The following is a 72,089-nucleotide window of genomic DNA, read 5'->3' as shown; positions in this document are numbered from 1 at the left end:
TTATCAGACATTTACTATTTGTCCGTCTAACACATGTATCATGACCCAAAGGTCTTCCGCTATAATATCACTCGATACCAAGTAGAATTGAATATTTCTACTTTAGAATTCCTTATTTCATTCTTAAGAAAATATGTATAATTTTTCCAGATCCAAAAAAATTATTCTCGAACTTTTGATACATTTTCCATCTCAAATGAAAGTCTAAATGTCAACTTCATTCAATAAGAAAACTTGATAAATTTGTAGCAATAACTTCATAATAGTTAATGCTAAAATCACACTACCAAGCAAAATTACTCCTTTTTCTTATCATTACAAACTTGCCACTTTTCAAGTTCTTGTGAATCCATCTCAATCTAAACAATAATTCATTGTAACATGGAATGTTAGATAATCCATTTTCGCATATTTACCTTCACAAGGTAACTCTATCAAATTTTATGGAGTTGATATTTATTCTCAATCCAACTCATAACCATTTGATTTCACAAATAACTCAACTTTCTTTAAACTTTTAGTGGAAATCATATTTACCGCTTACCTAATTTCTCTTACTCAAATCAACAATGCTTTAAACAATTTAATGCTTAGCTTAAATATTTCTCACTTATTTAAGCTTACCTGGAAAACCTCATAATCATCACTAGATTTAGCAATCTCCTCTGGATCCTTATCCGATTCGACTTTTCTTGTAAGTCGTTCAAACTTTTTAATCAATTCTTCCAATTAATAAACTTTGTTAAACGTTGTGACATTTCTTCTACAGAATGGAGAAAAATCCCTTATAACATCCACCCTTCTAAGGTGTTTTACATAAGTCATGTTGGGTCCCTTTTTGTCGATTTCAATCTCGACCTTCTTTTCAACAATTTCGAATTTCTTACATTTATCTTTAATTCCAACATCTGAACATAGTCAGAATCATCATACTTTAGTAAAGAGTAACTTTACTCCCTATAAACATCATCACAGTATATATACAAATATCAGTAACTTTTGACATCCTAGTGGCATGTATAAACTTTTTAACTCAAAATAACCTCGGTTTAGTCCTAGAATCGGCTAAACTTGTAGCTATGATGCCAATAAATGTAACACCCATAACCCGTATAATTATACCTATACAGATTATAGATATCACCCGAATTTCTTAAAACCATTTCCACTTTTACAAGTGATTTAAAATTTATTTTCTTAAAATGGTAATTGATATTATAAAAATATCAAATCATATAAATTATGTTTCATTAATTTCATGATCCCTTATATGAACACAAACCCTTATATTTGGGATCTTTGAACACCAACAAGATTATCATACAATATTGATACCAAAATATAGCGTTTTTCACATATAACAATTTCCTTTTTACAACTTACTCAAAATCCTAAGTAAATTGCTTGAAATTTGAGTTGAAGTTTTCTCTCACCTTTAAAGAACACCCACGGCATGTTGAAGAAGAAGATGAGCTGAAAATCTCCACCATCATTCATATTCTAATGTTAAATGAATATAACACATGGCTTAATATAATAAAATGAAATTTTTTATTCAATTCAATAGGAAATTCCATTTTTTCCATTAATGAATCTCCATATTCACCATAAAACCATGACAACTCATCCTTATCATCTTTCAAAGTCAAAGATGAATTATTTTGACTTTGACTCATGAAATTGCCCATGAATTTTCAAAAATTTTGTTTTAGTCACTAAATTCCACTGTTTCGATTAAATCTGAAAAATTTCACAATTCCAAACCAAATTTCTCTGATCCAAAATATTAAAATAATATTTCCAATTATTTTATAACATCCTTCCAATTTTTATAAAATTCCAATTTGATCGGAATTACCGATTCCTTATCGGACTTTAACCCTTTCTAGATTTTCTTTACTAAAATTCCAAATCCAAAAATATGATTTCTATAAAACTCCACTCTCAAGAGTAAACCATCTATTTATGGAATAAAATTCTTTTTAGGAAATTATCACTTAATTCCCTAAACTTTTTCCCAATTTTCTACTTTTTCCCTAAGGTAGTATACGTAGACTTTGGTTGAGAAAGTTGAACCACTCTAAATCGTTGTGCAAATATTTTCTATTTTCTTCAAAAGCTTCTACCAAAATTTTAATTTCCAATTCACCCCCTCTTGGCTATTTCCTCAATCGATTAACTCAACATGCTTTCTATTTCCTAAGGTTTCAGCCATCAAGAAATGTCATTTTTTGGTCATTGCAATATGCCTTTTTCTCGACTTGGCATTTTAATCAGATGCGGACAAAATGAAGCAACTAGCATAATCAATTACTAGACCTTCTATTTCGGTCCTCTGAAATCTTCATTTGTTCAAGCTTTGCAGACTCCTCTAGCAAAGGCAGTGCGAAAATATCGGTCTAAAAATGAAATTCCTGAGTGCTCGTCTGAAATTGACTATAACAGGTGTTCCTTAACTCCCTTAGTCTATCTTTACCGAAACTCCTTATTTAAATGAATTTGACTTAATTTGTCGTTATCTGGCTAGCTGAATCCATAAAGCTGGGGTGTTTAACCAATTGCTCTAGAGGGACAACTCAATATTATAATCACCTTTATCAGGCTAGCTGACTCTTATCTATAAAGCCAGGGAATTTAACCAATTGATTTAGAGGGATAGCTCAAGCTTTATTGTATTATAATAATCACCTTTATCAGGCTAGCTGAATCTTATCCATAAAGTCGAGGCGTTTAACTAATTGCTTTAGAGGGACAGCTCAAGTTTTATTGTATATATATATATATATAATTATAATTTGGGTATACATATTCAACTTCTTAAGTTTGTTAAGAAGAACATGTTATAGTCTAGGTGTTTTTGAAAGTCAAGAAATCTCATCTTTAGAGTTCAATTTCCAAGCAATTGGTCTGAATTAGATTCACCTACTCGACTATTCCATCTGTAAAGATCATAACCATCACTGAAAGCCCTAAAAAAAGTATAGTAAAGTCATATGCAAAAGATGTCTCATGTTGTCTGCTCCTATACTTAACTGAATATCATGCCTCTTGTTCATTCCTTTATGAAATGAGAAGGCTATGTCTGTTCTTGTAAAAGAAGGATATGATGTTCGAGTATGTCTTCTTGAGTCAGGTCAAAAGTCCTTTTTTAATCCTGCTACTTTGTCAAAGATCTATAACTCCAATCATTTACAGAGTTTTTTAATTCGATTGATATTCAAAGAATTTCAAGTCTACAAATTTGATTCATTGCTTACAATCTTTAAAGTAGCATAAATTTATTTAAATGTTCATATAAAAAGGAAAATTTAAAAACAAATTACACCAAAATATGAGAAAGTTCAAAAACGAATTCAACCATAATGTTGCAAATAATGAAATGAAATGATCTTCTTCCTTATTTGGATCCCCCCGAGTTGTTGAAGTCGATTCAATTCTTGTTACGCATCTTCTGCACGATTCTCTTGAATGCGTAGCAGTTCTCAATAGTGTGCCCCGGGACACCGTCGTGATATTCGCAATGGGCACTCTCATCATGCCACTTGGGGTATGATGGCTTCATGGGTTCCACCGGATATGGTGAGACTACATGGGTGTCAAAAAGTTATTGGTAAAGCTCTTTGTAGGTCATGAGAATAGGATGGAAATGTTCTCATTTTTTATGATACATGTGAACGTAATAAAAAAGAGAAAAAATAATGTGAAATATGCAGGTATGCATGATGCATGCAATGTTTGAGGCATTGATCCAAAAATATGTATGTTATTATAAATAATCCTTATTGGGGACAAAAGTGTTACGTCTTAAGAGAAAAAAACATTTTGAAGGTATATTCTTCTAGACCCCGAATAACTTCTTACAGGTTGACTTATCTTCTGCCTTCACCTGTCGCCGGTTGAATACCCTATCAAACCGTTCTGGCCTCTCTGAGCTGCTTTTTGTACTTTTCCCACAAAGTTTCGAATGGTTGCATATTTGGTTTTCACTTTCTGCTGAGCCTACCTTCAACGAAAGCGCCTTTGGAAGCCTCCATTGAAGGGAACTGTCTGAAACTCACTTGTTTACTTCTTGGATTTGTCAACAATGACCTATTATCTTTGAAGGGACTCTCCAGGTCAGTAACCTTTTTGTCGTCTACCCCTGCAACCTTTACCAACTCAAAAAGTTGACCTTTGGTGTGCTCGGTGTAAATCCTGGTCCATTCTGCATCTTTTCTTACCAACGTCGGACTTCTGAGCTTTTCATCTATTGTATTATAACCCCTTTGTCCATTAATGTGAATTATTTACGTTTAACGAAAACGTTTTTAGTGGATCAACGCCTCTTTTGAATGATGCAAATGATGTAAATAAAATGAAAGAGAACAAGAATAAAAATAGTTAGTGAGGTAAATCAGAACAATAATGAAAAAAAAGTCCTACCCCACATGATCTCTACCTCACATGCTTATTATTCCTACACGTACATGATCTTTATCCTACAAGTTGATTTTGAACAAGTCCTAACCACATAAATTTCTAGTTCACATACTTTGAACAGAAAATAAAGTAGGAAATAATCTCAAAACAGCCTAGGGTTTGAAATGAGGTTTTAGGGTGGGCTCTAATTCTCATAATCTCCCGATTTAGGTTCTAAAAAAGGGTACCTGAGTTCTCATTGCTAGTGCCCCCTTAGGCTTGCCAGACCCTTAGTCCTAAGCTCATTACATGCTCATGTGGACTAAGTCAAAACTCGAGAAGATATATTCTCTTATGCCTATGCGGTGAATAAATTCACACGAAGACATAAGGTATATGAATACCGAAGGTTACTTCCTAAGCCTGTGCGGAGAATAAATTCTCACGAATGCGTCATTTTCACCCCCACTTAAAAATGGTTCAGAGCTCGGGTATAGAGATTGAGATGAAAATTGTGAAAAAAATCTGAAATCATTGAGAAAAAACGCCAGTATAACTATTTATTTAAAAAATAATCAAAGAATCAAATAAATAAATTAAAATTTAAACTTGTAATTTTCGCTCAAAAAGACAACCAGAAATTAATTTCAGCCTTACTCACTTACCTCTCCCAGTGGAGTCGCCAAGCTGTCGGAACCGTCTTTCGGGTGGGCCCGGAATTGGGCTTCGACTTGAAAATTTGGGTTAGAGTCGCCACCGACCATTTTAAAAACGTTTAGATAGGTCGGACACCATCTTACCTGATCTGCGTTTTACCAGAAATATATCGAGTTCGGGAGTCGGTTACAGTCAATGAAGGATTAACACCCTTGAACTGCCCTTTCGGTACCAATTAATTTATCGGTTGTCTTAATTACGAAAAATTAAAAATTTAAATTATAATTTAAAAAACCCAATTCGAATTGCTTACCTTTGATCGGTTGGAATTACGACTGAAAAAAATATGTTAGATAAAAAAAATGTTAATATAATAATAATAATAATAATAATAATAATAATAATAATAATAATAATAATAATAATAATAAAGAACATAGATAAATAAAGATATAAAAATGAAAAAATGAAAATGAAAATGAAAAAAATAAATAAAAATAATAAAAAATGAATAAAATAAAAAAAGAAATAATAACAAAATTTTAAAAAACCGTAAAACAACATATCTGAATATGGACGAAATTAAAACATGCGTGAAATAAACAACAATAAATAACATAAAAAATAGCATTAAATAATAAAATAAATAAATAAATAAAGAGATTAAATCAATTCATTAAAACTTTAGCATGACTACAATGAAAAGGTAAACATGACCTCAAACCCGTAACAAGCAATTAACCCAAAATATTTTATACATAAAGAACATTAAGGGTTTTTTAACCCTATTTTCATTTGGCAGTCGACCAAAGCTCAAAACAAAAGAAAAAAGAGAGAAAACTTCTCTCTAAATGCTATGAGATTTCATGATATCTCAAGAACTGAACCAAAACTTTGATCTTAGGAGGATTGGGTACCTTTGATGCTTTTAAAGACTCTTTTGACTTTGGTGAAATAAACAAATGCCTTAAATGTAATATCTTGGCTCTTTTCTCTTTGGTATTTTCTCTCCGAAAAATACTCTAATTTTTGTATATCCCCTATGTTTCCTTTCGATTATTATGTGTTTCTTTCGAAACTGATGCCCTCTTTCCTTGGGTTCTTCCCTTTGTTTATAGGATTTCAAAACTCTATTTTTAGGTGCGGTTCAGAATTTTGTTTGGATTAAAACACTGTATTTATTGAGTTATGATTATTGATTGTGCAGAGAATCGGAGGAGTCAAGTTGAAATTTTGATCAGGACAAATGGTTGAGATAAAATGTTGGGAAAAAATCTTTAAATAGTTCAGTAATTATTTTTTAGATTAGGTTATTTTAAATAATAATTTCAAAACTGTAGAAAATATCTTAATTCAATAAATTTTTCCAACACCCTATTTGGGCCAGGAAGCCAGGTTATCAGAGTCTCCAGGTCAAAATACTTTAATACCCCTTTCGTGTAGTAGTAGACGTGTTGCGGATTTGTCATTTGCCATGTTTTATTATCATTGCGCCAAAATTTTAGAATGTGGCCTAGAAATTTACTTCATTATATATATATATGATCATATTGGACTGACTTTTATGTGTATATACATATATTCTATTATTTAAAAACGTTTTATATTCAGCAGTTTATTTAATCATCTTCTCATGTAATAAAATGGCAATCATATGTATACAATATACTACAACATTTAGAACATTAGATAAAGTAAATATTTATTCTCATATCATATTTCATTCATAGCATGCCAAAATACATCACACAGTATTACTATAATATGTATTTTTTTTTCTTTTTTCACAAAGTAAAAGCATATCACAAGCCATCCATTCATCCCATGCACCTGCAACACACACAAAAATCTATCAGAAGATGGAATCAAAATATATTCCTACTATTTTTTAGTAAATAATATAATTACATATAAATATATTTAAAAATAATGTAAAATCAAATTTCAAATTTATAAAAATTCACTGAATTATATTTACAATATTTTCTATATTATTCTCTCTTCTTACATATACTGTATCAAGGAAATGCCTAAATATTACGAAGATAAAATTTCAAAATTCTATAAATAAACAAGTATTTTCCTACCCTTTTTAAGGTTTATGTTTAAACTATAAAGTTAAAAAAATATTACCGGATACCACGGGGAGTGAAGGTCTAATCACTGTCGCTGCTGCTGTCATGACCACCTTCATGCCTCTTCTTCTCCTTCTTCTCTTCTCGCCCTCCTGACCATGTCCGTGGTACCGTCGCCATGGATCTTGTCCTTGATCTATCCATTAAGCCTTCTTTGTGCTCGCCATAGGCATGGCCTTGACCAGCCTCTCCCATGTACGTTGCCCCTGTCATGCCCGTGCATAACCATGGTCATGACCGGTCTCCCTTGTATTCTGTTCGGTCATGCCCGTGCCATAACCATGGCCATGACCGGTCTCTCCCTTGTATTCTGTTCCGGTCATGCCCGTGCCATAATGACCTTCTCCCTTGTGCTCGCCGCCGCCATATGTGTAGGCTTGGCCCTGGCCGCCTTCATGGTGACCTCCTCCCTGGTGCTTCTCTTCCTCTTCTTGTCAACCATGTGAAGGGTTTCACCGATCTTGTGCATGATTCCGACATTGTTGGAGATTGGTTTTCTTTTCTTTTCAACTTCGATTACTTTGAATTTGAGTGTGAATAAGTTTAACGATTTTGGTTCCTATTTATAGGCAAATTAAGGCAGGCGGGCGGGCGGGGAGGGGGGTTTACTTCATCAGTGGCGCTAGAAAGATAATTTTCTCTTCATTATTGAAGATTATCTTTGTCTACAACTCAAATTACTTTCATGCCCTTTCCGCATCCCCAACAGGATGTGGGTCCTCGTTTTGCAACGTGTTTATTTTTAGAAATTATTATTTATTAGAATTTATCAAATATTTAAAATAATATATTCTTTTAAAAAAATATATTACTTAATAATTAAATATGTGTATAGGTGTTCAGTATTGGCAAATTTTCAAGTCACGAACTTTCAACGTCCAAATTTATGATACATCGTGCACAATGTGTGTCCTCCATTATATTTATTTTTTATTTATTTTAATTATCTGTGAGTTTTGATGTATTAATTAATTTTAGGATAAATTATGTGTTATTAATATTAAGGTAAATATTCATTTTTATCATTGATATTTAAAAAATTATAAATCAATTAATAATATTATCGTTTGTTATAAAATAATAACTCAACGTTAATAACTATTAATAAGTATGATGAAAAACACACTCGAATCATTGACCAACACAACTGGACCGTTTTGACCGACTCCTCTTCTTTTTTTTTTTTCTTTTTCTTTCTCTTCACTTTTCTTCTCATCGTTTTAGCTCCCGGTTAAAGGCGTTAGCTTTAACTCCCTGTTTGTTGATTTCTTCGCTTATGTTATTAGCGTTCGTTGTTGCCGCCGACCACTTTCCCCGGTGTAGTTGCGACGACGAGGGGAGTTTTTGGAGCACCGAAGGCATCTTAAAGACTCAAAGAGTGAGTGATTTCTTAATCGCTGTCGCGTATTTCTCGATCCCTGTTGAGTTGCCTTACTTTTTCACTGCTTGAGTGTGCCGTTCAAATGGGTCCTTTTTCAGTTCATTGCCTTCATAGTGCTCTGCGGGTTGACTCACCTGCTCAATGGCTGAACCTACGGTCCACATCCGTTTTAACTCACGAGTGGCTCTCACCGTGTTCAAGATTCTCACGACGTTGGTCTCGTGCGCCATCGCCATTACGCTTATTACCCTCGTTCCTTTGCTTCTCAAGGTCAAGGTGAGGGAGCTTATGCTGTAGAAAAAGGCCCGGGGCCTCGACCGAAAAGTCGATATGATAACTAAACAGAATGAGATCGGTGCACATGTCCGAATGCTAACTCGAGAAATCCGAAAATCATTGGATCGACATACCATTTTGTACACGACAATGGTGGAGTTGTCCAAGACATTATGTTTGCAAAATTGTGTTGTATGGATGCCTAATGGGATCAAGATCAAGATGAACTTGACACATGAACTCAATGCAAGAAACCATTCATTTAGTTTTACGATTCTGATTTCGAATCGAGATCTCGTGAAGATTAAACGAAGTGATGAAGTGAACATTCTTGACTCCGACTCTGTTATCACCACTGCTAGCAATGGACAGTCTAGTGAGCCAGGACCAGTGATTGCAATTCGAATGTCAATGCTTCGAGTGAAAAAGAAGAAAAGTGAAGAAGAAGAAGAGCCGGTCAAAAATGGTTTAGCTGTGACGGTCAACGATCCAACTCAGCACATAACGGTCCAATTATGTTTTCTGTCACACTATTAATGAATGTTAACATCGAGTGATCATTTTGTAACAAATAATAACATTAACGATCGATTTGTGACTTTTTAAACGTAAGTAACAATACTTACCCTAACATTAGTGCCATTGACGTAGTTTACCCTTAGTTTTAATTAGAGAAATTAATCTCATTGACCAAAAATGCCTTATAATATACGATTTTAACTATTTTTTTTTGGATTTGCCAAAATGACCAACTAAATCGCAATTCGATTGATAATTCGCAACACGATCTCCGGTATCGCAAATCAGTTTCCAGATTCGCAACGCGAACTTCGACTATCGCAATGCGAACTTGGACTATCGCAATGCGAACTTGGATTATCGCAATGCGAATATGTAAATCGCAATGCGAACTTGGACTATCGCATTGCAACTTACATATTCGCATTGCGATAGTCCAAGTTCGCGTTACGATTTATTCTAAATTCGTTGCGATTAGTGGTATTGCATTTGTTTCTTAAGAATTTTCTCTAAAAAGATAGTATTCGCGCGGACGTGTCGAAGACACGTATTACCACGACCACGACCTGACCTGACCCGAGACGAGACTGACGGTGGCGGCGGCGGCGCGCAAGAGTTCCCCTTGTTCTCTATCACTCAACAAGGAAGTGGGAAAGCCAAGCCTTAAATATCATTCCCAATAGTGTTTCCAATACTATTCCCAATAGTGTTTCCAATACTATGTGGAATTGAGCATTATCAACACTTGTTTCCAATACAATGTGATTATTCAGGAAACAATTAACAATCATGCACCTTAAAACAACTGAATCAGCAACTAATTGCATTAGTATTATACGATTAAATATGTCATAATTAAAAGTCAATCTACAATCAATCGCGATTATTACAATTTTAAGCAAAACATTCAAAAATAATATCACTATTTAAGGCTCAATCCCACATAGTATTGGAAACAAGTGTTGGTAATGCTCAATCCCGCATAGTATTGGAAACACTATTGGGAATGGTATTTAAGGCTTGGCTTTCCCATTTCCTTGTTGAGTGATAGAGAACTGGGGGGACTCTCGCGTGCCGCCGCCGCTCTCGTCTCGTCTCGTCTCGGGTCGTGGTCGTGGTCGTGGTAATACGTGTCTTCGACACGTCCGCGCGAATACTATCGCAACGAATTTGGAATAAATCGCAACGCGAACTTCGACTATCGCAACGTGAACTTCGACTATCGCAACGAACTTGGAATAAATCGCAACTCGAACTTGGACTATCGCAATGCGAATATGTAAATCGCAATGCGATAGTCGAAGTTCGCGTTGCGAATCTGGAAACTGATTTGCGATACCGGAGATCGCGTTGCGAATTATCGATCGCATTGCGATTTAGTTGGTCATTTTGGTAAATCCAAAAAAAGTTGGTTAAAATCGTATATTATAAAGCATTTTTGGTCACTGAAGTTATTTTCTGTTTTAATTATGGTGACGATCCTATACATTGACTTTGTATTCGTCTATGTATTAATCATAATGGTACAACTTCAAAATATATGGAAGTATTTGATTTGGAATCTTATAATGATAATTGTATAATAATCATTCTATTATTAAAGTTTAAAAAAAATAGATACAAAAAAATAAAATTAGAAGGTTATGTATTTCTTCCTTTTCTTATGGTGAGTGGAAACCAACAAAAAATAATCTTCTCTCCATACCACTTTAATAAAGCTATAAAGAATCAAAAATATGAATACAAGAGATATCTACTTGTTGGAAGAAATTTGAATATCAATTTCTCCAATTCAATAGATACTTTTAATTCGGTGGGTCCACCCACCGTCCATAATTCATACTATATATCTCTAAAAAGTAATTCAATTTAAAACAAATTATGTCAAACTAAAAACAAATTATGTTTTGATTATATGTCCTATAAACTTGATGAATGCCACTTGGGCACTCAGTAGGAAGGGGGACAATCTATGACACGGATTTTGATGGTGCCGAATTTGGCAACAAGTGACGTGGATCTTACACGTGTCATTGTGTTGTCAAAACTGATGATATGATCTAGACCAACCGTTGCCAATCAAACCTGTAAATCCACCCACCCAGATGGGCCCACTTGTCTTCTGCCTCACCTGCTTTACGTGAGACTTTGGACTTATCTCCTATGAACAAGATAGGGGGTTGATCGCTTTTCGACGCGAAACGTGTGAGGCCAAAGTCGCTTGCCGACAAAATATTAGGAGTTGTTACACTGTTGCCGGGACCATTTTAATGGCAATCCAATATCTGACAACACACCGACCTGTTCCTTTTGTTATTTCCCCGACAGGTCTTTCTTGTTTAAAAAGTCGATGAACCGATCCGGTGCACATAAGGTTCAATGTTCGGGGATATTATCAAGATACGTGGACAATAGTTGCTTGCCGACATACCATTGTGTAGTTGTGTATTCCTGTTGCCGGTACCATTTTAGTAGGACAAATTAAACCAAGTGCCAATTTTCTTTCATTTCGTTTGCATTGTATGGGCATGAAAAATCAATAAATTTATACCATCCACATCAACACCGGATATTAACAAAATTCCAAGAATAACATAAAAAATGATTAAACGGATACAATATGGAACTGTGTACAAATATATGCCCCGAAACAGGAGCATAGAGATAATCTCTAAAGATACTTGAAGAAATGCATTAAAAAACTCTGAAGATGATACCCATGTTCAACATGTATAGGTAGGAATCTAACAAACTGCTAGTTCTTGTCCCATCATCATCTGATTGCTCCCAGCAAGTTTGCTCCATCAAGCTTTGCACCCTCCAAATGCTGACAAAAGAGACAAAAACAGTAGTATAAAGAATGTGAAAATCTTTTGATTTGATCTGCAAGTGTAAGATGGAACTCCACTAGAATTCCAGCAAGGTATCTGGAAAGTATAACAAATGTCAAACTCTTTCGATTTGATCCGCATCCATGATGCAGTCTGAAAGTTTTATATGAAACACCACCATGCAAATTGCACACTACAACTTATTTACTTACCGTATCTCGAAGATTAACATGTCGTAAATAAGCCCTTTGGAGGTTTGCACCCTTCAGATTTGCATTGCTTAATTTCGCACCCTGAAGAACATGTTAATTACAATGAACATATCACAATAAAATGCTGTGTCAATAAGTTATCGCACACCAAAATTGTTATAATGAGTTATGGAGTGCTGGTATGTTTTGTTCCGGTGTCAAATGGTAACTTCATATAGATAAAATGACATATGCGTGCTGAAGCAATCCATTTGCAAACGACATGCTTAAGGATCTCTTACCTTCAAATTGGCTCCTTCAAGATTAGCTCCCTCTAAGTTGGCATCAGTAAGATCAGCAGTCTAAAGTCCAGAGATTAAGCATATTAATAGTTTACAATACCGCAACCGGCGCAGTAAGAAGACTCAACTAGTCAATGAAACTGACAATGATAAGCTATGTTGTTCCAACACTTAAATTTCCTTGATGTCCGACACACATTCAAATATAGGTATAGGTATATGATCATTCAAAGACCCTCCAAAACCATGGAAAAACTTTTAAATAATTGAACATCGACATGCCTAGCACATGCACTTATTCGATACTCACGCCCAACCCAAGTAAAAACGATAGTAAGCATAATATAAACAAAACCAACAAATGACGAAATTCTTCTTTTCTTTTATGTCACGTTAATGAATAGTTTCAATCAAAGAAGCAAACCGAGCATAAGCATATGCCGTATGTATCATAATGATCAATATGGCGATCAATGAAATAGAGATTGATTCAAATGTTAAACGGTCTCTCACTAATCCTTCCTCATGAGAATTAACAGTTGTACTTTAGGACAGCATAAATTTAAATTTTAATGTTGACCATTCAATCAAAGCCCCTATTGTAGCTCAAATAACGATGAATCTAAAAATATTATTCCAACAAGATTAAGGAATTTAACGAATCACCTGCAAGTGTGCAGAACGAAGATCCGCCCCACAGAAGCTACAATCTATCAAACAGGCATCTGCAACAATGAAATCGATGAAGATGCATCAATATTTAAACCATATGAGTAAATAGTGGTATTTAGCTATGTCACCGGGCCCTAGTGTGAGTGCCGGATATGGGTGTGTTCAATTTTCATTTTCCAGTTTTCCATGTATTTTGAGGGTCCTTAGAGAATCATATCCCTTATCCATGTCTAGATATGTGTCTAACATAGGTGTTAGACATAGGCACTTCCAGAAGAATGATGAGTTAAAGCAACATAAGCATTTAAAGAAATCTATCAACTGTATAAAGATTGTAAGTATTTGCCTTGAAGATTTGCACTCTGAAGATTTGCCCCAGCTAGTAAAGCCCCGCGAAGATTTGCGCCTGTAAATTCACACCTTCCCTAGGCAAAAATAAAATCATTTGAGAACAAAGTTCAAGAAACACAAATTGCACAGAAAGGATAAATCAGGCTGATTGTCTTACTCGCGCAAAGTTGCATTGTGAAAAATCGAACCCTCAGCATCCACATCCTGTTATGAAACAAAGGGTTTAATATGATGAATGTAATACAAGTATGGACTTAAACCTAATTAAGCCATTCGCAGTTAATCATATTCTATTAAAAACTAGATGTACCCTGAATTTTGCACACTGAAGATTTGCACGCGAGAAAAATACGTTTTTAAGACAGGCAAAGCTGAAATCCACAAATGAAAGATCCTGCACAAATAAAGAACAGAAAAGAAGATAATGAATCCCAAGTGTAATATAGTATTATGCCTGTTTTGTAGGACTTGAAGTGGAACTAGAGGAGATCAAATGGGAACAAAGAGAGACTTCGAACGTTCATATTAAAAGAACATAAGCTCTTCTACAAGAACCCAAAATATGTCACAAATACCATCATCATCATCATCTGTCAGTGAAAATGAAAAAGTTGCAGTAGACACAAAGCTACAAACAGAAGATCAACGAGACTAACTCTCATTCCTCTGAACAAAGATTTTTACCCGAAGAAACAAGAGTTTTAACATGAGATTAAGTCGAACTTTTAGGATCAGAAAATTACCAATTTAGAGATCAAGGCCAGAAAGATTAACTCCCCGAAATCTAACTCTTTCAGACTGTATGCATTTGATGATATCGGTACGAGTCAATTCCGCATGTGACTCTTCATTTTCCTTCCCTTATTAAGAAGAACTGATTCCTTCTATCAGTCCCTGAATATATGCACAAATACTGTTAATATGCTACAACACAGCACCAGTCTTAACAACAGTCTACAATCTAAACAATCATATAAGGTGATAGGGCATCCAGTGACCCAACATTGCAGTGATATTAAATCATCAAAATTCATTAGAATAACTCGTTTTATATGTGAATTAAGAAGTTAGTTTCTGTGAAATAGCTGTTAATTCCTATAGCAGTACTTCTTACAAGTAGCTGATAGTATTCTGCCTCTCGCATAAGCTCTGAATATTCAGCATCTGTCAATGTGGGTACAATTCCATCCCTTAACCAGTTTAGAATATGCCGGAAAAGCTTTCCGTCTCTGTCAACGAAGATATATCCCTGAAAGAAAATCAAGGAATATGACTATCTTCACTCAAACAAAGTTGCTTCAGAATGAGCTATATATCAGAGTACATATAACTTTTGTCCCTTGTCCTCCCCTGAAGGTTTCGTTGTGAATGAATAATGTGATAGAGGAAAAAGAACAGATTTTCATCACTTCCCCAAAACATAAATATCACAATTAGTTATTAAATTTACTGCTGACATTAACTGTTATTATGTAAATCAAATAAATATGAATCACTAGTTCTTAACACTTTCTTATGCGAAAAATTTATCTAGCTTCCACAATAATCATCCACAGCTCATCATGCGTGATAAATAAACATTAAAAAAATTGTCATCTAATTCCTGCAAAGGTGAAAATCAATCCTCACAGCAACAGAATTTTTAAAACCCAAGTGTTGAAAAGTAAATCGCATCAAACAGACGTACTGCATACATATCATTACATTATTAACAATGAGTAGTACTGACTACATAATAGGAAAGTTCCCCAGCAATTAACACAGAAAATGTTGAACCTATTTATTGAACTCGTAAAAGACATTGTATATCCCCCAAGTATATGAAGGATGATACAGCTTATTACTCTTAAGTAAATCGATATAGCATAAATGGGATGTGCACGAAAGGAAAAAACAGTACATGTACCTTCTCAGAGTCATGACACAATGTATGTCGACCGCTGAACATTGCGGCCAGCATGGAATCCGCTCACGCTGGGTTAATGTATCATGGTAGTACAATATTTCTTCCCTCCGCATCAAATTTTCTTTCAATTCAGAAATAGGCTTTAAATTATACTAAATTAGTTACAAAATTCAACTCCACAATTTTCGATATCCAAAACAACTAAAACTTGAACAAACGAACCCAGAAAAGAAAATGCAGCATGTTCACATGTACATATATCAGTTTCCTCTTCTTCATTTCAGAGACCAAACAGAAAACATGGTTAGTCAAATACCCAATTAAAAAAAGCAATCATAGGTTTAACTTAAACCATCAATCAAAGATAGCAAGCTAAGAAAAAATTGGGTTTTTTCCTGTTAATTGATGAACCGATCGAAAATTCTCACTTTTTGCTAAATTAGCAGTTGATTCGGATTTGATGAAACAACATGTAGAGATTACAGAGAATTTACCGATGCTGAGTCGAATAAGCGAAGGCAAATCGGAATCTCCCATCATAAGAGAAAAAATGGAAACCGCCAAGATTGAATGGCTTGCTGCAGCAAGCAAGCAAGCAAATTTTTTTAATGCAGATTTTTTTACTGTCCTCATGGCAGTGCTGCCATCGCGTTCGGCTCTCTAAGTTGTAAAATGGGTCTGCCATTGGGTACTTAACTGGTTTTGTCGGCAAACATGGGCCATGGATCGAATCTTGATTCGGGTCATTTGTAGAAATGCCGGAGGATCAGATTCTAGACTCGGGTTTATGAATTTGGGTCTCTTTAATTTATATAAGATAATTATAAAAATATATGATTTCATTATTATTACGTTTTAAACATCAATCTGGGTCTCTTTAATTATATAAATAATTTTTTGAGTTAATTTATTTCAATTTTAAATCTTTATTATTTAAAATTTATTATTAATAAAATATAAAAAATATATTTTAAAAATCTTTGATTGAGTAATCTTGAAATACATATTTTATAAATTTTAATTATTTAAAATATTTAAAATATGGTTAAGTTTAGAATTTTGACTTCTAAAGGTGGACAAGTTTAATATGATAAAGGAAGTATAATTTTTTATCTGAACTTATGAACTGTAATAATAGAAGTCATTGTCCAAAATCATTTAAGATGATGTTTTTTTTGGAATACCATGTCAGAAGAAAGAATACAACTGATAGTAAAATAAAACACAAATAAAGCAACGATTTTAACCCTAAGCCAAAAACGAAACATGAAAGTATCGTAACCGTCTTTCGGTTGGACCTCGGAATTGGGCTTCGACTTGGATTAAATGGGTTGGAGTCGCCACCGATCATTTATTTTAAAACAAATGGGTTGATCGGATACCCTATTTCTTACCTGATCTGCGTCTTACCAAAGATGTGTCGGATTCGGGAGTCGGTTACAACCAAGGAAGGGTTAGCACCCTTGAATTGCCCTTTCGGTACTGTGCAATTTCCAGTTGTCTTTAATTAAGAAAATTGAAAGTTAAATTAAAAGGTAAAATGACGATCCAAATTATTTACCTTTAATCGTTTTTGAAGACGTACCCTTAAAGAATCAAGGAAAAGCGTTAGGGAAACAAAAGTGACGAAGATAAATCGAAAAATAAAGAAAGTAAAATAAAGAAAAAAAATGGATAAATAACTAACAACATATAACATAAAGGCGATAGGCCAACAACATGATTAACATTGAGATAATGAAACTGTGATGAAAAATAAGAACAAAATAGAGTAAGGTAAATAAAGAAACAAAGGTAAATAATGAATACGGGGGGAAATGAATCAAATAATAAAAAATAACAAAAAATAAAAGTGAAGTAATCGAGGGAAAAATGGATAAAACATATATATATATATATATTATATATAAATTAGTTCGTACGAGGGAAAAAAATAAAGGTATTAAAAGATAAAATAAAATACATATGTGAATATATATATATATATATATATAATATAACAAATAAATATATAATAGCATATATGTAAATAAATGAGAAAAGCTAACAATACTATAAAAATATATATAAATATATATATATATAAAAAATAAAATTAAAATTAAAAATCCAGAAAAGGACTAAATTAAAAGAAAATCCCGATTGAGGGTCAAAATCAAAAGGAAATTGGATTTAAAAAATCGGATGTGGAGACCAAAATAGAAGTTTTAAAACAGAAGGGTCGAAAAGTGTGGTTTACCCCATTTAAGACGAAAACACGCGGATCCTTCCCGGGTCGGGTTGACACACGGGTCGCTGCACGGGCTGCGTATAAAGCCCAAAAACTTTTTTTTAACTTCATTTCTCCCTTCTTCGCCCGAGAGCTCTCCTCTCTTTCTCTCGTTTCCTTCATCTGTTCACGCGTGTTCTTCAGAAATGAAGAACACGCCGCCGTAAAATCCCAAAAATGGTCACACGCCGCCTCGCCGGCCGCCGTTGGTCGGCGCCGGCCGCCGATCATCGGCGACAAACCCATGAAAAAAATTGGTTTTTCTGAAAGCCCTTCTCTCCCTCGACTCAAATCTCAAACCGGTTTTTGAAATAGGCCTCGGGGGAGGGTAGATCCGATATCAAAGTCTTGATCCCTCCCCTAAAAGTTCATCGGCCAAAAAATGGTTTTTGGGTTTGATTCACACCAGATCTCAAAGGAGATACAACATGCCAGGGAGAAACAGAAATGAACAAGGTAAAAAAAACTACCTTTTATTGCTTTCGAATAGCTACAAATGCTTCGAGTGTTTACGGTTTGCTGTGATTTCTCTCGTAACCGTGTACAAACTTGTGTGTTTGTGTGTAAAAAATCCCCCCTCCACAAATGGATTACATGTCTTATTTATAGCCTAGAATCTAAGTGTTTGACCCCTATTAGAACTCTAACTCCAATGTTTGTTGGCTTGTTATCTCCATGAAATCCTTGCGCCGGAGGAATCGGAGTTGTGGAGGATGTGAGACGGGTGGCCGTGAAACTCGGAAAGGGAGACGAGGGAGCTTGTGGCACAGAACAGAACACGGCCAGGGTTAGGGTTCCTCACGGGCTGTTGAACTGGGCTTGGTTCACTGTTGGGTCGTATGTTCAGGCCTGTAAATGTAAAAAAAATGAAATTAATAATATAATATAAACATTATAAGGACGCAAATCATGTGTCTACAGCTGCCCCTCTTGTTATTATCGTGTAATTGAAATTGGTAATTGTTTATTGACAACCAGCGGTCCTTCGTCGTAAAGTTGAACTTGCGTTGTCTCGAGTCCAATATCCTTCGTTGTGAAGCGGAAATTGGCTCTGAAATTGAGAATGTTTGTTTGACAACCACGGTCCCTTCGTCGTGAAGTTGAACTTGCATTGCCTGGAGTCCAATATCCTTCGTTGTGAGTTGAAATTGGCTCTGAAATTGAGAATGTTTGTTGACAAACCAGCGGTCCCCTTCGTCATGAAGTTGAACTTGTGTTGTCTGGAGTCCAATATCCTTCGTTGTGAAGTAGAAATTGGCTCTGAAATTGAGAATGTTTGTGACAACCAGCGGTCCCTTCGTCGTGAAGTTGAACTTGCGTTGTCTGGAGTCCAATATCCTTCGTTGTGAAGCAGAAATTGGCTCTGAAATTGAGAAATGTTTGTTGACAACCAGCGGTCCCTTCGTCGTGAAGTTGAACTTGCGTTGTCTGGAGTCCAATATCCTTCGTTGTGAAGTTGAAATTGGCTCTGAAATTGAGAAATATTTGTAGACAACCAGCGGTCCCTTCGTCGTGAAGTTGAACTTGTTGTCTGGAGTCCAATATCCTTCGTTGTGAAGCAGAAATAGGCTCTGAAATTGAGAATGTTTGTTGACAACCAGCGGTCCCTTCGTCGTGAAGTTGAACTTGCGTTGTTTGGAGTCCAATATCCTTCGTTGTGAAGCAGAATTGGCTATGAATTGAGAAATGTTTGTTGACAACCACGGTCCCTTCGTCGTGAAGTTGAACTTGCGTTGTCTGGAGTCCAATATCCTTCGTTGTGAAGTTGAAATTGGCTCTGAATTGAGAAATGTTTGTTGACAACCAGCGGTCCCTTCGTCGTGAAGTTGAACTTGTGTTGTCTGGAGTCCAATATCCTTCGTTGTGAAGCAGAAATAAGCTCTGAAATTGAGAAATGTTTGTTGACAATCAGCGGTCCCTTCGTCGTGAAGTTGAACTTGTGTTGTCTGGAGTCCAATATCCTTCATTGTGAAGCAGAAATTGGCTCTGAAATTGAGAAACGTTTGTTGACAACCAGCGGTCCCTTCATCGTGAAGTTGAACTTGCGTTGTCTGGAGTCCAATATCCTTCGTTGTGAAGTTGAAATTGGCTTGGTAAAACCTGCAAAGATATGCTATATGTGATGTTATGGATGTCATGCTCTTAGTATGCCTAAAATGCATATGCAACATATGTTTTCTGAGCTCTGGAGAGTAATCTCGATCTCCGGTGGCCTGTCGTTGTTGACTCTTGATTTTGAAAGCTTGAAGTTCCGATCTCTGATCTTGAATTCTTCAAATGTTTGATGATTTTTTTTTTGAAGATGCTTCTCAACTATCTCAAGCATGTGCATGAGCCTTGATCGGCTTCTGGGTACCTGTACTTTTTAATGAATCTTTGTACAGTAATATGCGATTATCTTTCACAAAAAATAAATAAATCATTAGGTTTAAATCTAATTCAAGATCAAAGGAATTAGAGGAAATATTTCTTTATTCACAAGGGAGGAGAAGAACAAATAATACATGGGCAAACATTCTAAAAACGAATACACGATGATGTGTAAATGAATGTCTTGGATCTCGATAACGTGGGCACTTCCGAGCTGAAAAGCCGTTTGGTGACCTTGAATGCAGCCTTTGCCAAAGGATCTTTAAAAATGCGACAACGTTTGGGAGGGTGCAACATTTCTCCGATTTGTTGAGTTCGTAGAAGATTCATGCCGGGATGTTTCCACCGTTAATATCCAAATCGCCCTTTCCGGGTTTTCAACTTGGACTCATCATTGGTTGCAAGACGCCCTTTGCGGGTTTTCATCTTGAACCCTCTTATTTTCTCTTCTTTTGTTCTTTTTCCTTTTTTTTTTTTTTTTTTTCTTTTTTTTTCTTTTTTTTTCAACTTAGGACACCCTCTCGGGTTTTCATCCTAAGCGAAGTATTTATTGACTGCGTCCGAGTTAATGGGATGTGGCAGTTCAGGTTCGTCCATTTCAGCCAGGATGAGGGCTCCTCCGGAAAAGCCTTTTCACGACATAAGGTCCTTCCCAATTTGGCGTCCATTTTCCTCAGAATCTTTCTGGACTGGCCAAATTCTTTTTAGCACTAGATCCCCTTCGCGGAATATTCTCGGGCGCACCTTTTTTTCATGTGCTCGGATCATTCGTTTCTGATAGATTTGACCATGATAAATGGCTTTCAGTCTTTTTTCATCTATCAGATTAAGCTGATCATATCTGGATTGTGCCCACTCTGCATCATCCAGTTTGACTTCTGACAAGACCCTGAGAGACGGAATCTCGACTTCAATGGGTAGCACTGCTTCCATTCCATAGGCTAGTGAAAATGGAGTTGCCCCAGTCGAAGTTCGTACCGAGGTTCGATAAGCGAACAAAGCAAAAGGCAACTTCTCATGCCAGTCTTTGTAAGTTTCAGTTGTTTTCTCCACTATCTTCTTAATATTTTTGTTTGCTGCTTCTACTGCTCCGTTCATCTTTGGTCTGTAAGCAGTGGAATTGTGATGTTTTATGTTGAACTGTTCACAAGCAGCACTTATCATCTTCTTGTTCAAGTTTGTTGCGTTATCGGTGATAATCCTTTCAGGTAGACCATACCGACATATAATTTCTTTCTTCAGAAACTTGCAAATAGTGGATTGAGTGACACTGGCGTATGACGCAGCCTCTACCCATTTCGTGAAATAGTCAATTGCTACGAGAATGAAACGTGACCATTCGAAGCCTTCGGATGGATTTGCCCGATAACGTCCATGCCCCACACAGAAAGGCCATGGTGACGTCATTACATGAAGCGGATGGGGTGGAACATTTATCTTGTCTCCATAAATCTGACATTTATGACATCTCCTAGCATAGTTGATGCAATCGCTTTCCAGTGTGGACCAAAAATATCCGCATCTCATTATTTGTCTTGACATCATATGCCCATTTGCATGTGCTCCACAAACTCCATCATGTACTTCTTCCACTATCATTTTTGCCTCTTCAGCATCGACGCACCTTAATAGAACTTGTTATGGCTTTTCTTGTATAAACCTCTCTGTCAGGACGTATCCAGCTGCCAACCTTCTAAGGTTCTTCTCGATTTCAGTGGTTTTTTCTGGATAACTCCGATGCTTGATATACTGCAGAATGTCGTAGTACCAAGGCTTAGTGTCTTTCACTTCTTCAATTTGGTAACAATGAGCTGGGTACTCATACGACTGCATGTTAATTGACATCATTTCAGACTCCCCGCCAGCCTTGAATGTGGCTGCCAAGGTAGCTAAAGCGTCAGCCATTTGATTTTCTTCTCTAGGCACGTAGTGGAAGGTGACTTCGTCGAACTCTTCGAGCAGATCCAACACTAGTTTTCGGTACTCTAACAGCTTTATATCCTTGGTTTCCCACTCTCCTCGGAGCTGATAGATTACTAAGGCTGAGTCTCCATACACCCGCAAAGTCTTTATATTTTGCCCCAGTGCAGCCCGAATTCCCAAGACACAGGCTTTATATTCTGCCATGTTATTGGTACAATCAAAGTTCAGTCTGCTGGTAAATGGGTAGTGACTCCCTTCTGGGGAGACTAGGATTGCCCCGATGCCATGTCCTAGTGCATTTGATGCCCCATCGAAGTGCATTCTCCAGGAACTGTCCGCTGAATGCTTGTTTCCTCTAAAGATATGGCCATTAAGTCTTTGTCTGGGAAATCAAAGTCAGCGGCTCATAGCTCTCATCAGTTCTGCTTGCCAAAAAATCGGATATGGCGCTGCCTTTTACCGCTTTTTGGCTCACGTATTCGATGTCAAATTCAGACAAAGCATCTGCCATCGGGCTAACCTTCCGGATAGAGCAGGTACCCCATCATGTATTTTAGTGGGTCTAACTTGGAAATCAGCCAAGTGGTGTGATACAACATGTATTGTCGAAGTCTTTTTGTAGCCCAGACCAGGGCACAACAAACCTTCTCAATAGGAGGATATCGGACCTCGCAATCGGTGAACTTCTTGCTTAAGTAGTAGATGGCTCTTTCCTTCTTCCCAGACTCGTCGTGTTGACCCAGGACACCCCATGGAGCTCTCGAATATGGAGAGATACAAGAACAGGTTTTCCTGGGATAGGGGAAATCAGGAGGAGTGCGAGACAAGTACTCTTTTACTTTCTCAAATGCAATCTGACAGTTTTTATCCCATGCTCCAGGCTATTCTTTCGGAGGAGACGAAAGATGGGGTCACATTTGTCGGTTAACTGAGAGATGAACGAGCTATGTAGTTTAGTCTGCCCAGAAAACCTCGGACTTCTTTTGGGTTCGTGGTGGAGGTAGATTCTGGATAGCCTTAACCTTATCAGGATCGACCTGTATGCCTCTCCTGCTGACTATAAAGCCTAATAGTTTTCCAGATGTTACCCCGAAGGTACACTTGCTAGGGTTTAGTCTCAGTTGGAACTTTCTCAATCTCTGGAAGAGCTTCCTCAGATTCTTGACATGTCATTCTCGGTTTGTGCCTTAACAATCATGTCGTCAACATAAACTTCGATCTCTTTGTGCATCATGTCGTGGAATAGGGTCACCATAGCTCTCTGATATGTTGCCCCAGCATTCTTTAATCCGAAAGGCATCACTTTGTAACAGAAAGTTCCCCACATTGTGACGAAAGTGGTCTTCTCCATGTCTTCGGGATGCATCTTGATCTGATTGTACCCCAAAAATCCATCCATGAATGAAAAGTAGGCGTTCCCGGGCCGTATTGTCCACCAGAGTGTCTATGTGTGGCAGAGGAAAGTTGTCCTTGGGACTGGCCTTATTAAGGTCCCGGTAATCGACACACACATGCGTACTTTCTCGTCCTTCTTCGGCACAGGCACTATGTTGGCCACCCACTCAGGGTATTTGGCTACTTGGAGAAAACCGGCATCAAATTGCTTCTTGACTTCTTCCTTGATCTTAAGGAGCATTTCTGGTCGCATTCTTCTCAGTTTTTGCTGCACAGGTTTGAATTCCGGTTTGATTGCCAGTTTGTGAACTACCATATCTCTGTCTAGTCCCGGCATGTCTTGATACGACCAAGCAAACACATCTTCGTACTCCTGAATTAAGACTATCAGGTTTTTTCTTGCTTCAGTCAAAAGAGTTGTGCCGATTTTAACCTCCTTTCGATCTTCCTCAGTGCCCAAATTTAAGATTTCAATCGCCTCCTCATGTGGCAGTATTTGCTTTTCTTCTCTTTCTATCATTCTCAACAATTCGGTAGGCAAGTGGTACTCCTCCTCATTATCGCATTCATTAAATTCCCCAAGACAAATGGTTGATTCAAAATCCACCTCCGGATCAGGATCATCAGTGCCCACATTATCGTTATCTGGGAACCTGAAAGGAGGAAGATGTGTATGTGTGAGAGGATAATATCCCACACGGAACGGTCAAGAACTAACTTTGAGAGTAACTGGAAATGAAGTACTGGAATGAAGGAGATAGATAATGAATAAAAGAAAAGTTTGTTTGCCATGGAAAAGAAAAATGCATCCTTTATTAAACTTAAACAAAAAATTTATTCACCCTTACAAAAGATCACCTATTGCCCCGGGTATAGGCAAATAGGGATAGTTCGAATATTACTCTGAAAGATTCTTGTAAACCACAGGTAGTTCTTCCACCGACCAACTGCTAGGCACGAACCCATGTGGCAGGAGGCATATCCCGGATCTATCTCCGTTGTCAATATCTTCTGTGGTCACGGCATTAACATTCAGATCTTCCAGAGTCGTTTCTAACTCGGATATGGTGGTCTCAAACACATAACCACCTGACTTGAATGTTCTGAAGAGCGGCGGGAATGTCATAGGCTTCCATTGGAGTTCGTTTCCAGTCAATCTGGCCAACCTTCTCTCCCGGTTCTTTCGGATCTCCTTTCTCTTTTCATGATAACTGGGCTGAAAACCGAGCCCAAATTGGTCTAATTTTGGGATAGGAAGGACAGGATTGATCATTCCTTGCAAATATTTCCCAAAACCTCTCCCGGTTCTGGCGCCTTGGCCCAGGGTTTGCTTGATCTCCATCCTTGTGCATTTGGAGAGTCGAGGTCTTGGGATTCTCTTTCCTTCCGCCACGAATGTGGCATTCACAAACTCCAAGGAGCGGAACGAACATTCTATCGCTTCCTCGTCTACCTCGATGTATGGAGCCTCCGTGGTCACGCTTGCCACGATATCTTCTTCAGCGTTGATAATTACTAAGGCCCCGTCAATAACAAATTTAATTTTTTTGTGCAACGTGGAGGGTACTGCACCTGCTTGATGAATCTATGGTCTTCCCAAAAGACAGCTATAGGACGACATGATATCCATCACAAGGAACTCAACATCATAGGTGGCTGGTCCGATGGTCAATGGTACCTCGATCTTTCCGATTACCTCTCTTTTGGTCCCATCAAATGCTCGGACCACATTCTGACAAGCTCTCATATGAGAGGTATCTATTGGTAGCCTCTTCAATGTAATCGAAGACATCACGTTCAGGGCCGAACCATTATCAATTAAGACACTTGGTAAAGCATGCCCCTTACAGTAGGTAGTAATGTGTAATGCCTTTGTTCGGCCTCTTTCTCCGGATGGAATCTCATCATCTGAAAACGAGATGAGATTATCAGCTTGAATATTGTTCACCAGTCGATCCATCTTGCTGACTGGTATGTCTTGTGGCACGAACGTTTGATTAAGGACATTCAACAGTACTTCTCGATGTGCTTCCGAGCTTAAAAATAGTACTAGCATTGAAGTACGTGTAGGTAAGTTGTGGAGCTGTTCTACAATGTTGTACTCGCTGTGCTTCAAGATCTTGAGGAACTCTTTAGCTTCTTCCTCCTTTATAGGTTCATTGACAACTAGCACATCTTCTTTGAACGGCTCAAGTGGCCTTTGCCCCCCTTTGCTATTACATCCTCCGGAAGTACTCACCTGACATTCGTACTTCCATGGCACTTGCCGATTGTCCTTATATTGAAAAGGCCAAGGTGCTGAGATTATCACCTTGGCTGGTGTTGTTACTGTCATGCTTGCCTTAGGGGTAATTATCAAAGGACTACCCCTACCAAATCTTCTGTCTGATGATTCTCCAGTGGCACAAACATCTGCTTCCAAGGACTCTTGCATTTCTTCGTAAAACTCCAGCTCCTTCCGATCCATCATGAGCTGGACTAACAATCTGAACTCTGGGCAATCTTGCACTTTATGCCCTTCTTTATTGTGGTAACAACAATGGTTACCATCTTCATTTTCTGTCGTATCTGGATATGGTGCAAGAAATCATGCCTTTACCATTTGGCTCCATACCCAAACCAAAGGAGATTTAATTTCTGAAACACTTGATTTAATTCTCCTTCCCCCTTCAGTAGTAATGGCATTGATTCCTGTCTCCTGATGATTGGGCAAGGGATTCTGGGCGACGTTTGGTGCTCCGGAGTTGAAAGTGATCCAATTTTTGTTTCGCATTCGTTGCACAAGTCTCTTGAATGCGAGACAACTTTCAATCGAATGCCCCTGCACACCGCCATGGTATTCACAGTGAGCGCTCTCGTCATACCATTTTGGGTAAGGGGGATTTATTGGATTCATAGGATAAGGCGACACTGCATGAGTGTCGAAGAGCTGTTGGTATAATTCTTTATACGTCATGGGAATGGGGTCAAACTGTTCCCTTTCCCTTTCTCTTCTTGGTTCTCTCTGGTTCTGTCTAGAAGTACCGGATGGTACAGCTGCTGTGGAATTTGAGCTTGAGATCGTAACCCCTTTGCGGACGCTGTAGGTGTTTACATTGTTGATCTCTCGCTCTTTGTTCTTCATGGGAGGTTTTTTAGTGGAGTCTCCTCCCTCAATCTTTCCTTGTTTAATGGCCAACTCGATCATTTCACCGGTCATGACTAAATCTGAGAAACTTCCCGACGTGATTGCTACCAAGTGCCCGAAGTAAGGTGCCTTCAAGGTCTGTACAAATAGCTTTCTTGTTTCCTTTTCATCCAAGGGTGGATGAACTTGCACAGATAAATCCCTCCATCTCTGTGCGTACTGTCGGAAACTCTCATTGTGTTTCTTCTCTAGGCTTTGTAACATGACCCGGTCTGGTCTCATATCGTTGATATGCTTATACTGCTCCAAGAAAGACTTGGCTAAGTCTTTCCACGTCTTGATATGAGTTCGGCTAAGCTAGTTGTACCACCGAATAGCTGAACCGGACAAGCTCTCCTGAAAACAATGGATCAGGAGCTGGTCATTCCCGCCATATCCTGTCATCTTTCGACAGAACATAGTGATATGGGCTGAAGGGCAACTGTTCCCGTCGAACTTCTCAAACTCAGGAACTTTAAACTTTGGTGGAAGCACCAGGTCTGGAACTAGGCTCAGCTCCATTGCGTCCACTCCATAATAATCATGGTCTCCCTGGACCATCTTTATTTGATCTTCTAATATTTTTATCTTTTCTTCCATCTTTTTGGCTTTATCTTCCTCATCAAAGTCTGGGACATGATTATCATCTGGATGATCATCAAGGATGATTGTAGAAGTTTGTATCTTCACAGCAGGTGCAACTTTCGATTTGGTAACGAATGAGTCCCCGGGTAGTGCTGCTTTCCCTTTAGTAGCAGATGCGTCCCCGGGTAATATTCTGGGTGAGATAACCACTTGCGGGGTTGATGGTATGGCCACTCCCTCGGAAGAAATGCCCCCTGATGCACTAGCTTGCTGTAGACCTGACAACTTGGCTACGATTTGGTCGACCAAGGACTCCTGATTTTTCTTGATGGACTCAAGAGTACTTTCACTGTTCTGAGCCATCTTATCTTCTAGTTCCTTTTGAAGTCTTGCCATGTGCTCTTCGATCTTCTCCATTCTGGCTTCCATTTGTCTCTTTTTGCTCGAGTATTGTGCGGGTGATGTGTATCTGATGCTTGTGGTGGTAAGCTCGGTGTCTGAGACATGTTCTGTTAGTTAATACGAATGTAAAAATATGGAAAAAATATAAAATAAACAGACATGAAATATAAAATGCAAGAAATGCAATGCATGATGTATGCAATTGGAGGCATTGATCCAGAAAAGTGTTCATTATTATAAATAACCCTTGTTCAGAAAAAAATGTCTTATCTTTTAAGAGACATAAAAACAGATTAAAGGTACATTCGGACTAAATCCTCTAGACCCCGAACAGCTTCCAGTAGGTTGACAAGTCTTCTGCCTTCATCTGTCACTGGTTGAATGCCTTGTCGAACCACACCAGCTTCCCTTGCTAGGCCGTGAAGATGACGGGTTGCTTTTTGCACTTGATCCAGGAAATCTCGGATGGTTGCGTCTCGGGCCCTCACCCTTCGTTGTGCTTGTTCCCAACGGAAACGCCATTGTAATCCTCCGTCGAAAGGCACCATCTGAAGCTCGTTTGCTTGCCTCTTAAACCCATCTACAATAGCTTCTAACTCAGCTATTGTCTTGCCATCTTTCTCATGTTGTTTTTCTAAGTCAGCTACCCTAACACTCAAGCGCTGGTTCTGATATTGACTATCTGCCAAGCGTCTTTGGGCAGTCTTCGTTTGTTCTTTCCAAGCTCTCTCATCAGGCCCCTCGAACTTCCTTTTCAGGCTATGAGCTTCGTCTTTCCAATATTCAGAGGTTACCTTCAACTTGGAGTTATCCTTGACCTTATCTTGATACCCCTTTCTCAAGTCTTCGAGCTCAAAACGGACTCTTTTTTGTTCTTTTTCCAATTTTTCTGCCCGATCTTTCTGAGAGTCAGCATCAAGCTTCCACTGATAACGTTCAGCTTCAAGTTCCTTTATCCTTTGCTTCAGCTCATTATTCATGGCTTCAAACTCGGTCTTGGCTATCTCGAGTTCAGAAGGGACATGCCTGAGATGTTCTTCCATGGTCCGGGTGTCATCACAGTCTGGCACAGGGATGTTGTCATTCTTTCTTAATCTTTGCCACTCCACATAATCCGGAGTGAGCATGCTTCTGGCAGCTACAACATCCATCCGGAATACTTTCCTCCACGAATCGGCTGCTTCTTTGATCATCTTCTTATAGTTGTCGCCGTGATACTCAAACTCTGACCTAGCCAACCCGCATGTTGTTGGGACAAACTGACGTGCTCCATACTGTCTAAGTGCTAATAGCGGAGCATACCCGACTGCTCTCCAAAGTCCAAGTAAGGTCAAAGTGTCAGAGTCACCACATCGGAAAAGAACGTCATTGAGAAATAGCCAGGGGCTCTCCAGACAATATCCCGGTCCTGAAGATGCGTAAAGACCTTCATCCATTTTTCCTTCGAGGCACCTTCATGCCATTTTAAGGTGATAAATTCACCTAGAGGTGAATAGGTGGTGCTGAAACGGCGGTAGGCAACCCCGTTAGTCTTCTAGAAGTGGCTGTGAATCCAGACCTGAAGGAGCTGGATGCACCCGATGAATCTTCCTCCGCCCGTTCTTTGGAAATGGTTGAGAGATCGAAAGGTCTCGGCCAAGATGGCTGGTGCTGGGTTAACTCGTTTAGAAAGTTGCTCAAATAGTTCCACCACGGCAGCGTCAATGCACCCCAAAGCTTTCGGAAAGATAATCAAACCGTACAGACCCAGTGCAAAAAGGTCTATAGTCTTCCACTCATCAGGGTGGTTTTTCATTAGTTGCTTTATGTGGATCCATTCAATTCCTTCTCCACTGCCTCTACGCTGAGTCCGATCGATTACCCATTTCTCATCTACTCCTGCAACTTTGGCCAGTGCATTCTTGAAGGGCTGGCTTTTGATGTGTTTAATGTAGGCTCGCTCAAGCTTGATGCTTTCACAATGCAGCAGTGTAGTGTATTCTTCGATGGTGGGGACCATGTTCTCTTGGTTAAAAGTGAAGCAACTATATCCCGGGTTCCAGAATTGAACCATGGCTCTGATTAAGGGCTCATCAGTCTTAACATGAAGCAAGAGTGCAATGTCACCGTACCGTTGGCTGAACTTCTGTCTCCGATCATTCTTCCAACTGTCCCAGATATCTCGAAGCTCTTGTACATTGTTCTGTTTTAGGCTGATAGGGGTGTAGCGAACCAACTCTGACGCATAGCTTCCTTGAAGACTGTCTCCCTTTTCACTTTGAGTCTTCTCGGACCATAGTCGTGCCTCAGCGTTTTCAATCTCTTGTATTACAACACCTTTGTCCATGAATTCAGATTATTTAAGTTTTAATAAACACCTTTTTAGGGATCAATGGCCTCTTATTATGATGCAAATGCTAAAAACAAACACAAAGGCAAAAAGGTTAGTAAAATAGAGATAAATAAAAAAAAAAAAAAATAAATGGTAAAGGAAAAAATATAAGGACAAAAAAAAGATTAGGAAAGAAATGTCCTAGGTTTTGGAACGTGGTTTTGAGGTAGGCTCTATTTATTCAAAGTCTCCCGGTTTAAGTTCTAAAAACGGTACTCGAGTTCTCCTTGCTGGCGCCCCCTTGGGCCGACCAGACCCTTAGTCTGAAACCCATCACAGGCTTGTGTGGACTAAGTTAAACTCGAGAGGACACATTCCCTTATGCCTATACGGAGAATAAATTCACACGAAGGCATAAGGTATATGAATCCCGAAGGCTACTTGCTAGGCCCATACGGTGAATAAATTCACACGAAGGCGTCGCTTTCACCCCCACTTAAAACGGGTTCGGAGCTCGGGTTTAGAGCCTTAGATGAAAAATGTTTGGAAAGCTGAAATCATTAGAAAACGGTCAGTCCAACTATTTACTCGAAAAATATAATCAAAAATAAGTAATAAGGATCGAAATATTACCTTAAAATTTAAACTTACCCTTTTTGTTAAAAAGACAACTGGAAATTACCTTAGCCTGACTCACTTACCTGTGTCCCCAGCAGAGTCGCCAAGCTGTCGTAACCGTCTTTCGGTTGGGCCCCGGAATTGGGCTTCGACTTGGATTAAATGGGTTGGAGTCGCCACCGATCATTTATTTTAAAACAAATGGGTTGATCGGATACCCTATTTCTTACCTGATCTGCGTCTTACCAAAGATGTGTCGGATTCGGGAGTCGGTTACAACCAAGGAAGGGTTAGCACCCTTGAATTGCCCTTTCGGTACTGTGCAATTTCCAGTTGTCTTTAATTAAGAAAATTGAAAGTTAAATTAAAAGGTAAAATGACGATCCAAATTATTTACCTTTAACCGTTTTTGAAGACGTACCCTTAAAGAATCAAGGAAAAGCGTTAGGGAAACAAAAGTGACGAAGATAAATCGAAAAATAAGAAAGTAAAATAAAAAAAAATGGATAAATAACTAACAACATATAACATAAAGGCGATAGGCCAACAACATGATTAACATTGAGATAATGAAACTGTGATGAAAAATAAGAACAAAATAGAGTAAGGTAAATAGAGAAACAAAGGTAAATAAATGAAATACGGGGGAAATGAATCAAATAATAAAAAATAACAAAAAATAAAAGTGAAGTAAATCGAGGGAAAAATGGATAAAACATATATATATATATATATATACGTATATATAAATATTAGTTCGTACGAGGGAAAAAAATAAAAGGTATTAAAAGATAAAATAAAATACATATGTGAATATATATATATATATAATATAACAAATAAATATAAATACTAATAGCACATATATGTAAAATAAATGAGAAAAGCTAACAATACTATAAAAAATATATATAAATATATATATAAAAAAATAAAATTAAAATTAAAAATCCAGAAAAGGACTAAATTAAAAGAAAATCCCGATTGAGGGTCAAAATCAAAAGGAAATTGGATTTAAAAAATCAGATGTGGGGACCAAAATAGAAGTTTTAAAACAGAAGGGTCGAAAAGTGTGGTTTACCCCATTTAAGACGAAAACACGCGGATCCTTCCTGGGTCGGGTTGACACACGGGTCACCGCACGGGCTGCGTATAAAGCCCAAAAACTTTTTTTTAACTTCATTTCTCCCTTCTTCGCCCGAGAGCTCTCCTCTCTTTCTCTCGTTTCCTTCATCTGTTCATGCGTGTTCTTTAGAAATGAAGAACACGCCGCCGTAAAATCCCAGAAATGGCCACACGCCGCCTCGCCGGCCGTCGATCATCGGCGGCAAACCCATGAAAAAAAAATTGGTTTTTCTGAAAGCCCTTCTCTCCCTCGACTCAAATCTCAAACCGGTTTTTGAAATAGGCCTCGGGGGAGGGTAGATCCGATATCAAAGTCTTGATCCCTCCCCTAAAAGTTCATCGGCCAAAAAATGGTTTTTGGGTTCGATTCACACCAGATCTCAAAGGAGATACAACATGCCAGGGAGAAACAGAAATGAACAAGGTAAAAAAAACTACCTTTTATTGCTTTCGAATAGCTACAAATGCTTCGAGTGTTTACGGTTTGCTGTGATTTCTCTCGTAACCGTGTACAAACTTGTGTGTTTGTGTGTAAAAAATCCCCCTCCACAAATGGATTACATGTCTTATTTATAGCCTAGAATCTAAGTGTTTGACCCCTATTAGAACTCTAACTCCAATGTTTGTTGGCTTGTTATCTCCATGAAATCCTTGCGCCGGAGGAATCGGAGTTGTGGAGGATGTGAGACGGGTGGCCGTGAAACTCGGAAAGGGAGGCGAGGGAGCTTGTGGTGTAGAACAGAATACTGCCAGGGTTAGGGTTCCTCACGGGCTGTTGAACTGGGCTTGGTTCATTGTTGGGTCGTATGTTCAGGCCTGTAAATGTAAAAAAAATGAAATTAATAATATAATATAAACATTATAAGGACGCAAATCATGTGTCTACAGAAAGCAATCTCAAAGTTAGGAAAATCTAAACCAAAACAGTCAGATCATCACGTAACAGCGAAATAACAGTAGTGGGAGGGTGGCAAAAGTATTGAACATAAAAAACCGTAGCAGTGGGTGTAACACCTTAAATCTGAATAGGCCTAAAGTGTCATATTGAGTCATCGAGGTAACATCTGATTTTTAAAATCTGTTTATTTTCTCGTAAAACATTATATGGTATCAACGATAAACATAAATATCAATTATAAAATATTTTATAAATTAGAGCTCTATGACAGATAGTTTAAATCAAATAATACAAACTCTTTCTCATAAATCTGAATACACGAGTAAAGTTCTATGAATACATAAAACATCTGAAGGTTGAGCTTACAAAGTCTAGCAGTATAATCGCTAATCTAGAGCTGTAACACCCCCAACCCGTATCCGATCCGGATACGAGTCCGAAGTGTCACATTGACTTTTCAAACATTTATTCGTATAAAATAGTGAGTAATTTAAAAACTTTGATAACATTTAACTTATTCAAAACGTTTACAAAATATATATCAGAGTTCATACAATTTATGTCTTTAGACTACATGCCAACTACACTCTATATACAGTACCTATATTTTCTGATCTGACATTTGGTAAGGAAAACTGACCTGTCTTGCTCCGCATTACTCTTTACTCTTCTCGAAACCTACGTGTGAAACAATCACACGCTAAGTCGAAGACTTAGTGAGGCATAACAACTTATAATGCACTTAATAACATATATCGATACATGCATGTTCTGTTCTATCATGTTATACCAATTCCATGCATTTTTCATATCGTATAAAATCATATCAGATTAATTACAGTAAATACATACATACACATAATTCATCATTAACAGTCTATCATGTAATCACATACTTTTCAATCAAACACTATACACACACAACATCATATCATTTCTATAGCATTTATCATACCACTAACATATATTTGTTCATATCTCTGGATTAGCCCATGTACATATGTGAGAACTATCGATATGTGAGTCTATAGAGGTTGTGCACTAATGCTGTCACCACAGCTCGTATAATTGCACCGAAGTGCCGCGTAGAATTGCACCGTAGTGCCATATAATGATGTTCATAAGGACCACATAGAATTCCTTAAGAATCATATACATATACTAGGGATCAAGTATGTGTCTTTCAAGACTTCACACATGTTCCAAAGAATATACATATGTCCCGAAGGACCGCGTAAAATTGCACCGTAGTGCCATATAATGATGTCCATAAGGACCACATAGAATTCCTTAAGAATCATATACATATACTAGGGATCAAGTATGTGTCTTTCAAGACTTCACACATGTTCCAAAATATACATATGTCCCGAAGGACCGCGTAGAATTGCACCGTAGTGCCATATAATGATGTCCATAAGGACCACATAGAATTCCTTAAGAATCATATACATATACTAGGGATCAAGTATGTGTCTTTCAAGACTTCACACATGTTCCAAAGAATATACATATGTCCCGAAGGACCGCGTAGAATTGCACCGTAGTGCCATATAATGATGTCCATAAGGACCACATAGAATTCCTTAAGAATCATATACATATACTAGGGATCAAGTATGTGTCTTTCAAGACTTCACACATGTTCCAAAGAATATACATATGTCCCGAAGGACCGCGTAGAATTGCACCGTAGTGCCATATAATGATGTCCATAAGGACCACATAGAATTCCTTAAGAATCATATACATATACTAGGGATCAAGTATGTGTCTTTCAAGACTTCACACATGTTCCAAAGAATATACATATGTCCCGAAGGACCGCGTAGACCCTCGACTCTTGGCATGCCAACTATACCCCTAGCTCTCATGACACATAACATGGGCGTTATTATTTATTTCATTTCAAATATTCAGATAAACTTGTAATTCACGTATCACATATCACGTATCACATAGCTTCTTTTCATATTATCACATAGTCACGTAGTTCACTTACACGTAGATCATTTTCATATAATTCACATTTATTCATGTAAACATACTTATCATATCTTGTTCACATAAGATCATATGCTTCATATAATATATAGAAACACATTCACGTAGCTTATAGTCATAGGTCTTATCTCATAACATATACTTGTTTTCACATATATATTTCATATCATTTCTTATACCCTCACATAATTCATTTAACATACATAACATATCATGTAACATTATAATAGAAATACCTATAAGTCATATCACTTAGAGCACATATACTTATAGTCACATTGCTTATATCTTAATCTTATGCCTTCTCTTAGACATATATATATATATATATATATATATATATATATATATATATATATATATATATATATATATATATATATATTCACATGTTCAGGTAATCCACCATTTCATCACATAATTATGTATTCATATAAGTCATTTCATTTCATTTCATTTCATTTCATTTCATTTCATTTCATTTCATATCTATCTATATATATATATATATATTCTCAAGATTTATCCTAATATAAATCATATAGCACTCTTATAATTCATATTCATATTCATCTATGTCAGACTTATAAACACATCTCACTTCTATTATTTCTTTATATATATATAATCTAATTTGTTTACTTAATTCAATTTCATATAACTCTTATAATCTTCTCATATAGCTTCATAAATTTCTATCATACAACCCCTGTGTTATAGTTTTATTTAAACATATGAATCTTTCCCATCTAGCTTATCTTATATGCTCATATTATCATTTATGTTCAAATCTCCTAGTTAGTGTACTATTCTCACATTATCCTATAGATCAATATTATCTAGCTTATTTCACTTATCATTTAATAATATAATTATATTTTACTATGATCACATAGTTTATATCTCATATAATTCATAACCTTTCTTATGTAATCACTTATACTTTATCACCTAACACATAAAAGAATAGATCAATCCATATAATCAAGCATACATACATGGATATTCAACTCATGCCTTTAATCATGCATTCATGTGTAACACTTAAGGAAATAGACTCATCGCAAGTCTTATTCCCATCGTACATCATATACTATTGAATATGCACTCACCTGGCCTCACTAGTCAATTCCAATCTCTTATCTTTCCCTTGATCGATCTTACTTGCCAAACGTTCCGGAATTGCTTTATGCGTAGAATCTACATAAATGTACATTTTGAGGCAATCATTAGATACCTACACCTTGTAATTGGATACTAGCAACTTAAACGAACTTATTAAACCAATATTCACATTTTTCCTTTAGGGGGAATTGGTTCCCTACTATGGGGTATCGATTCCCTAATGACATTCTGGAAATGTTGTTCGTTTGAAGGGGTATCGGTTCCCCTTGAATGGGTACCGATTCCCCTTGCCCAGAAATCATATTTTCAACCCGAAAATTACTTCATTTCCTCTCAAACACTTCATATATTATCCCCTTTTCATTCTCAACTCTAGTACACATACTTAAACCAATCTATATTCATTTATTTCATCTTAAACCTCAAAATCCTATCTTCCATATGGGATTCAAAAATCATACCAAATTTTCAATGTGTTCTAATTCCAATTCTAACACTTCATACTTCTTAATTAGATTGATGACAAGTCAAATTCATCCATAAAACTTCAACAACCATACCATATCAAAATTTCATCTTAAAACTCATATTGCAAATTCCTTCATAATTCTTTTATCTTATTGTTTAAATCACATATAAGCTTTCCTTAAGCTTATTTAATATCCAAAGAATCAAAACCAAACTTAAAACTCAAGAATTAACCAACTGAAATTAAACTTACCTTTTGTAGCTAGCCCCACGTGAAGAAGAGAAAGCAAGAAGAAGAAAGCTTCCAGATAGCTCTCTTCCCACGTTTTTCACTCTTATAAAAGGGGGAAGAATATCTTTTAAAGGAAAAGACCATAATACCATTAATTTCCTTTAATAATTACTAAATAACCTTCAATATATATTCAAATAATCATTGAATTATTTCATTCTTATACTTTAGTCACCAAATTCTGAAACTTTACAATTTGGTCACTAACCCGGTATTGCGGATGTTACAAATCTCCCCTCCTTATAAGAAAATTCGTCCTCGAATTTTCACTGCACATCTTAATAAGAACATATCTTCTAATGTTCTTATGTTACTTCCCTGACTTATTCTTTCTTGTCATCATCAGAAACTTACTTTTAAATCCTTTAGTTTTCCAACTATCTTTTTCGTTTATACATTCATCTCTATATCATAAATCCATCTATTTCTTTATAACTCTCTAATTACCTTATAACCATACCAAACTTGTATTTCGTCATCATTTGACCAAAACACAACTTTAAATCTTCTTCAATGTGATTAAACATATACTTTAAGGAGTCAAACAATATTCTCACATCACCTTGCACACTTGTCTTATTTCTATATCAAAATTGTCCTCTGTACTCCCATATTTATCGTATCTGATTCTTTAAATCAATCCCTTTCATTTCTTTATTCCTTATTCCTTATACATAAATCATACATTTCCTTTCATGTTCACATACTCTTGTCTTATCACTTATACTCATCTTTATATATCAATCTTCATTGCATCCTCATTACTCTGATAACCCATTTCTTATACATAACTTCATTCTTTATCATTTCTTATACTTGTATTTTCCTTCCTGAAGGTTCCATGCAAATACTTATCTCTGTTTCTACATCATAGCTATCTGCTCAGAATATATAACTATATTCAAATTAACATCATAATCAATTAACTCCACTATATCTTTCCTTCAATCTTATAACTCTAGCACCTTTACTCTGACAGCTAGATAATAACTTTTGTTCAATCTAGGGCACAAGCCCTATTATACCAATCATATACATCCTTTCCAATCTAAATTATCTCAACATTCGCTTACTCAACTTATCAATTTCACCTCTATTCTCATACATCCTGGAATTTCTTTTACTCAAACTCAACATTCTGACTTCCTGTGTCCTATAATCTGATCATCGATATACACATTCTCAAACTCTTCTTATCCATCCTCAGCTTTACTTAAATATACCAATTCTTACTTCCTTTTCCCTTACTATACCACATTATTATGATCCAAATATGCAACTATATCCAGATCCATTACAGATCTGGTTATCATATCCTGACAATATCTTATAATCTTATAATTCCAGTACATTTTTATCACATACTCTAGTTAGCCAATACTAACTCTTTCCATCTTAACTGCAAACCCTTATCATAAACATACTCTTGTTTATGCGCAACACTATCACTTCGTTTCAAACTCATAAGCTCTGACTTTATACATCTTATACACTTGTCACTGATGCACTTATCCTTGAGTTCTTCTATACGTACTCATCACGTCCTTAGATCTTTTTAACCTTCTTATGGTGACACTTGTTCACCATATTCTATCTTATCCACATAATAGCAAAACTACTGTATATCGTTTTTTCCAATTCCAAACGATGAAAACTTTCTATCATTATTCAGATATGATTTCAGCTTTCTGAAATCAACTTTTGATCTTACTAGGCATTTCCTGAGGTGTCCGCTCTTCATCCTGCCTGGCCAGGGCAGGTGAATAGCTATCACAATCAGGAATATCACCTTTCACTTACTTCAAAATTATCACGATCGGATTTCTACTGTATTAAACTATTCTTATTCTATTAGCAAGGCAACATATTCCTTACACTATCAGATCAGAAAATTTTCAATCTATGTTGGCATGTACACCTTTTATGACACTTTGGACTTCGGTTTATGCCGAGAATCGGCTAAACCATAGCTCTGATACCATTAAAGGTAACACCCCCAACCCGTATCCGATCCGGATACGAGTCCGAAGTGTCACATTGACTTTTCAAACATTTATTCGTATAAAATAGTGAGTAATTTAAAAACTTTGATAACATTTAACTTATTCAAAACGTTTACAAAATATATATCAGAGTTCATACAATTTATGTCTTTAGACTACATGCCAACTACACTCTATATACAGTACCTATATTTTCTGATCTGACATTTGGTAAGGAAAACTGACCTGTCTTGCTCCGCATTACTCTTTACTCTTCTCGAAACCTACGTGTGAAACAATCACACGCTAAGTCGAAGACTTAGTGAGGCATAACAACTTATAATGCACTTAATAACATATATCGATACATGCATGTTCTGTTCTATCATGTTATACCAATTCCATGCATTTTTCATATCGTATAAAATCATATCAGATTAATTACAGTAAATATATACATACATACACATAATTCATCATTAACAGTCTATCATGTAATCACATACTTTTTCAATCAAACACTATACACACACAACATCATATCATTTCTATAGCATTTATCATACCACTAACATATATTTGTTCATATCTCTGGATTAGCCCATGTACATATGTGAGAACTATCGACATGTGAGTCTATAGAGGTTGTGCACTAATGCTGTCACCACAGCTCGTATAATTGCACCGAAGTGCCGCGTAGAATTCCACCGTAGTGCCATATAATGATGTCCATAAGGACCACATAGAATTCCTTAAGAATCATATACATATACTAGGGATCAAGTGTGTCTTTCAAGACTTCACACATGTTCCAAAGAATATACATATGTCCCGAAAGACCGCGTAGAATTGCACCGTAGTGCCATATAATGATGTCCATAAGGACCACATAGAATTCCTTAAGAATCATATACATATACTAGGGATCAAGTATGTGTCTTTCAAGACTTCACACATGTTCCAAAGAATATACATATGTCCCGAAGGACCGCGTAGAATTGCACCGTAGTGCCATATAATGATGTCCATAAGGACCACATAGAATTCCTTAAGAATCATATACATATACTAGGGATCAAGTATGTGTCTTTCAAGACTTCACACATGTTCCAAAGAATATACATATGTCCCGAAGGACCGCGTAGAATTGCACCGTAGTGCCATATAATGATGTCCATAAGGACCACATAGAATTCCTTAAGAATCATATACATATACTAGGGATCAAGTATGTGTCTTTCAAGACTTCACACATGTTCCAAAGAATATACATATGTCCCGAAGGACCGCGTAGACCCTCGACTCTTGGCATGCCAACTATACCCCTAGCTCTCATGACACATAACATGGGTGTTATTATTTATTTCATTTCAAATATTCACATAAACTTATAATTCACGTATCACATATCACGTATCACATAGCTTCTTTTCATATTATCACATAGTCACGTAGTTCAATTACACGTAGATCATTTCCATATAATTCACATTTATTCATGTAAACATACTTATCATATCTTGTTCACATAAGATCATATGCTTCATATAACATATAGAAACACCTTCACGTAGCTTATAGTCATAGGTCTTATCTCATAACATATACTTGTTTTCACATATATATTTCATATCATTTCTTATACCCTCACATAATTCATTTAACATACATAACATATCATGTAACATTATAATAGAAATACCTATAAGTCATATCACTTAGAGAACATATACTTATAGTCACATTGCTTATATCTTAATCTTATGCCTTCTCTTAGACATATATATATATATATATATATATATATATTCACATGTTCAGGTAATCCACCATTTCATCACATAATTATGTATTCATATAACTCATTTCATTTCATATCTATCTATATATATATATTCTCAAGATTTATCCTAATATAAATCATATAGCACTCTTATAATTCATATTCATATTCATCTATGTCAGACTTATAAACACATCTCACTCTATTATTTCTTTATATATATAATCTAATCTGTTTACTTAATTCAATTTCATATAACTCTTATAATCTTCTCATATAGCTTCATAAATTTCTATCATACAACCCCTGTGTTATAGTTTTATTTAAACATATTAATCTTTCCCATCTAGCTTATCTTATATGCTCATATTATCATTTATGTTCAAATCTCCTAGTTAATGTACTATTCTCACATTATCCTATAGATCAATATTATCTAGCTTATTTCACTTATCATTTAATAATATAATTATATTTTACTATGATCACATAGTTTATATCTCATATAATTCATAACCTTTCTTATGTAATCACTTATACTTTATCACCTAACACATAAAAGAATAGATCAATCCATATAATCAAGCATACATACATGCATATTCAACTCATGCCTTTAATCATGCATTCATGTGTAACACTTAAGGAAATAGACTCATCGCAAGTCTTATTCCCATCGTACATCATATACTATTGAATATGCACTCACCTGGCCTCACTAGTCAATTCCAATCTCTTATCTTTCCCTTGATCGATCTTACTTGCCAAACGTTCCGGAATTGCTTTATGCGTAGAATTTACATAAATGTACATTTTGAGGCAATCATTAGATACCTACACCTTGTAATTGGATACTAGCAACTTAAACGAACTTATTAAACCAATATTCACATTTTTCCTTTAGGGGGAATCGGTTCCCTACTATGGGGTATCGATTCCCTAATGACATTATGGAAATATTGTTCGTTTGAAGGGGTATCGGTTCCCCTTGAATGGGTACCGATTCCCCTTGCCCAGAAATCATATTTTCAACCCAAAAATTACTTCATTTCCTCTCAAACACTTCATATATTATCCCCTTTTCATTCTCAACTCTAGTACACATACTTAAACCAATCTATATTCATTTATTTCATCTTAAACCTCAAAATCCTATCTTCCATATGGGATTCAAAAATCATACCAAATTTTCAATGTGTTCTAATTCCAATTCTAACACTTCATACTTCTTAATTAGATTGATGACAAGTCAAATTCATCCATAAAACTTCAACAACCATACCATATCAAAATTTCATCTTAAAACTCATATTGCAAATTCCTTCATAATTCCTTTATCTTATTGTTTAAATCACATATAAGCTTTCCTTAAGCTTATTTAATACCCAAAGAATCAAAACCAAACTTAAAACTCAAGAATTAACCAACTGAAATTAAACTTACCTTTTGTAGCTAGCCCCACTTGAAGAAGAGAAAGCAAGAAGAAGAAAGCTTCCAGATAGCTCTCTTCCCACGTTTTTCACTCTTATAAAAGGGGGAAGAATATCTTTTAAAGGAAAAGACCATAATACCCTTAATTTCCTTTAATAATTACTAAATAACCTTCAATATATATTCAAATAATCATTGAATTATTTCATTCTTATACTTTAGTCACCAAATTCTGAAACTTTATAATTTGGTCACTAACCCGGTATTGCGGATGTTACAAGAGCAACATTAAAAGTTTCATAAACACATACATGCTGAAGAGATGGTGCTATGTCATAGGTTCATACATGATCTAGATCAAGTACTACATACCTAAGGCTTAACAGTTCTATCACTGAAGTAGGATGTCTCATGCTTCCCTTAATCCTATGCTAAGGGTTTCACCATGAGTACACCTCTAAAGGGTCACTAACTCTAATGACTCTCTCTGTTGCACATTATGTGATACTGATGCTTCTGTGCACTATATGAATGTAATATTGACTCTACTGTGCATTATCGGAATCAACATTAAACCTGATGTGTCATATACTAGCCGAGGTAGACATCATGATGTGGCTGAGGGGCTGCATCTCGGAGCACACATCCTTCTAGCCTACCACTGACACTATTAAATGACACATCACAACAAACACACAAGCTATGGTGGGCGTCATGGTGCAGTTGAGGGATCCTGCATCTTAGAGCTACTCGCCCTTCTAGCCTGCCTGAATACCTGAAGGTACACCCAACCAACTTACTCCGTCGAGTCTTAGGGCATCTGTGCTCAGCTGGCAAGAGAAGTGCCTTGGTACTAACTAATATATACCTAGACACACTGACAAACAAGACAATCATCCTACTGCTAAAGTAACTCGGATCTCCTGATTGTTTCTCGAATGTCACACATAAAGGCTAGTTTTATGACATCCTAATTGTTATTGTTTCTAGTTGTTCTGAGTTATTAATGGTGAATTGTTTTATTGATGAATATTTCAACTTAAAAGATAATTTTATGCTATAATTCGAATCCCGGTTCTTTTTTGCATCTATTTGAGTTTCTTTCATTTTCCTAATGTCTTGATTATTGTCACTTTTCATAGCTTCGTCCTGTTGAATATTAACAAGTGGGGCGACTGGTTTTTTCCCACATGGTTGGCTGAAGAATTCAACAATTTGGGCAATACCAAATTGTTGAAATTGTCAAGTGATAATTACAAAATTGAGTCCTTGAATTTTAGGGTATTTACAAGTTAGTCCTTAAGCTTCAACTATAAATACCCTAGCTCATTTAGTTTCAAAATTATCCCAAAATCCCTAAATCATTTCTTTCTCCCAATACTAGAGAGTTTTCTTGTGAGTAGTGAGTGTTTTGTAAAAATCTGTAAATTTTTTCTCTTAGTAAAAGATCTGCAGTAGTCCGGAGATGTAAGCAAATTGGCTGAACTTTGTTATCAATTTCGGGTATTATTTTTCCGCTTTTATTAGTCTGGTTATAGGGAAATTACTCGTTACTTGTTTATTTCGCAACAACTGGTAATTAGAGCTTTTGGTTGTGAATTTTGTCAATTTTTTGCGAGGATACTATTCATGTGAATAGTAAATTTCGTGAATAGTGAAATTTGGTCGGCGATACGAATTTGTCCACGGAGGTGTTCTAATACACGGCGGTTCACAAGAATTGTCAGAAATGGTCCAAAAGAAGCCAGATTCGAGTGTGAGCAATGGCTTTGAGAAACGAAGTTGATGAGTTCAAGAGGGAGTTGCTCAGATACAAGGGAGAAATGAGTGAATGGGATGCGCTCAAGACCTTCTTGGAAGGACTTAGACCAGGGACAATGCTCAGGGGAGAGCAAGGTAATACCCAGAGACTTTCGGAGGCCATAGCTGTAGCCGGAAAGCTGACTGAGCTTGCAGGTGACAAGAAAGTAGCGATGTTTCGTCCAGGCCCATGCCCAGAGATAGTGGCAACAGTGGTGGAGACCGGGAAAAGGTGCAGCAGGGAGATATTAGAAAAAGCTCTTCGAATGGCCATAGTGAGTCAACGACTGTTTGTAGCCAAGGAAAGCCATCGGGAAAGAATGGAAAGGCGAAGTCCAGTGCGAAGAAGAAGGTGAGCAAAGAAAAGTTAAAGTGTTACTTCTGTGATGGTCCTCATTTGATTAGATGATGTTTCGAGAAGCGTCGCCTTACAGCCATCATGAAGAGGATGGAAGAAGGAGAAGTAGCGCGAATTGGCGCGGTCACAAGTGTTAAAGCTACCAAGCCAGAAAAAAGACTTGGCCCGATTAAGGGGATCAATGCGGCCAAGCAAGGAACAAGACATGGTACGACTACAAGTTCTCAAGTAGTCAATCCAAGATCGAGACGTGGCGAGATTGCAGGTGTCAAAGCAGTCGAGCACAAGAAGGGACCCGGTGCTATAGCAAGAGATAAAGCCGTCAAGCCGAAGGTGCAAAGTGAGCAAGTCCGCTCACAGTATGCCAGGATAGAGACGTGGTCCAAGTTGAGGCGTCTCAGGCATAAAGGGACACTTAAGGAGTATGTGAGTCGATTCAGAAGACTCATTGTCAAAGTCCCAAGTTTGACTGAAGATGATGGGTTCTTCACATTCATGTTCGGATTGAAGCCATGGGCGAAGAAAGTGTTGGAGTGAAGGGAAGTCAAAGAATTGTCTAAAGCCTTGACAACTGCCGAGTCCATCAAAAAATTTGGAGTCAAGAAGAACAAGACTTCCAAAGCAAAGACAATAGCCGAGGGTAGCAACAAGAGATTCTGCGATGAAGGTCAGTCAGAGGATGATGAATGTTGTTCCTCGAGTGGCAGAGAAAGTCCACTCAATGATGAACCAGATGGTGGATCTAGTGAAGATGTGTGCAGTCTTGACACAAGTTCTAGTGTTAAAGATGCTAAGCCAAGGGTAAGAGTCGAGCAAACGAGGGGGCGCAGACTTAAGATGCCAAAAGTGTTGCAAAATTACCCGAGGGGAGCCGAGTCATCCAAGGTGATGGATGAGCCCAAAATCGAGTTGTCTAAAGAAGAAGACGAACCCAGGATCGAAGAGACGTTGAGACTTGGCTCAATAAGATTTATTTCTTCCAAGGTGAGTAGAAGCCAAGTGCATGAGGCATTACCCATGTCCAAGGAGGTTGTCGAGCATGTTCGTGTAGAGAACATGACTTCAGAGACCATATTAAGAGAAGGGTCGAAGAAAGGGCTTGCCGAGGATGTTCAAGTGAGGAGCAATCCTTCAAAGACTAGTGGACAAGAGTCGAAGGGAGCCAAGACGTTGAGAGACAAGGCTACCACGGAGAAACTGCCCAATAACAAGTGGGTTTACAGGGCGGTGACTACGGACAAACTGAAGTTGTGTTCAGCTTCAATTGTCATGCTACATTAACAAGAGCAGAAATGTTACTGCATTGATCGAGGCGTGAAGACAGATTAAAATCAATCTTCAAGTGGGAGATTGTTGAATATTAACAAGTGGGGCGACTGGTTTTTTTCCCACATGGTTGGCTGAAGATTTCAACAATTTGGGCAGCACTAAATTGTTGAAATTGTCAAGTGATAATTACAAAATTGAGTCCTTGAATTTTAGGATATTTAAAGTTAGTCCTTAAGCTTCAACTATAAATACCCTAACTCATTTAGTTTTAAAATCATCCCAAAATCCCCAAATCATTTCTTTCTCCCAATATTAGAGAGTTTTCTTGTGAGTAGTGAGTGTTTTGTAAACACCTGTAAATTTTTTCTCTTAGTAAAATATTTGCAGCAGTCCGGAGACGTAAGCAAATTGACTGAACTTTGTTATCAATTTCGGGTATTATTTTTCCGCTTCTATTAATCTGGTTATAGAGAAATTACTCGTCACTTGTTTATTTCCCAACAAGTCCATGTGAGCTTCAGTGATTGCTAGTATACAAACCACAACTAAAATCCTCCCATACTCGTACCCTTTTAAGACTTCAGTTGCTTTTGAATTATCCTGATATTTTGAGTGGTTGGAATAGGTCCGTCGACTTTTGCAATGCCGAACCTACGGCTCAAGTAACTGTTGTGTGCTATGAAGAAAGCATAACTCAGTTGCATATAATTGGAAATAAAGGGACTCCTTCATTACCTAGAAGCTTTTCCATGGATTTCTTTGTCACTACACTTGTTAAGCTTCCCGATTTGAGAGTACTCATGTTGGTTTCTCTTGGTTTATGGGGACAGTTTCCTGGTAAAATTTCGCGTTTGTCGTCATTAGAGATACTTAATATGACTTCAAATTTACTATATGGAACCATCCGTAATGAGCTTTCATCTATAACCACCCTTCAGACGCTCATACTTGATGAAAACATGTTCACCGGTCAGCTGTCTGAATGGCTAGGTTCATTTCCGATTTTGACTGTTCTGAGTTTGAGGAAGAATTTGTTTAATGGATCTTTTCCTGATTCTTTTAGCATGTTGGAGAATCTTAGAGTTCTTGCACTTTCACATAATCACTTCCAAGGTGAATTGCCTGATTTCAGCTGTTCGACATATCTTCAAGAGCTTGATCTCGAAGATAATGCATTTGGGCCTCGGCTTCCTCTGCTAGGCAACAAGTTGATCCACCTTGTATTGGGAAAGAACAGGTTTAGGTCCGGTATTCCTTCTGAATTGAGCTCGTTTTACCAACTTCAATGGCTAGGCCTGTCATACAATCGATTTATCGGGCCATTTCCGCCGTCATTGTTATACCTCCCTTTCATTACTTGAATATCGCAGACAACAAACTCACCGGGAAGCTCTTCGAAAATACTTCTTGCAATGCATCACTTGAGTTGTGAATTTGTCCTCAAATCTCTTGACCGGACACTTGCCGAACTTGCTTTCAGATTCTAAAGACTCAGTTTTCCTTTATGGGCGAAACTGCCTCGCAACTGGAAATGAAAACCAACATCAACTTGCCTTCTGTCGAAATGAAGCCTTAGCTGTGGGAATCTTACCTCAGCGTAAGAAGTCCAAACTTTCGGAAGTCTGTCTTGCATTTGGCGTAATTGGAGGAATCATTGGCGGAATAGTACTTCTATGTCTCATTTTCATGTTTTTTAAGAGATTGAATGCAAATAAGACGATCAATAAACCAACTACAAGACTGATTACAGAGAAAGCATCAAAGTTACTCTCGATATCTCTTTCTGTAGTTACCAACAATGATTCCAATCTAACAATATGATTTGTGGCTACTTGAAGGGTACATATCACAAATAATGAAGCTGGGAGCACTTGGACTTCCACCTTATCGAACGCTTTCACTAGAAGATCTTGAGGATGCCACAAACAACTTCGACACTACTGCTTTCATGGGTGAAGGATCTCAAGGCCAGGTACGTGATATGCTTAATTTTCACCTGATACATTCTTCTTGCAGCAGTACATTTACTCCCATGATTTTCTCCAACTATGAGCCTGATGAAGTTCTATTTTTTTCCTATTATTCTAAATCCAAAATAACCGATAAATTTCTCAATAAAATCCATTCTTTTTTATAACTCCTTTGTAAAACAATTTAACTCGTTGCTTTTACGATTTCAGATGTATAGGGGTCCTCTGAGAGATGGCACCTTCTTGGCCATTAGATGCCTCAAAATGAAGAAAAGCCACAGCACTCAAAGCTTTATGCACCATGTAGAGTTGTTTTCGAAATTAAGATGCCGCCATTTAGCTAGTGCTCTTGGCCACTGCTTTGAGTGCTACTTGGATGACTCGAGTGTCAGCAGGATATTTCTCATCGTTGAATACATACCAAATGGAACTCTAAGGAGCTGGATATCTGGTAATTCTGAATCTCTCTGTTAAAGTTTTGTTTTCCTGACATCCAACCTGAAAAACCTGAATATTTTTACTTCGTCACCTTAATTTTTCACTTTGGGTGGTCTGTCATAACTGACATTCTGGTTGGCAGAAGGACATTCCGAACAATCACTTACATGGCCACAACGCATATCCTCTGCGATAAGGATTGCAAAGGGCATCCAATTTTTGCACACGGTGATTGTGCCAGGCGTTTACTCGAATAATCTGAAAATAACCGATGTTTTGATGGACCAGAATCTTGTAGAAAAGATTGGTAGTTACAATCTGCCCTTGTTAGCAGAGAGTGCAGGAAAGGTATGAACAATAAAGAACATTGTTTCCATTTTAACAGATGTTTTTGGACTTTTTGCTTCCTTGAAATTGATGGTGTGAGATAATATTATCGCTACTCATTCTCGCAGGTAGGTCACAGAACTTCTGCTCTACCCAAGGATCTCAGTAACAGTTCAAGGTTCATAATGACATGCTTTATAATACTACTGAAAATATACAGTAATGAACAGAGATTGTTCAACTAAGATGTTGATGATGCTTATGTTTTAGTTTTTCATTTTTGAAAGTACCGTGTCAAATGCATATCTATGATGGGTATGAGTATGATCCTCCAAAGGCCCTCTAAATACATTTCCATGTCGGACTCATACTATTATCTGACATTCACATTTTGAGTACAAATAACAGCTTTTTAATACATAAACAGCCTGTCAGATTCTCATAAACAAGTATCTTAACTGTATTTATCTGCATATGATTTGTTTAAAGGTGAAATTCATGCATAGAAACATTACCTATAAATGAAGTAATTGCTTTGATTATACTGAAATTTTATTCTTCATACAATAGATCTTTTTTCTAAATTTGATATTATATCTCCAACATCTGTGACACATTTGAACATAGATGATTGGCCTAGAGGTCTGATCTCCAAATATACACACACATTTATGTATTGCTGGACTCATACCCATATCCGAACATAGGATCTAAAGTGTGATGTTCGGCTAAAGTGTTGCCTTTGGTTTTTGTTACTTGACAGGTTAAATCATGAAGATAAGGTCGATGTCTATGATTTCGGAGTTATTTTACTAGAAATGATTCTGGGGAGGCCATCAAAATCCAGGAAGGAAGTTCAAATCCTTAAAAATCAGGTAAATCGTAGTCTTAGCCATGGTATAATAGTTGAGTACCATTTCCATTTCTCGTCACAACAATAAAATATGTTTGAACCCGATAGTATAAATTTCCTGTTACTTGGATTCATGTGTGAGTGCCAGATACACGTGTGTGTGGCACGAGTATGTTCAGTCTTTGAAAATATTTTTCTATATATTTGGAGGGTCATATCTCCGTATCTATGTCCGAATATGTGACAGATACGAGAAAAATGAAGAGTTGAAGCAACATAGGGAATTTGTACTACCATGATATGATGGCTTCTATGTATTCTCTGCATCATTTTTCTGTTTCTAGATGAAGTAGGGTTCACATTGGTTGATGCGAAATCATGAATGTGTTCACTAGGCGCTGTTATTCGAAAACTACCAAGTGGCTGGGAAAACTGTTCTTCCTAGCATTAGTTAAAAAGAAAGCCCTGTTACCTTTATTGACTGTACAAACAAACTCTCGAATGGGTCCTTAATTCATTGTCGTACAATCCTGTGCAGTTACAAGCAGTTGTTGCAACCGATGATGCAACTAGAAGAAGCATATCTGATCCAGCTATTCAGACATCTTGGTCAGATCAGTCATTAAAAACGATGATGGAAATTTGTGTCTGATGTCTATTAATGGACCCGGCAGAGAGACCTTCTGTTGAGGATGTGCTGTGAAACTTGCAGTTTGCTGCTCAAGTTCAGGGCGCGTGGCGTGGAGATTCCAGGAGCACTTCTCCAAGCGACTCTCCTTTCCAACCTGCAGATCTCCGTGTCCCCTGCCATTAGCGATGACTTTCAGGTACTACCTATTGAATTTTTGTTACCAAGCTGTTGGATTCATCTGTTGCAGTGATTTAGACTGTCTATGTGAACTCGAAATATCTTATTTCATTTTTAACAATTGAAAACAACTAGTTGATTGTGATACTCAGGATGCAGCTGAGCTTCTCTACATATTTCACTTAATCTTTTACTGGGAAAAGCTTCACCAAGTTGATCTCTGAGGCCAAGAATTATCTTCTGCCTAGAAAGATACTCATGTACAGATGAGTTAGGAGAATGGTAACGTTCGTTATTTTCACAGAATAACACTCATACTCGAATCTGAATATCCGAATGATTTAGTGTTTGAACTTCTAAATAAATCCCTTACTGTATGCTGGCAATGGCTTATTAAGAATAAGAGCAATGAAATGTGTCGATTAATTTGAATAAGATTAACCGTACTGAAGGCTTTTGGCATCACAAGGACTATGAAGCAATATATATTCTATTTTAAAAACTATTACACATGATGAAATGGGAACCTTTAATATTACATACCAACCATTTAAACAATCCATTTTTATTAAATATTTTTTTTTAAATTTAGAGCTTCCTTCATAATTAAAAAAACAAATTAAAATACAATTGCATAACAGTCTATCCAACCGATACAACGTACCATTAAGTAGAAAAGACTGCTGCAAGTGAAATTCATGGTTTTGTTCACTAATCATTACAAGAATCCCTAACAGACCATGCATAGTTCAAAAACAAAATGACAAGCCGACTACACATATAATCAGAATCCGGAAAACAAAGCATTCTTGCCATCGATTAAAGATAAAAAAAGATGATTGCTTGTTCGTTCTTCAGCCAAATGTTGCAATCAGGAAGGCCTTGTAAATGCTCATGAACTTGGCAACAAATGCTACAAAATTGATCCAAAAAACATATGAATGAATTTGATTAGCAAAAGCTGGAAACATTGAAAGAAGAAACATGTCAGAACAAAGGAAACATATTAATTTGAATATTTTAGCAGTTAATTAGGTCTGCCAAATATTGACATCTTGTTCTCTCTAAGATCTCGGTTCAGAATAGGCCGTGTTGTTTTTATGAAAACAACCAACTCACATAATTTCAAAGCTTAGGCACCTATGTTACTCGGATATGAGTCCGTGTCGAGCACAAGCATCTTTATCTTTTTTTAAGTTTTTTTTTTCTTCCAAGTATTTGGATGGTTATATCGTCATACTCATGTCCGGACACCGGTATTTCAAAAAAAAAATGAAAAGCCACAGTAACATAATTAAGTACAATGGAATAAAAATTTCTTTACTACGAGTGACAACTGACATTGTCTTTCCATGATCAATATAATATAAATATAGGTCATATCAATGAAAGAATGCATGAATTAGCATCTAACCAAAGATTAATCCATAATCACTAGCTCAAGACACTTTCTAAACTTAATCGAGTCTTTCCATGACCACATATCCATCTTCATTTAACATAAATCTGAATCTCATTCTGAACCCACCCTAAGGTAACTAATCAACATCCACTAAGAAATTCATTCAAAAAAATGGAGGAATGTGTCTTCAATTCACAAACATTTCATATTCCCAATAAGAACATGTCATTTCATAATATGAGCTAACTCAATCTAATAAAAAGTTGAAAGTTTTGGTTACCTTCAATATGAAAGATGGCTTTCTGTCCGAGACGCATCCTATGCTCCTGTTAAATAAAAAGAAATTGACAAACCGAATTATTAGTACAGAAAAAATAGAGCTATTGTTAAGTTCAGCAATACTGTTTTATTTTAAGCAGAGGAATGCCTAGCGACTTCCAGCAGCATGTAAATTGTAGCATCAGATCTTATTATCACCCTGAAAATATCTTAACTCACCACCAGCATATGTGGATATTTTACTATATTACTGTAGGATTATCATTAATGCCACAATTAATTGAAAATTTCTACCAGTGGTCTCACTACTTGTTCTTTATCTGCTAGTGATTGGCATGACATCTTCAAATTATCCAAGAAGAATTCATTTTACACAAAACTCTGCTCAAAGAATTCGATATATTTTAATGTAATTGATTGATAGTACGATTTTGACCGATCTAAGACCTTTATTCCTTCCATCTTTCATCTGGGGGTTTGCAAAATAAAGGGAAATCTGTAAGTTTCTGAACAATCAATTTCATTTTAAGGCCAAAGAATAGAGATGTGAATCAAGGTCAATTGCTAGTTTACTATTTTGATGAAACACCTAACAGTCAGCCACAACTTAATGTTGGTCAGAGAATGTTTACACCTACTCCCTGGAATAGGATAGACTGTTGAACTTACATAATATGCAGCCCAATGGCACACCTCGTGTTTTAGCTCTGCATCCAATTTCTTCAACAACTCATGAAGGAGCCTCTGAGACAGAAAACAAGTAAACTTTAATTCGAGGAGGTATCAGAGTGCAACATGAAAATGGCCCGTAATTACCTTCAGGATCATTTCAGGAGGAATACAATTAATAAGCAATTCATACACCTTTCCTCGAACCTGAAACAACCTAAAGAACAAAGAAAAGGTTAATAAGAAACTCAAGAAGACAGAGAAAAAGATACCATAAAATAAAGGGCAGTTTGCATTTCAATTAACTTCTACTCATTCTACTCGTACATCTTTCCTATAGGAACTAGCCATAAGTAATCACATAACCAACTTGTTAACCAAATGAACTGAAAGAAAGATTAACTATTGCAGCAATAATAAGATAGAGTAAGATACTGCAGTGGGAACCTTTTAGGGCTTTGCTCCTTCATTATATCAATTGCTATTTCAGATATATATTCCTCCCAATCCATTGGTGGAATTGCTTGGGTGCTTGTGAAAGGGTACCTATACAGTACAAAAAAATAAAACATATGTAAGGATGTTTCTTGCCAATTTGCATAATGGCAGTATTAATCTGTAAACGATAACACCGAGCTTAACTGTTGAACACGGCAAGTCTCAAATGACAATATAGCTCTCCTTAAACTCCTGTTTGACTTTTCGGCAATGCGGGCTGCAAAACCAGATGGAAGTTGCAATCCTTCTTTCTTTCCAATGAAATCTAACACCTTAATGATCTGGCGTAGAGAATTTTAAAGAAATAAAGTTTAATTCACCAATAAGAAGACATATTGAGAGATCATAGATTCTTCATGAAAATAAAATGCATATAAACATCATTAAGGGCAGAGTTGAAGGAAAACCCCCTAAAAGGGTTTGAGGAAAAAGATTTGAAAGAACATTTCCTGGAATTTATTTATTCATAATAATAATAATAAAAGACAAAAAGCAAACTCTGCCGACCTGTTCATCGGAAGGAGCATTTACTCGAATATTCAGACAACGAGACCGAATTGCCTCAGTGACTTTTGAAGAACTATTACAGCACAAAATTAGACGGCAAGAAGAACTGTACTTCTCCATTGTTCTTCGAAGTGAATGCTGGGCTTCTCTTGAAATCTTGTCAACTTCATTGAGAATCAGCACTGACTTTCATAAGAGACTATGTCAGTAAAATAGTGAAATTATATGCAGTTACTCTAATTTTTAAGGAGAAACAGAAACCGATCAACTTGAAATAAGTATCAAGAATAATACCAAATAGACATAATAACCGAAAGGGCACAGCCAAGGAATGTTAATTCTGGAAAACTAAAAATTAAAATAAATATACAATGCCGTTTGGAGACATAAGTTAACATTGAATTTTAAATGAGACAAGCTTCTAAAAGAGAATCACCTTTATATCCTCTTTTTCCTTTGGTGTCAATTGGTCTATTTTTAGCCATTTCCTTAATTATCTCTTGAACTATATATCTGTCCTGAAAGCCTGCATCACTCGGACTCAACTCCACATGGTTGGCACTTGACAAAGTGGTCAGCTCCAGCTCAATGGTTCTACTTCCAGCCTGAAATAAAATGAAAGAAGTGGAGATTCTAGTTAAGAACATATAGAGGAAGGAATACATTGATTCAACCAATAATGATTCAAAAATGCTCAACAAATAAATAAGTTCCATTGTTGCACACAAAGCTAATAATGGTAAATTAAAATTAAGTACAAAGGTCTCTTAAACATCAAGGATGGAAAAAATGCTTCCAAGATAGCTTTGATGGATAAAGGACATGAAACATTCAATCTCAATGCTCTTTTATGCAAGTCATCATTTGAAATTCTTATTCTTACAATGAATGCTTTATTGAAAATTTTATCCATTGCAGAACATCACATTTCATTTCCATTACGTGAAATTTTTATATGAAAATTACATCATTTGAAACTTACATCAATTTTCCAATTCCTATTCTCCACTTTCACCTGCAACCAAACAAACAAAATGATCCTTCCAAGAACAATAACCAACATAAATAAATAAAATTAAATCCAGTAGAAAACAATCCAATAAACTTCCTTACCTCGTTGAAAAAAGAAAACCCATCTTAAATCTCAAAAACAAAAACATTTATAGGCCCCCAAATTAAATAAGTGAAGCAATAAAAATTAATTAACACCGTACTTAAATATTTCCCGCTCTTAAAAATTATATATAAAAACATTATGAATCGACTCAAAGGGTGAAGAAAAAATTAAATAAAAAAACAAATGGAAAAATATAGACCTTTTCGGCAGAAGGACCGAAGATCTGTCTTAGAAGAGCCATAATTAGGGTTTTCTTGCCAGACCCAGATGGTCCATAGAAGAGTAAATGAGGGCAATCCTGCTCTGCAACCTGTTCAAATAATTTTTTTTATAAAAAAAACCCGTGAAACCGAAACGATTAAAAAAAATGGAAAAACTAAAAATTAGGCATTCAAAACTAAACAAAATCTTAGTTTTGAAGTGAAGAAATAATGGGTACCAGTTTCTTGAGATTCGTGGCAATCTCCTCATGAACCATAACTCGGTCAAGGGTTTTGGGTCGGTATTTGTCAACCCACAACATCTTTCAAAAAAAATGGTTACTCTCAGTAATCTGAGTGAACTGGAAACAAAGAAGGAACGCAGTAAGTGGCGGGAAAGAGGATGAGAAACACTGACACAGAGAAAGTGAATGTCAAGGGTTTTATTTTATGTTGAGAAAAGTACAAATTACCCACTCATGGTCACTCAAGTTTTAGTAAAGTTTTATTTTGGTCATTATAATTTTAAAAACTATGTTATAATCACTGAAGTTATTAATAAATTGCAAAATAATCACTACTTTCAAGTTGACAACGTTAACAAAAAGGGTTAATTTCCTGTTTAAAATCTAAATTATAGTTAAAACTTTAATCTGGATGTATAATACATTTTTTTCTGAATGAATCCCTTTCTCATCTTTCAAGTTTCTCGTTTCTAAACAATCGATCTCTATTTTATCGAATTTATTTAATATTGATATATTCAAATTACTATAACAGCTTAAATCAAAATCCATATTGTGTATCCATCATAATTCTAAACAATATATGATGTAAACAAGGATAAACATAGACATTGATGAAAGGGCTATGCTCCCCAAAGATTGATTTCTACAATATTCAATATCAAAATTAAGGATGGGAGGTAGCAAACGTCTCTTACAAAAGGCACTCGTTTCAGGTGCATCATTTCAATCACAAATAAAACACTACTCCTTCATTCAAGATTTGTGTTTAGGTCAATGTCTTGTGTTCCACTATCCATATATTTTGTTTGAATAATGGTAATTGAAATATAATAGAAAGACCCATAATTATAATACATCCAAATATAAAGGGAAAAAAATCTTATATTCAATTATCGAGAGCTTTACAAGGTATTCTGTTGATGATTATATAATTAAGGCAAAAGAGCAACCCAAACCCCAGTACTTTAAAAAAAATTCTAATGTTGCCCTCGTATTATTTTTTTCTCTCAATGTGACATTCCAACTCAAAAAACTCAAACTCAATGTGGCCCTTTAAACAACATTTTTCATCGTTGGCCGTTACGGTGCTAATGTGGCGATCCACAGTGCTGATGAGGCAGTCCAATATGGCTAATGACAAGACAGATGGGCCAAATTGATTTTTTTTATAATTTTGTTCAATGGCCAAATTGATTTTTTTTTTAAAGTTCAAGGGTTTTACTTATTTTTTTAAATTAAATTATAAATAAAAATCATTCAAATATTAAAAAATAAATATAAAAAAATACTAACAAGAGAAATTAAATTATTAAAAATTCAATTATTTATATTAAATTCGTTAAAATTATTTTAAAATTTTTGAATATATATCATACGTTATAAAATGATAACTTATAAATTATTAAAAAAAATTAAAAATTTTTTTTAAAAATATATTATACATAACATGTACATATTATCAACACTCGTACATAGTATTCTTACTGGATTAATTTAGAATTACAAAATTTAAATTAGTCAAGACTTAAAATTTTTGGATTAGTCGAAACTTATTATGTTTTCTAATTATTTTTTGGAAGTCTCGACTAATTTAAAAGATAATTATATAATAAGTTTTGACATAAAATAATTAGAATACATAGTAAATTTCAACTAATCCAAATTTATAAATCCTGACTAATATAAATTTTGTAAATCTTGATTAATCCAGTAAAAATACTTTGTATATGTATTGATGATATATGTATATATTTCATATATATATTATGTATAATATATATTTTTTAAAACATTTACTTTTTTATATTTATAAGTTATCATTTTATAACCTACTATATATATTAAAGAAATTTAAACTTTTTGTAATAGTTTTAATATTTCTAATATGAATATTCAATTTTTTAATAATTCAAAATTTTATTTTTAGTGTTTTTATATTTAATTTTTTGAATATTTGAATAATTTTATATTTATAATGTAAAATATTTTATTTGTTAAAAAAATTAAATGAGCCCTTGAATTTAAAAATAATAATTTAGCCCTTAAACAAAGTTCAAAAACTAATTTAATCCATTTGTCATGTCATCAGTCATATTAGACTTCCACATCAGTACTGTGGACCGCTATGTTAACACTAAAAAATCACATTGAATTTGTTTTTTTGAGTTGGAGTTACATTGAGAGGGGAAAAAATAATATGAGGGTCATATTGGGTTTTTCAAAGTATAAGGGATTGGGGTGTCTTTTTGCCTTTAATTAATGCATTGATTAAAAAACTAAAAAGGTTAAATTAGCGAGGTTTAATATATTGTTCATAAAAACAATAAAAACATCAATCGCTTTATAAACTTACACTAAATTAAACAGTGACTTCAATAATTCTGCAACAATCACTTAAAACCTTGATTCTCTACTTTTATGATTTTAGAGTTCACGTATGTGAATTTTATTATTAAATAATTGAAAAATATTTAAAATAAATATTATTTTACAATTATTTTATCTTAATAAAAATTATAAATCATCTCGTTTTTTCTTTGTATACAAAATATTTTTTCTCAAATTTCTGTGTTTTATAACTAACCCGATACCCGACCCATGTAGAAAAACGGATAAATCCAATATCTTTTCCCACCAAACATCGTTAACATCGAGAGGCACCAAGAAAACCCTCAGTTCTTCGATTTCTTCGTAGCTCTCTTCAAAGGTTTCTAATTTACTTCGAAAACCCATTTCTCCAGTTCCCCAGTTTTCATCAAAGAAATTCACCGTGTGTTTTTCGATTATTATTAGTTGTTTGAAATTTTGATATAATGGAGTCTGCCATGAGAGTTCCATCTCCAATAATATTTCCCATAAATTCAACACCGAAACTGAAAAAAATTAACAAAATTTCTTATGGTTTCGGATCCAGTGGATGCAACTGGATCTCTAAAATATACGCAGTTCGTTCCAGTGGCCCTGTTTCTTCATCTTCTTCTCATGAGGTTAGTTTAGCTACATTTCTGTATTTTAGCCCTTTTCTTCTGTAATTTTTATGTATATTCGTATTAACTGCGACGTGTTCATTTAATTTTCTTATTTTTGAAATTATATAATGTAAAGGGAACCCCTTTTTTTGTTAATTTTATGTTCAATCATTTTCTGCTATTCGAGCGAATATTTCATCCTCAAAGTTGCTACTATTATATGTGATTTTTTTTTTGGTAGTATATTTTCCTCGTCTGGTTTGTTTATTTGATCTAGTTCTACTTGTAAAGTGTTGAGCTTTAAATTTATCCATTTGTATGCATTAAGAAAAGCTTTAAGAAGTATAATGGTGCTCTTATTTAATCTTCATTAACCTTTAGAAACACTTACACTGGCCACTGAAAATTTGCATAAACTTATGTACAGTCTGGATCTTGCATTTGCTACTTGTTTTCTATGTCTTGAGTAAAAACCTATGCTTCGACTCTTTATCATATGTATTTGACACCCACACTCAGTTTGAATTACCAAGGTAAAACCCAAAAGTACAGTTAAGAAATCGGATAGAAAAGTTATTTTTTTTTTACTTTTGTATAGAACTATATTTGAAATCGTGTTACATTTTAATTTTTTGTTAATTTTTGATTAACTTTTGAATTTTATTTAGACTGTTTTCTATAAGCTTTTACGAAGGATAAAATGTGAATGGCATTAAAATGCAAGTAGCAATCATACCAAACAAACAAACCCTCGATTGTTTGGAAAGCTTTGTTTTTTTGTTTTGATCATGGTGCCTCCATTAGGCTCATCAAATATCAATACCAGATTGCTTTCTTGTGGTTGCTTTGATATCCGGTATTGTTAAGATAATTGTCCAGTTGGGTTGTCTGACTAATTCCAGTTCTGATACACCTTCAAAATTAGATGGCTATGGAGTGTATATTTGAAATGGTGAATTTTGATGTTACAGGATGAGTCAAAGGCAGTGGGGGATGCACACAGACGAAGAAGCAGTCTCGAATCACTATTTTGTTATGATAAACCGATCCCTGAGGAACGAATTGAAGAACCAGTTGGGGTATCTTTGGCTGAAAAAATAGTTGGAGATAATGCCCGTTGCACTGGTTGTCAGGCTAAAGGTGCAGTCCTTTGCACCACTTGCTCTGGGTGTGGATTATATGTAGACTCGATATTAGAGAGCCAGGGTATCATTGTCAAAGTCCGCTGTCTAGGTAAAGTTCATGCTTCTTCAATGATTTTTATTTTCCTAAATGCATTTTTATGCTGTCAATTTCCTACATGTGTACTTATTTGACATTGCTATGGACCCGATTCAGCATGACAAACGGATGTGGCTCTAAATACAACCCTTAAATCCTGTTTATTATAGGAATAATCCTTGATGAAATGATTAAATTAGGATTTGCATTGATGCTTCTAGAATAACTACGATTCAAAGTGTTTTTGAGCATTTCCTCTTAATAGGTCATTTCTTGCCTTAAAGCTTCCCCAGCTTGCTGCCGTGTTATGCAAATATCATGAAATAAAGTTTTCAGTGCTTCATGGTGAAATACATTATGATTTTACATTAGCAAATCGAACAGTCCTGAAATTTTTATTTTTGTAACAATGGAGGTCACAATTTTGGGAATAAGGGAAGAGATCGATGATATTCTAGTCGAACCCCAAAAACCTGTTAGATGTCACCTCTTTAAGGTAGCTGCATGAATCAGCTAGATCAAACTCCGGGTTAAATTGTTTTAAACAAAGGATCAAAGTCTGGAAATATGGTAAGGGATTACAAATTGTATGCAAACCCCGCATTCGTTAGATCATTGACTTAGAAAATGTGACAGTATGGATCAACTGGACTAAGCTTTGGGTTTCATGTGTCCGATCGTTTTATAAGTATGGTTTTGCTGTTATGTTTATATGCCTGCTAATATGATGTACTGAAGTATAAAATTCGTTACTGTTCAGGTTGTGGAGGAACTGGCAATATTATGTGCACAGAATGCGGTGGCCGAGGTCATCTAGGACCCAAATAATTTGCCGTTGGCCTCTTTACCTCTCCTCGGAAAATTTGTCTCTAGCCTTTATATGTAGCATTTACACATTGGAATTTCATTTCTTCTAGTCGTTGTAAGCCATGATAAAAGCAAGTCAACGAAGTAATTTGATTCGTGCCATGTTCTAACTATGTTTGCTTTCGTTTTAAAATCTGTCAATTGCATATGCCAGTGCACTATCGTTTATAAGTATATTTGGACCTGTACATTAAACGAATCGCAGGCAAAGAAGATCCAACATCAACATGCCAAACCCAAACCTTTTAGTCTATATGAACTCTTGCGAAAGACCGGCCTGTTATCTCTGGAGTAACGTATATCTATTAAGTATGAACAAAATGATATTAGTGATTAAAAGGATTATTGTTTTCTCTTGATGTCGGTTTGCGGGAGTGTATGTATATTCATTATCAAATAATTTTGAGTTTTTTGAACAAATACTACTTTATAATTATTCAAATTAAAAAAAAAGCTGAAAATAAAATAAATGTCTAAACTACACCGTTTTTCAAGAATATGTGCTTAAGATATTTTTTTGATTTATCTCGATGTTTAACGTTACAAACATTATCATTTTAGGTGATCGGGCGGTCAACAATGTTAATTTCCTCGGTTAAGTGATAAGTGTCATAATTTGGTAATTTTGAAATTTTATTAATAAAAAAGTTAAAAATATTTTATTTAAAAAAAACCCTAATTTCCCTCCTAAAAATATATAAAAAAAACTCAAACTCTTAAAATCTCTTATTCTAGTCATATTTACTCCAACCGCCAGTCATCTTCGACCAGCCATTCGCAAGCGACCAACTACCCATACGTCGCCAATCATCCACTGATCGGTGTCAAAACTTAAAATTTTCATATCCCTAAATTTTAATCTTTAATCCTTAAAATATCAAATACTCAATCCTTTAAATTCCTTTGGTAGATTATGATAATCAACCGTTTAGCCGACTATGACAGTCGGCCATTTGGCCATGGAAATGCCATGTAAGCAGGGGAGGGAGAGGGGGAGGGGAGGGAAAGGAAAGGGGGTGGGACGTTGGTAGGGGAAATTTTTTTAATAGTATTTTTATTTTTTAAGAAAAATATAAATATCAAAATTCTAAGATTATGATACATGTAATTTAACAGAAGAAATGAACGCCGTCGAAGGTTCGAACACTTAAAATGGTAATATTTATAATATTAATTGTCATGATGAGTCACAAAATTACATAATTTAATCAAAACGTGACCGTAGCTGCCGAAAGAAACTGGTCGGAAGCAACGACATGTCATCTCGAAACCTAGGGTGGTAGATGTAGTAATATTTAATCGAACCATATTGTTTTTAAAACTTAATAAATGAATTCAATTTGTTTGTTTGTTTAAAAATTTATTTGTATTATAAATAATCCTACATTAATATAAATAAGATTTAGTATGAAGATAATAGTTTAAATTATATCGTTTTTTATTTAAGTGTTTAAATTATTTTTTAGTCGATCAAGATATCTAACATTATAAACGTTATTATTTAAAATATTTCGATTGAAATAATCTTTAAAATATTCGTTAGCTAACAATGTTGTATTTAATTAATTTTGAACGTATTAATAATTAAATAAAGATTAAATTATAATCATTATTATTTTTAAAATATAGAAAAATATTAAAAAAAACCCTAAAAAAATTTAAACCCAAAATTCCAGCCCGTCGTTGGCTACCCCCACTGCCGTTGCTGTTAATTTTTATTTTAAAAAAGAGAAAATAACTTCAGTGACCGAAAATGTCTTATAATATACGATTTTAACCAACTTTTTTTGGATTTGCGAAAATGACCAACAAATTCGCAACGTGAACTCCAATTTCGCAACTCAGTTTCCAAATTCGCAACACGAATATGTAAATCGCATTGCGATTTTCCAAATTCACATTGCGATTTCCAAATTCGCAACACTGAATTTCAAATTCGCAACTTGATTTCTGAATTCGCAACGCGAATTTTGTTTTCGCAACAGGTTTTAATTTCGCAACACAAATGTTTTGGGTATATAACTACGCAGCAGCAACAACTCATAACCTAAATCCCCAAATCGCAACTCATTCCATCTTCATCTATCACTCTTTCCGACGACATCCGTTCCTATATCCAACGACATCCTTCCCCATCTCTAATTGTTTTACATAATTTTATTTCTATATAATATTTCAATGATTTCTCTCCCAAATTATCAACTATCAACTTAATAAAGGTATATTTTTCTCTAAGTTAGTGATGATATTTAGTTTATAGCTCGTTTGTTTAGTAAATTAATTTACAATTTGTAGAATGAAATCATCTAATGTTGATCATGTTTGGATAAATTTGTGTTTTGGAGGGTCATGGGAGAATGTTCATGGTGTTTACAATATATGCCTTTACCCATGAATCTTCAACTAAAACTATCATTAAAAAAGTTAACTTATGAAACTCTAATGTTACGTGTTGCAAAGACATTGAATTTAGAGCCTATAAGTGGATTTATGCTATCTTATCAGAGAAAAGGTAAAGTTTATTTGTTAACCGACAATGAAGATGTTGAACGACTCATTGTTTACATTAGTGTTTCGCAAGAAGATGATGTTACATTGTGTGTTGTTGAACCTAGAAGTAGTAAAGTTGGGTCAGTAGCGGGTAGTAATCAATTAAGTTCTTCAACCCCAGTTTATGGTGCTCACAATGTACAACGTTGTTATGAACCTCAAAATTTAATGGTTCCACCACAATTTCATCACCAAGAAAATTTTGTTTCACCACATTTCCAATACCAAACACAATCTCAAAACCCACAACCTTTTCCTAATCCAAATCCCAATAAACTTTTAGCACCAAATTTCGGTTTTCGTATTGACTAGTTAGACGATTATGAGCCAACAGAAAAAATTGTGAGTACTAGTCAGTATTCGAAATTTGATTTTGGTCAATACCCGGACTTTGATCTTGGTCAATACTCACATTTTAATGATGTTTCAGAAGAAGAAACATACCATGCGTGTAATGATTTTGATATTGGTCAATACCCGAATTTTGATGATGAAACAGCCGTTGCCGAGGAAGATGTTGTTGGTAATAATGAGGAGGAAGTTACGACTGTGAATGAACATGTTGAACATCCATTCTGTAATTCATATAACCCTGAAGAAGAAAAAGAAGAAGAATAAGTCTCCGAAGAAAAGAAAAAGAAGAAAATGCCACGGGAGTATAACTGGAATATGCCATAATTACTTCAGATACCGGAAGAAGAGTTGGTAAAGATAGCAGTTGATTGTTACACAAAAGTTATTTGTATCAAGAAAGATGATTGTTTTGATACAAAGGAAGACTTGAAGATAGCTTTGTAAACGAAATGTGTGGAAGATGGCTATCAACTAAAAGTTAACAAATCAAGCAAAGATCGTTTTCGAAACAAAGTGTATAATTGACAAAAACTGTACGTGGCGTATGATTTCAAAGAGGATAAAAGATTGCGAAATGTTTCAAGTTAGGACTTTTATTGATAAACATACATGTTCAATAACCCAAGTTTTTCCTCACCATAGACAGGCAAACAAAAAGATGTTGGGTGGTTTTCTAGCTGAGTTAATGTTTTTGAATGGCAGGGTATATCGGGGACACGAAATTATGATTGACATGAATGCTCAGTTCAAGATTAGTATCTCATATTCTCAAGCTTGGAGAGCCAAATGTTATGCCTTGGAATTGTTGAGAGGGTCTCCAGAAGCATCGTTTGTCCAACTGTCGGCTTATTGTCACAATTTAAAGCTGAAAAATCCTGGGTCGGTAACTCATATCAAAACAGATAGAGATAGACGCTTTGAGTTGCTGTTTATCGCCATTGGTGCTGCGGTTAGTAAATCAATATAATTTTTGTTGACTCATTTTTGTTAGTTACATGCATTTCACATTTAAATGATTATGTCTTGTGTATATTATTTTGTAGATTCGTTCATTTATTACTTACATGCGCCTAGTTATTATAGTTGACGGAGCACATTTGAAAGGTCAATACCTTAGAGTAAACTTATTAGCAATAGCCATGGATGCTAACAATGGGATACTGCCAATAGCTTACGGGGTTGACAAATCTGAAACCTCTGATTCATGGACATGGTTTATGGGGCATCTTAGGGATTACATAGGTCCTATTAGCAATCTGACAATCATATCCTATAGGGCAAACTCAATTGACAACGCTGTTAGAAGGTGTTTCCTAGATGCTTTTCATGTACTTTGTGGTGTTCATTTGTATAGAAATCTAAAATCAAGGTCTACTGGTATAAAAAATCACAAATGGACATACTGGAAGACTGTAAAAGTTTATCGGGAAGTGGATTTTAATAAGCATATAAATTGTTTAAGACGTATTTTGCCTCAATGTGCTCAAACACTAGAAGATGTCGGGTTTGAAAGATGGTCAAGAGTACATCAACTTGGAGTAAGATATGGTTTCACGACGTCTAATAGTGCAGAATCAATCAACGCTCTAAGTCGTCATTCCCGAAAATTACCCATTACTAGTTAATGGAGTTTTTTCTATCCTCTATTCAACAGTGGTACTACAAGAAAAGAAACCATGCATGTATTATTTCTTTAAATTCGTAACTTATCATATATTTTACTAAGTATTATTTATTTAAATTTACAGGAACATTGGAACGTCGTGTTACACCATGGACTGAATAAAAGATAACGAAAGGTGTTGTGAAATCAACGTCATGGAGAGTTGAACCATGTTCAAAAACTTTGTTTGAAGTATTGGATAATAACTTAAATGAGCTTGTCGATCTAAATGCAAAGAATGTAGTTGTATGAAATGACAAACATCTAGTAATCCGTGTGGCTATGTTATAAAAGTTGCTTTTCATCTAAACCAAGATGATTCAAGCGCATACGCTATGGATTGCTACACTACAGAAGTATATCGACAGACTTATGCTGAGATTGTCTACCATATTCCACATCCTTCTGAGTGGGACATACCATATGACTTACAAACAGTTTTGCCACTAGTAATGGACAGCAGGCTACCTGGCCGACCAAAAAATCACGATCGTATACCGTCTAAGGGTGAAGAGAAGAGGATATCGACATGTAGTCAGTGCAAGGAAAGTAGTTATACAAGGTTGACCTGTGGATCACCAGTTCCATCACAATCATCTTTTCCTCTACCAAAATATGGATCCTCATCAAAATCCAAAGCTCATATGGTACCAAGCAAAAGGAAATCAAAATCCCAATCATAACCGGCTTTACCTTTTGGGACTTATTAACTTAGGTGTTTTTAAATGTAAACGTTGTATTGTGTGTATTTTATGTGTGAATGCATACATTTCAGTTAGACATTCATTAGTAACTTCAGTTTGAACATTGTTATGATCTGTTCAGTTGTTATCACTTATCATATTTTTTGTTGCGATTGTTGCGAAAGTCAAATTCACAACGCGAAAGTCAAATTCGTGTTGCGATTTTCGCGAAAGTCAAATTCGAAACGCGAAAATCGCAACGCGAATTTGACTTTTGCGTTGCAAATTTGACTTTCGCATTACTAATTTGACTTTCGGATTGCGAATTTGACTATTGCAACACGAATTTGACTTTCGCATTGCGAATTTGATTTTCGCGTTGCAAAAATGTACCTTCAACAGGTCTTTTTTGCCTTCAACATAATGCAGATTGAAATTTAAAACAACAAATCAACTTTTACAAATCAATTAAACAAGCAAAAAATAAGAATTATTTACACATCAATTAAACAAATCAACTTTTACAAATCAATTAAACAAGCAAAAAATAATTCTTATTTCCTCATCAATTAAACAAATCAACTTTTACAAATACATAAATTTCATGCAGACAATTGTTTATGCACAAATACATCAATTTCACGCAGCTCACTTCAGGATTAACCTGCAGAAACCAAACATTTGCTCAAACAACACTTTCTACATATCTAAAACCAACAAACAACAAATTATTGAATTTTAGGTACTTAACCAAACATTTTCAAACCAACAAAGAGTATATATGTTAACAAAACTTGCTCAAACTTACCAATTGTTTATGCACACTTTCAGCACGCGGATGCAGGTAGGCAGCGTCTCGCATAGATCGCTCTAGCCATAAAATGTCGAAACCATAAGTCCACTGCACCTCTATCTCTATCTGTGGGAGGTAGAAATTGTTTACTTCCTGTCGTCAAACGTTCCAAGCACATGCATACGAGAGGACCACAATCCCTTCTGGCTCCCTGCGTTTGTTGTGGCGCGGTCTCGTCTCTGATCATTGTAACTTTGAACTTCTTTGGCTTCTTGTTTCCAGAATTAGTCCAATAATCAATCGCATCCAAGTATTTATCCAAATGAGCGCTCCATCCCTTACAAATAATATCTCTTAAATCAGACAATGATATGTAATTCAACATGCTGTCATATACCATTGTCTTCAGGGATGGGAGCTGAAGCTCGACAAGAAGCCAATGACGATGTTCTAAAACAGGGATAAACACCTGCAATCATAAATAATAATTTAGTTGCGCACATCAAATTTTTATTTATGAACACCTTTAAAATATTCAAAAATAAATACTAACCTTATCGACCTCCCACCACGCAGGATAAAGTTTAGCTTTTCCATTACCCAACACATATGAAGTGTCTCGCTGATCCTTCAAGCTAAGTGAAAAGACATCGGCATAATAGTCCATCGCGTATTTTTTATTTTCTTCAATTTCCTTATTATCAGAAGACGTAACACCCATGCATCAATATGCTGTTTTATAAAAAATAAATATATTAGTGAATTTCATAAATTTAAAAAAAATTAATCAAAATGCAATATAAGAAAAATATAAGACTTACCCCCCGTCGAAATAACCATTGTCTTCAACCCCTAATAACACACCCCACCAAGACCGATCAAGAAACAAATGCATATCATCGTCGAGTTTGCATATGTCAGCGTAACACACCTGGCTCCGCTCATGTAGATAAAAATCAAATGCGGTCTTAGCCCAAAGGGTATTATCCAAAATTGTGTCCGGTAGTGTTCTCCTCTCCACTTTAGATACCGGAATGGTACTGACCGGTAACTCATACGAAAGCCAACTCTCATCCATCATGTCGGGCACGTGAGGGGGTTTATCAATATGTCGACATATTATGCCATGTGAATTGAGCTCTCAAATGGTGGGAGGGGCCTCTTGAAGGATGACAGGGCCTCTTGAACGATAGGAGAGGCCTCTTGAACTATGACAGGTGAATCAGACTTCTTCTTACGGAGTCTTGGAACTATTGGGGTGAACGGAGACGTAATGACACGTGCACGACGTCTGATGTGTGAACCCCGTAGTGCAAGAAAAACCCAACGTAAAGCATCTATCTTATCGGACCGCTAAAAATAAATTAATACATAAATCAATAAATAAACAAATAAATAATACCGAAAAAAGGTTATTTGCATTTTTAGTATAGTATTAAACAAACTTACCTCATTCTGCAACGATGCAACAATCTCACGTCGAGCGGCTACCTCATCACGTAAAGTAGATACCTCACCATGTACAACATCATTGTCATCGCATAAAACCTCTGCCTCACCACGTAAATACCATACCTCATCACGCCATGCACCATTGTCTTCACGTAAAGTACCAACCTACTCACGCAAAGCATTGACCTCATCACGTAACTCCCCTAACTCATCCCGTGGAGGTGGAGAACAGGGAGATAAATGTCGTGGCATCTTTGTCGGTCGCCTATCATGAGGTGATGGTAGAGAATAAGCTCGATGATGTGACAGAATAAATGATGGCTCTCGTTGTGGAAGTGTATAATCCGCTCGATCAGGTGATGGCTCTGGGTGAGGTGATGGCTCTCGAAGTGGGGGTTGCTCATCATCCGTGCCATAAAAAAACGCTTACTAGCTTGCCACCAATCAGTGGAAAGCTCAGCCTCTGTGGGTGTCAGCCTCTGTAATGGATAATTGGCCTCCTAACAATATAAAAGCTCAAACAAAGTTAAACGTCTACTAGTAATAACTTGTTTATATATGGTTGTATTTGTGTTAACTTACATCATTCATCGTTGTATATGGTAGTAACTCTTCCCAATCCAACAGCTGGATCCTCCTCTAGAAAATAGCCCTAGGAATATCATTTGAATTTTTGATTGCATATGTCCGTATACTGTGAAAAGCCTCAAATATCCAAATCTACAAACAATATAATGCACAAACATTAATAATTGTTAAAAAATTAATAATAATTTTGGAAACATTATATAGAAATTCTTACCTTAAAGGCCCAAATAAAGCCTTCCAAAGTGTATTTGGAACCATGGCCACACAAACTTTTTCGGTCCTCAAAGGCATAAGACAACTTTTTCCAGGTAGCTTTCCATACGGAAACAGGTTCCATGCATTTAGGTCCTCTACCAATAATATTAGGTCCTCATAAATAGGTTTTCTGACATCTTTACCTAAAAAGTCGGCATGCAGGAGTAATAAATGGCATACTCGGACAACATCGAAGTCATCCATCCGAGTAAAACCATCTTTAACAAATAATCTTTTCAAGTCGTCGACGTGTAAACTCGGCTTCGCCTTTGCCAGCTCAGGAAAAACCCGAGATAACCATGATGGGCGGGTGATATGACTAGTGTACCAGCCTACATCATCATGTCCAAAGCGTAGACCAGTGATTAACCAAAACTCCTCCCGCCCAAAACAAGTATACGCCAGAGGAAAATGAAACCATATCTCTTCATCTCCACGTTGTATCCTCTCGGGTAGATCATTAGTCATGGTCTGAAGAAACAAATTGGTCAATATAGCATCTCCACCTGGATGTTGTACTTGCAGCCATGGTCCGAAGCAAATATCCTCAAATAATTTTCTTTGTACAGGTGTAAGCATCGACGTAATTGTAGTGGCTAGGCTTAATTTATTCCTTAAGGTCAATGAAGACGAAAAAAATTTGTACAAAAACAATAAACATACCAAGTTAGATATACAAAAAACTACAAATTATACACTATAAATAGACATGATATTAAACAGTGAAAACAAAGCCAAATATGTTTCAAACTTGCACGGTATTCACCCAAGTCATTATTCTATCATAGTTCACAAAATGCATCAGATAACATTCCAGAAGTAAGCACTTATATAAACATTTAAAAGGATAATAAATAGGTTTAGTGCAGGTTCAAGGACAACATAAAGAGTAGTAGTTTATTCTTGAAACTTAAATTCGCAACACTGTGAAGTTAGTATTTGTCTTTGGTTTTTGGTTGAAGTAATGCAATTCATTCAAGTTTCAATTTGCAGAAGAATAATAGTTTCTGAAACTTAAAATCGCAACGCGAAATGAAAATCGCAACGCGAATTTGGAAAATTACAATGCGAAATTGGAATGGAAACTGAGTTGCGAAATTGGAGTTTGCGTTGCGAATTCGAGATCGCGTTGCGATTTTCATTTTCGTGTTGCGAATTTAAGTTTCAAATAGTCTTCTGCAAATTGAAACTTGAATGAATTGCATTACTTCAACCAAAAGACAAAACAAAGACAATACTAACTTCACAGGGTTAAAGACTAAACATTTTAGCAGTATTGGCAACAACCGAATGAATTTACTAAGCAAACTAAGTGAAATGGTTAATATATTATTGAAATTACCAGTAAATTTATCATCAATTTAAATATAAAAAATCTAATAATAATACAAAAATTTCAAAATAAAAATAATTAAAAAAACTAACACTCGGTGGTTGATTTTCTATTTCTGACCGTGAATGGTTGTGAGGATGGCTCTGAGAGATGGAGATATACGGATTTCGTCAGAGATGGGGATGAATTTCATCGGAGATGGGGACGAATTTTGTCGGAGATAGGGACGGATGTCGTCGTAGAGAGTGAAAGATGGATATGAGACTGAGTTGTGATTTAGGGTTTTAAGTTATGATTTGCGATTATACTGTTTACATTTGTGTTGCGAAATTAATATTGTGTTTCGAATTCGAAAATAAACGTGCTTTTCGAATTTGACTTCTGTGTTGCGAATTTGACTTATGTGTTGCGAATTACAAATTCGCGTTGCGATTTATAGATTCGCGTTGCGATTTATAGATTCGCGTTGCGATTTATAGATTCGCGTTGCGATTTACAAATTCGCGTTGTGATTTACATATTCGCGTTGTGAATTTAGAAACTGAGTTGCGAAATTGGAGTTCGTGTTGCGAATTTGTTGGTCATTTTCGCAAATCCAAAAAAGTTGGTTAAAATCGTATTATAAGGCATTTTCGGTCACTGAAGTTATTTTCTCTTTAAAAAATGGGATGCTAGCTTTTATTAAATGAAAAATAAAACAATGTTTATGGCGGTTCATCTTCCCGCAAGAAATCTAAAAGAACATTAAAGCAACCAAATAAAATAACTGAACAAAGACACTTCAAGCATCCACAAACAGTTGGCCTCCCCCTTCATTGCTCTGACCTGAAAAAGAGATGAAACGCATATAGCAGAGAAGAAAGAATAGATCGAGCCTTCGAGTACTGGTGAGGTGTGTCGCAACCGTCTTTCCGGTTGGGCCCCGGAATTGGGCTTTGACTTGAAAAATGTGGATTGGAGTCGCCACCGACCACTTTAAAACGAATTTAGGTGGGTCAGACACCATCTTACCTGATCTGCGTTGTATCAGAAACGTGTCGAGTTCGGGAGTCGGTTACGGTCAAGGAAGGATTAGCACCCTTAAACCGCCCTTTCGGTACCAATTAATTTATCGGTTGTCTTTAATTGCGAAAATTTAAATTTAAAAATTCAATTCGAATTACTTACCTTCGATTGACTAAAATTCCCCTCAAAAGCCATATATCGTTAGATTAAAAATATATATGAAAAAAAAAATAGAAAAAATTAATAAAATAAATAAGATAGATATATAAGGATACAAACAAAATCCTCATTCAAAAGGAATAATGTCATCTCTCTAAAAGTTAAAAGAGATACACGTGATTGCCATAATGTCATATCTCAGGGACCCACAAATTGAACATTTCAAAATCACATAAGAATCTGCTGAAACAACATTATTAAAGAATGTGCCCAGTTATTTACCTATTCGTTCGTTTGATTACATATTCGAGTGACCCATGCAAACTTGAACTCAGTGCCATGAAGTGTACAAATACCTCTTAGGTTCCAAATATCAATCAACACCCAAATTTGTGAATCTGCAGATGTGACGAGTACTTCTGATGAACTTCCAGGTGCAAACTGGAAACCTATAATTTTCCTTTGATGAGATTTCTTTTTTGTTCTGCTTTGCTGTAGCGACTTGTTCTCAGAGGCATTGTATAAACGACAGCTTCCTCTGTACGAGCCAACTACTGCACACTGGCCATCTGGTGTAAAACAAGTAGCGATATTCTGAAAGCTATGCTCCAATAAAAGTTACAGAAGAAAGCCGCCCAGCGACCTGCTCCACTATTGAATTGCTTATTTCACTTCTCGGCAGTCGTAAAGTCTAAAGAGACTTGACATTATCCGCAATGAATGTAAAGCTCTGGTCATTAGCTAGACCGATAACACAAAGCTTTCGAAGTGAACCCGAGATTCTAGTTATCAGCATTTGAACCACCAGAGAGCGTGAGACCAACGCCAATTAATGTGGGAATGAAATTGCCATCTGATGCCATTAACCGGAGGTCCGTTGTTACGCTCGGCATGGTCATGACTCATGAGCTGCTCCCGGAGAACTAGCCAAAGAAATTGTCGCACTCTTTGAGGCCCATCAAAATTTCAAACAAGGTTCCACCGGTCATCTTTAGTATCCCAAGTATTCTGCTGGACCGTGTTAAACGCTGACTTAACGGAGCACATTCCATAGGTTCCCAACGCCAAATAGCTTGGTCATCAGCTCGAGTAATATCATTGCGTGTTGCCCTTTCGGCCGCCGACCGAGAGTCTCGGGCAGAACCCTCTCTTCTATTTTTCATTTGTGCTCCCTCAATAATTCGTGGCCCCCCTCTCTGATTTTTGGTTCCCTTTTAAATTAAAAAAAATGCTAAAAGTCATTTGAAAGTGGAGATCAATGTGCTTGAGGGAGGAGTGGTCCACAACTCCCATGAAAAACAAAACCCACGTGATTTGTGGTGAAAGTGGTGGAGATAATGGTGGGTAGTGTATGGGGCCTACAAAAAATAAAAATAAAATAAAAATATTAATAATAATAACAAGTAAATAAATGTTTTAAAATCATATATATAATTTCAAAAATTATTTTTAAAACTATATTTTATATGTATTTCAAAAATGGGGTTTTAAAAACTATTATATATAGATATATATATGTATAAAATAAAATAAAAATATGGATGAAAATGAGTGTCTACAGTTGCCCCTCTTTGTCCTTTTTCGGGGAACGAAAATAGGACAAAGATAAAAAGACACAAATTTTCGTTCAGTAGAGTTGAAAAATAACTCCCTGTCAAATTGAGTTGCGAATGGCTCCTCCGTTGCGA

The 72,089-nt window shown here is 36.0% G+C and overlaps 2 protein-coding genes, 1 long non-coding RNA gene and 2 pseudogenes across 5 annotated transcripts; 2 read left to right on the top strand and 3 right to left on the bottom strand.

Annotated features, from left to right (window-relative positions):
- Positions 1-6,744: 6,744 nt before the first annotated feature.
- Positions 6,745-7,752, bottom strand: LOC120129148. Its single transcript, XR_005516709.1, has 2 exons — positions 7,189-7,752; positions 6,745-6,885 (listed from the first exon to the last, which is right to left on the bottom strand). It is a non-coding gene; the product is annotated as an uncharacterized LOC120129148 (long non-coding RNA).
- Positions 7,753-11,936: 4,184 nt separating this feature from the next.
- LOC120129071 lies at positions 11,937-15,720 on the bottom strand (annotated as a pseudogene).
- A 27,809-nt stretch (positions 15,721-43,529) lies between these two features.
- On the top strand, positions 43,530-49,595 carry LOC120129244 (annotated as a pseudogene).
- Positions 49,596-50,309: 714 nt separating this feature from the next.
- On the bottom strand, positions 50,310-54,664 carry LOC120129117 (replication factor C subunit 3). Of its 3 annotated transcripts, none has more exons than XM_039146710.1 (11): positions 54,501-54,596; positions 54,261-54,410; positions 53,927-53,959; positions 53,381-53,549; positions 52,945-53,126; positions 52,582-52,718; positions 52,387-52,485; positions 52,087-52,156; positions 51,940-52,014; positions 51,272-51,317; positions 50,314-50,502 (listed from the first exon to the last, which is right to left on the bottom strand). In XM_039146710.1, the coding sequence occupies exons 2-11, from the start codon at positions 54,300-54,302 to the stop codon at positions 50,444-50,446; spliced, it is 912 nt and encodes a 303-aa protein (XP_039002641.1). In that variant the 5' UTR covers positions 54,303-54,410; positions 54,501-54,596; the 3' UTR covers positions 50,314-50,443. The 3 variants fall into 3 exon arrangements, with proteins under 3 accessions (XP_039002640.1, XP_039002641.1, XP_039002639.1); XM_039146708.1 differs by having other exon boundaries at positions 50,315-50,502; positions 54,261-54,371; positions 54,501-54,664; XM_039146709.1 differs by lacking the exon at positions 51,272-51,317 and having other exon boundaries at positions 50,310-50,502; positions 54,261-54,371; positions 54,501-54,664.
- A 2,618-nt stretch (positions 54,665-57,282) lies between these two features.
- LOC120129126 lies at positions 57,283-59,599 on the top strand. Its single transcript, XM_039146715.1, has 3 exons — positions 57,283-57,496; positions 58,450-58,711; positions 59,460-59,599. The coding sequence occupies exons 1-3, from the start codon at positions 57,323-57,325 to the stop codon at positions 59,525-59,527; spliced, it is 504 nt and encodes a 167-aa protein (XP_039002646.1). The 5' UTR covers positions 57,283-57,322; the 3' UTR covers positions 59,528-59,599.
- The last annotated feature ends 12,490 nt before the right edge of the window (positions 59,600-72,089 follow it).

The sequence above is a fragment of the Hibiscus syriacus genome, unplaced genomic scaffold, assembly GCF_006381635.1.
Source record: "Hibiscus syriacus cultivar Baekdansim isolate YM2019G1 unplaced genomic scaffold, ASM638163v2 tig00110483_pilon, whole genome shotgun sequence".
Taxonomy (NCBI): Eukaryota; Viridiplantae; Streptophyta; class Magnoliopsida; order Malvales; family Malvaceae; genus Hibiscus; species Hibiscus syriacus.
The sequence above is the reverse complement of the archived record's forward strand: the minus strand, read 5'-3'. Positions and strand labels throughout refer to the sequence as shown.

Bases quoted from the DNA above. Each gene is read 5' to 3' on its own strand.
- LOC120129117 (XM_039146708.1), bottom strand. From the start codon at position 54,584: ATGTTGTGGGTTGACAAATACCGACCCAAAACCCTTGACCGAGTTATG. The intron at 52,719-52,944 runs GTCGGCAGAGTT...TCTCTACGCCAG, and splicing joins ATGCTCCTTCCGATGAACAG to ATCATTAAGGTGTTAGATTT. The intron at 50,503-51,271 runs GTAACCAAAACT...TCAATTTTGTAG, and splicing joins AGCCATCTTTCATATTGAAG to CATTTGTTGCCAAGTTCATG.
- LOC120129126 (XM_039146715.1), top strand. From the start codon at position 57,323: ATGGAGTCTGCCATGAGAGTTCCATCTCCAATAATATTTCCCATAAAT. The intron at 57,497-58,449 runs GTTAGTTTAGCT...TTGATGTTACAG, and splicing joins CTTCATCTTCTTCTCATGAG to GATGAGTCAAAGGCAGTGGG. The intron at 58,712-59,459 runs GTAAAGTTCATG...GTTACTGTTCAG, and splicing joins TGTCAAAGTCCGCTGTCTAG to GTTGTGGAGGAACTGGCAAT.